This window comes from Zootoca vivipara, chromosome 3 (assembly GCF_963506605.1).
Source record: "Zootoca vivipara chromosome 3, rZooViv1.1, whole genome shotgun sequence".
NCBI classification, from domain to species: Eukaryota; Metazoa; Chordata; class Lepidosauria; order Squamata; family Lacertidae; genus Zootoca; species Zootoca vivipara.
Genome location: NC_083278.1, coordinates 6,054,066 through 6,110,237, shown reverse-complemented (window position 1 = coordinate 6,110,237; position 56,172 = coordinate 6,054,066). Strand labels below are relative to the sequence as shown.

Genomic DNA, 56,172 nt, shown 5'->3' with positions numbered 1-56,172 from the left:
TGGCTGGGTTTCCCCAGCCACTCTGGGCAGCTCCCAACAGAATATTAAAAACACAATAAAAGACCAAACATTTAAAACTTCCCTAAACAGGGTTGCCTTCAGAGCTCTTCTAAAAGTTGTTTATTTTCGTTGACATCTGATGGGAAGGCGTTCCACAGGGCAGGTGCCACTACTGAGAAGGCCCTCTGCCTGGTTCCCTGCAACCTCACTTTGTGTTCCTCATTTTCCCATTATCTGGTTTGGCTTCCATTAATTCCCCCCCCCCATTATTTATTAAATGTTTGCCCTGCCCTTCTTTCCAAATGAGCACAGGGTGGTAAATAATAAAGTAGCAAAATATTATTGAACGTTCTTAAGAACATTAAGAACATCTAAAAGTAGCCATCACAGCTAATAATTTCCAGGTTGCCAGGAACAGTGTCTTTCAACCATCGGATATCTGAACATTAATGAAGGAGACAGACATGCTTCACCAGGGAGGGTGGAACCCCCACCAAGAATGCCCTGTCGCAGGTTCACGCCAACTGGGCAGCACCCAGCAGCATCACCAACAGGGCCTCCTCTGGTGATCGTAGTTATCTGAGATGTTAATGCCATCTGCGCAGCACCGACCCAAGAGCAGCATTAGCAACAAGCCTTCTCCCACCATCATAAGATCAAAGATGGTTAATATTAGAGGAGTCACTCTAGAAAATAGGGAGACTTAGAGGGTCTGCAGATGTACAAGAGATGGAGCAGAGGTGGAAGCAAGCAGCACAACAGCCGTTAGATATGCTGCCCCACATCAGATCCCCAGAGAGATACCTGCATCGTAAAAGGCCTACGCAGCTCACAGCTGGTGCTTATCTCTCTTCCTCCCACAGTTTTTCACAGAAACAACTTCAAATCATTTGTGATTGTAGCATGAGATTGAAACAAGAATACCATACAAGTATGGCAGAAGTTGTGCTAAAGGCCTCTTGCTCTACAGAAACCTTGCTCTCTTCAAAGTGCCGCAATGACGCAATCATGATTACTTCCGATAGTAATTAAATCGGCCTGGCTGGAATATGTCATTGATAGTATAACACTTCTTACTTGCCTTGATGGAAGATACAGAGTGGTCTGTGAGTGTGTAGAAACTAGTCTACTGTAAAAGGTAAAATTCACATTTGTTCCTCTGCTTACTTTTGCACGAGGCACCATCCACTACTGCCATGTTCCCTGGAAGATGAGGCTGAAAAAGGTTCCCCACCCCTGGGGTATAGGATTGCATTCCAAACCACCATGTCTCAAGATTATTTTACCTCCTAGTAATCTGGTGATCTCTTAGAGTAATCAAATGAAACTTTAACACATGGGCATGGTAAAAGTCTGTAATTCTGTCAGGACAAGTTATTTGTTGTTTACATTTGTTTCCTCACAATTTATCCTCTGCACCATGAAAATAAATAACAACATTTAAAAACAAAAAAGGTGCAATACAATGGACGTCTACTCAGAAATCCTCCATTGAGTTACATGGGTATTACTCCCAGGTTACTGGGTACAGTTATTATTAATCTACCACATATTTTTGGAAAGTGTCTGTTTCCTATGATTTGGACACCTCTTAAGATACAATCAAATTTGGCATGGTGGTTACTGAGATCAAGGAGCAAGTCTTCATCCGTGTTTGGATACAATTGGATGGCATTTTGGATCAACAAGGCAGACCTGACCTTCCAAAACTGCACTGATTCTTTTTTTTCCTTGTAGAGAGCAATCCAGATCCAAGATTCACCAAGAGAGTTTGGATTCAGAGGATAGTAGGCTTCCCCAATAGTGCAAGTAGCTAAATAGGTACTGCTCCGGCGGGAAGGTAAACAGCATTTATGTGCACTGCTCTGGTTTTGCCAGAAGCGGCTTAGTCATGCTGGCCACATGACCCAGAAAAACTGTCTGTGGACAAACATCGGCTCCCTCGGCCAGTAAAGCGAGATGAGCGCTGCAACCCCAGAGTCGTTCGCGACTGGACTTAAATGTCAGGGGTCCTTTACCTTTAGGCTTCCCCAACCAGTGTAAATCGTTCATCCCAGCTGAGTTGGGGATATGTTGGCATAAATCCCTCAGGCTGGCTCAGCTCAGAAATCCAGACTCAACAGTCCATGGACTTGTGAGTGAATGTGAGGGATTAATTATCTGGAGTCCCAAGGCAAGGTAAGTTCCAGGCAGTATCAAGCAATGTGTTTAAGTTCCTATAAGCGAGCTGGAGACAACCAACTTGAATGAAGTCCTCCCTTTGCTTTCAAAGTGCAAGAACAGCCATAGCTTGGTGGAATCTCCCCCATCTGAAACTCTGGAGCACTTCTGCCAGTCACTGAAGACAATCCTGAGCTAGATAGACCAGTGGCCTGTTTTGGTATAAGGCAGCTTTCTACATTCTCCTTTCTCCCTTTTATCTACAACCAGAGCTCCCTCTTGTGAGCTCCAAGGGTTTACACATTGAGGGCAGAGATATGACAGATCCACACCATACATTTAAAGCACCCCCCAACACACACATTTAAATACAGAACTACAAATTCCCAGCAACCTTAACAAACCACCATTCCCAGGAGTCTTTGGGAGAAGTCGTGTGCTTGAAATAGATACGCTTTAAATGTACGGTTTGGGTTTACATATATGTGGGGTACATATACTGGTGGTATAGCTACAGCATATCCTCTGTTCTGTCATGGTAACATGGGGTTGTATTCAACTAAATAGTTGTGCTAGTGGAAGCCACCACAAAAAATATTTCCACTAGTGCAATGGGGATTCCCTCTTCTCTTCCCCCACATGCACTCCGCTGTCTTCAAATCTGCTCTGAAAGGTTGGCGGAAACCCCAGAACAGATTTAGGAAGCGCACAGGGAAAGAGAGAAGGAGAGGGTTCTGTTGTGCAAGGAAAATCATTGTGGCGAGGGAACCTTAGCTGTAGCACTAGGATGACAACCCATGGACGCGGGGGTTGCTGATATGAGGCCCCTTTTAAAAATCCTTCTCCCCCTCTCACTGCCCCACATTGAAGTCAACGAGATGAAAATTCTTTGTAATATATCTGGAGGCAGCAATGCTTCTGAATACCAGCTGCTGGAAACCATGAGAGGAGCTCTTGTGCTAGTGTTCTTCTCCCTGGTTTCCCACAAGTATCTGCTTAGCCCAAAGCAAGCATCTGATTGGTGAGAATATGATGCTGGACTAGATGGGCCATTGGCCTGATCCAGCAGACACTTCTTTGGCTCTTATGTTCTTAGCTGCTGCAAAGATGCACCATAGGTGCAATGTGATCGTAGTCTGTCATAGTTTAAGATACAGCATAAGTGTGCACCTCCTGTGCCATCCATCACACCCACCTCTCCACACCATTTTGGCCATGCTAGCAGTTCCACTGGCCTATCTTGGATATTCTGCTGGTGTATCTTTTGTGCTAGAAGTGTAGCTCAAGTTCACGCAGTCTGGCAGGGCTTCCATCCAATCCCACAAACCATTAACTACCAGGTCTCAGGTATAGGATTGCTCTGTTTCTCAACCCAGAATAATAAGATGAATCAGAAAACTGCATGGAAACAGACAGTGAATTACAAATGTTCTTTCTCTTATTCCAGATGTATATCAAAATCCTTCTGATGACTTTATTCATGTAGCATGCATGTTCCTTTTCTTTTCATTACTATGTCATCCTAAGCTTCCCTTCCAGCTAATTCCTGCAACAGGTTAAGGCAGAATATAATAACATTCTTGCTTTCAAACATGTTTTGACATAATTTGCAAAGTGCATTTTGAGAGAGTAGTCCAAACACACACACACACACACTGTGTTTCAAACTTTAAAATAAACAATTAAATAACAGCAGCTCTGAAAGTTCAAAACAAAACAACAGCAATGTGTAAAGTTGCCACAATTATATATACAACACTCTTTTCTGCAGATGAGTTCATTGATAGTTCCTTCTGTGCCAGATTCTTATTTGGGCGTCTTATCTTTCCAGTTCGGCTTCCAGGATTTCTCCCCAGGTGTCCACATCCATGGGATACATGCTCTTTTCTGGCAAGGCAACACGGGAATGAATATTGCTATATTTCCCACTCAGCCATTCATACTTCACCTTGCTTTTCCAGTAGTTTCTCAGGAGCGTGACCTGAGGGTGGGGATATGAGAAAGGCATGAACAATGAATTAAATTGGCCCTCCTCTTAAAGGCACAAGTAACCATTGTTTGCAAATCATTTCATAAATAGAATTTAGGTCTGTTTTAAAACTTCATTTTAAAAACAATTCAACCCTCCCTTTCTCCTAAAAAAACCTTCAAGACTGCTTATTCCTGTTGCTAAATGTGACACATTGGAACTTTTTTCATGCAGGTTGTACCATGTTAAAATACTGCTAATGCACAGGAGAAGGTAAAAGAAATAAACGAGACTACATTCTAGCCATTATAGGTTTTACATTTGCTCTGCTGATCTATTCAAGCATTATATATGGAAACACCCTAAAACTGAGAATGACTTACACCAGAAAAACGTATTTGCAAGTTAAAATGAACTCTCAAGATACTGTACAGGTTTACTACTGCCCACTAGTGGACTATGGAAATATTTACCCTAAGGCTAGCCAATGTGGTATCCTCTAGATTCTAGAAGATTTTGCAAGCCTTTGAACTCCTATAATATCTGACCAATAGCCATGTTGTGGGGGTTGGTGAAAGTTGTAGACCAAAATATATTGATGTGTATACCATGTTGGATATCCTTGTATTATAGCAGTGCAATATAAGATTAAGAGGCTAACAAGCAAAGCAATTCCGTATTTACTCTGGCACCAGACAAGTGCTTCAACTGTGCTAGCCAAAGGGCTATTATATCCAGTGTATGGTTAGGAGATGGTTATTTTCAGAAATAATCAAAGATGATTATTTTCAGAAGTCTTGAGAATGCATTGTTCTCTTTTACATATCATTTTTACTGATTAAAGGTGGGGGGGGGAGCTAAGCTATGTTTTTCTGCATACTATTATGATGCTGTGTCAAACCACCTTGTTAAATGGGAATGGTACTTGAGATAAACGACCCTACCAAATGGCAATTGAGCCTAACAACTTGGGTGCTATTGTGCTTGGACTGAAAATCTGAATGCAATATCTTCATTCACCACCACAGTTTCAACAGTCAAATGCTTACCTTCCATGAATAACCGTTTCCTCTGTCGTCGTCAATCTCTCGTTGACAGACAGCCCTTACAGTCAAGCAATGATGTTTCCATAAATCATCACAGTTCTCAATGGTCTGATTCCAGCTTCTGCAAGTCATTGTAGCATTGCATAAACTCTGAATGTCAAGTTCACTAAAAACTTTTAAGCTGACTTCTAGCGGGAACAGCTGCACAAAATCTCTTTGGCATGTTTTTATCTTCTGCTCAGAGGGTTGAATGGACAATTTCTTACAGGGAGTACTGGCAACAGTCTGCTTGTTTCTTCTGGAAGTTGTCTGCTTAGAGCCTTTCTTCATAATTCAGATATTGTTAAAATACGGTACCAACTGCCCTTTCTGGAAAAAGTAGAATTATCAATGAACGTTGTGTTAACTGATGTGGAATTGGTAACAACAATTCTGCTTAGAAACACTTAACTGATTATTGTTGGGCCCCATCTACACCACACATCTGAAGCTGTATAATACCACATTAAACACTCATGATTATCCCAAAGAATCCCAGGGACCGTAGTCTATTATGTATGCTGAGAGTTGTTAGGATATTCCTATTCCCTTACACAGAACTACATTTAAAAGAGTTCCGTGGGAAGTGTAGCTCTGTAAGGGGAATAGGGGTTTCCTAAAATCTCTCAGCACACTAAAAATTTGCAGTTCTCAGGATATTGGCATGGGGGGAGCTTTAAAATGGTATGAGACTGCATGTGGGGCCTGGACAGGTGGCAAGGCTGCCTTAATAAATGCAAAAATGCACAGCAGTCCTTGCTTGGGCTGCAAAACAGCATTGCTCTTTAGCCTGCTGAAAGAGGAGACTGAGAAGAGATTTGATAACTGTCTTGAAATATCTTAAGGGCTGTGACATGGAAGATGGAGCAAGCTCGTTTCTACTGCTCCGGAGGGAAGAACCTAAACCAATGGCTTCCAGTTGCAGGAAGAGAGATTTTGACTAAACACCAGGAAGAACTTTCTGACAGTAAGAGCTGTTTGACCATGGAACAGACTCCCACGAGAGGTGGTGGACTCTCCTTCCCTGGAGGTTTTTAAGCAGAGGTTGGATGGCTATCTGCCATGGATGCTTTAGTTGAGAGTCCTGCATTGCACCCTCAGGATCCCTTCCAACTTTACAATTGTATGATTCTATGTTTTCCTCTCTTGACACTATTTCCCCCCAGGTTTTCATAATACGTATCAATCCTTTTGGGGTTCATCCATGCTTCTGCTTGTTCTCCAGCTTCCCCCCTGAGGGGCTGCTCTTTACTGTGGAACTGAAGCAAACATTGGTTGGGTTTTTCACAAACTGATGTTTGTGCCAATCTGGCAGAAAAGATTGGGTTTCCCCAGGGAAAGCAGCGGGGCAAACGGAAAACTGCTTGGAACTGTGACTAGAAAGCAAGAGGAAAACATCTCGGACCTGTGCTTTCTAGCCACTGGAGAAGTTTAATGTGAACGAGCCTGTTAAAAGTGGAAATGAAACAAAAGCCAAACACAGAAGTAGCAACTGTTTGGATTTGAGGAAGGGGAAATAACTACTGTAAAAACATATGAATGTAGCTGTGGGTTGCACCTAACATAAAGAGCCATTATAGACTTTCTGGTTTGTTCCCCCCTCCGAGTTTAAAATGTATTTATTTGTTTCTCTCCCCCCCCCCCAATCACCCGAGTTAAAAACGTATTTATTTGACATTTAAGAAGTGGTCACATGCAATTGGTGGCTATGCAACTGCTCTGAATTTCTGAGAGTATTTGGGCAAGGAGGCCTTATTCTTATTATTAAGTAAATTTGTATGGACTTGAGCACCAGAAGGTGCTAGTTACTTTGAGTCAGTTTATCGAGAATGCAAGTGTGTGAGAAAAATATTTTGTATGTGTTTTCCCTAGTAGCCCTGGTAAGTTTTGGTAGGATTGAGGCGAATCGACTTGGCCAAGCTCAGCCAATGTTTGTTTACATGGCCAGCTGTGGCCAATGGGAGCCTCGGGATACTCTCCCACCACGCCCCCAATCGCTTAACCTGCTACCAGGGGCGCCCCCTCCCCTTTCTACTCGGGGATTGGATGTCTCGAGCGCTCGCAGCACCGCCATCACCACTCAGCAACGCGGGGCCGCCCCGAGCCCGCCTCGCGACTCGCCTAAGCGCCTGCCACTCACCTGCGTTCGTCCGCGCGCAGCGTCCGTTAACGGCCCAAACGGTTTCTCCACTCGAACGCCATTCGTTCCCCAAGCTGCTCATTTGACGTAATCACAGGGGCTCTGAGGAGAAGCTGTCGTCGCCGAAGTGCGTTATGGGGGATGTAGTTTGATAACGAAGCAGGAACTTGCTGCTGCTTCTTTTTCTATTATCACCATCGCAGGCCGGAACTTTTTATCTCCGTTTCAGTGGAGAGGCGGGAGCGGAAGTGGAGAGGCGGTCCGCCCGTGTTTTGCGTCCCCCTCCCTGTGAGAAGCCCTGTGGCGAGGAGGCCCTGCTGGACCTTCATGCCAGGGTTTGAGTTGGCGCCGGTGGGCGGGGGTTGCCCCGTGGTGCTGCCGCCTGGGGAGACAGTGATAGGAAGAGGTGCCCTGCTGGGAGTAAGTGCCCCCCTGCCGGCGCTCCAGAGGTGTCTGGGGTAGGCGGGTGGGTCGGGGTGGAGTTGCGTGTAAGAGGAAGAAGACGGTGCGGGTACTGGCGGAGATCTTAAATCATAGGACTGTAATGTTGGAAGGAGGGACCACATGGGTCATTCTAGTCTAATCCTCGGCCATGCTGCAATCCTGCCCCCAGGACAATCCTAGGAATTCTATCCAGTACATAAATTTAGTCTTGTAGCTCCCAATGCATCTTGCACTGCATAATCTGATGTGCAAAGAGACAGACTTCTGGTTGGCAGGCCAGCTTTATACACATGCAAGGACACTAAGCAAAATTAGCTAAAGGCATACTGAGAGGCTCCCTTTTCCACCTCAAGTGTTATTGGTGTGTGTGAATTGCACTCTAAGGGTGTACTACTCCACTCACTGCTGAAAGTAGTCTTGCTGTTTACAAGGCCATGGAACATGAGGATAGTCTTCCCAGAGTCCTGTTGCCCAGCAGTTCCTTGCATTGGGTGAAGCTGAGCGAACTGTTGGTTTTTCTTCATCTGATGTGTTAGGGAAGTTTGCACGAGCCCCTCCCACATTGGAAGTGTATATGGTGGGATTGTGGGATCCCAGTTTGTATCCTAGTTTTCCAGTTAGCAGCCCTACCCAAATTATGATATCTATGCTGGCTCCATAGGCCACCTCCATGTGAAGGAGGATCCACATTGGTCCAAAATGGAGGAGTTCTATCATAGAGCTACTTCATATGACGGAATGTGCAATCAGTGAACAAAGGGGCTAGCTAAAATGACCAATGTTCTCAATGCACGAAGTGTGTTTTTATATGTAAACCCTCATAATTACACACAGGTCTCTGCCCACAAGTCCGGGAGGAGTCCCAGTTGCTGCTGTCTGTTGCTGGGAATATCCCTAGCAGCTGGAGAAGAACACAGGGTGAAGAAAGCACTGTGAGTGGAGGGGGGGGGAGCCTTTTCCCCACCCCCACTCCACTTTTCTCCTGAGTTGTGTTTTCTTTTTGGTCAAGTGCAGTAACTGTATTACACACTAGAGGTCACAATCCGCTGACACTGTAAATATATCCCCCTCACTATACTTTTTGAAGCCCATAAACTTCGAGTATGTTAGTTACCCATTTGGAAGTACTGTAATCAGAGGATGTTCCTGGGAAGTGACTTCTCTAAATTCAATTATAATTGCTTTAATTACTTTTACTCTTAGTTGTATTAGTTTCTTGTGTTTGTTAGTTTGTACACCTGGTTTTATATTGGTGCTTTTAATTACTACCCTACATTAATTGTAGTGCTAGTTTATTAATTTCTACTAAACTTCCCTTTGTAGGCCAGATATTCCCTAGAATGAGTTATCTAGAGGAAGGTTTTAGGAGGGTTTAAAAAAACAAAACAAAAAACCTCTTCCTCCTCTGCATTAAGTTGAAACTGACAGGTATAAATGGAAGGTAGCCTCTTATTTTGATAAAACTCAGATTTCTATTTTGCTTTTCTTGGCTTTGATGAAAGTTTGGCTTTGATGAAAGTGAACAATATTTTTATATGTACTAAAAAGTGAAGCTAACAAATTTTGCTATCACAGTAAAAACTATATAGTAGCTTTGTTATTTTTAGATATCTTTATTGGTGGGTTTTATGCCCCCACTGTTGACATCTGACAGTTTTGTGTCTTTCCAGATTACAGATAAAAGAGTATCCAGGAAACATGCTATTCTGAAGGTAGTTGGTGACCATCTTAGCATCAAACCGGTAACTCTTTCCTATTTCTCAGTACAATAAAAGTAATAAAAATCAGTCTTGGAGGTTAGTTTTACATGTTCTAGCTTTCATCTTTAATGCGGCAAACAGAGATTGGGATAAAAATTGTAGTCTATTCCAAAATAAGGTAATTAGGCCTGAGTCTGTAATTAGGCCATATCATCTGTAGTAAGAGTCTCTTCTTAATTGGCAGGTCCATGTAAACCCCTGTTTTTATCAGTCGACGGAAAATGATGAACTATTGCCAATGGATACTGATAGATGGCATCAGCTGAGTCCAGGTGACAGATTTTCCCTGCTAGTAGACAAATATATCTTCAGGGTTCTCATCATTTCTTCAGAGGGGGAAAGTCTGCTAAGGTAATGCTATGTGATGTGAAAATCCAGAACAAGTGTTGTTTGCAATGTACAGTATAACAGTTTCATCTTTCCATACTGTAGAAGTGGGGAATCTGTGGTCTTCAGATATTGTTGGACTTCAGCTTCCATCATCCCTGACTTTTGACTTGCTGTTGGAGCCTAGCAACATCTGGAGGGTCACAGGTTCCCCAGCCTGGCTGTATAATATGTTAAATAAGTCAGAATTTGTTTAAGTCAAGGTAATAGCCATTAGCAAAATATTTATCTTGTTGGTTGTTTAGCACTACTAAGCTGTGCTATCTATTCCCTGGAAAAATTAAGATGGTGTAAAAAGTTCTTCATGTGCACAGTGTTGTTTGAAGATTATGGTACAGTCATACTAGTATATATTATCTTAATTGTCTAATCCTCCTATGATGTTAGAAGATAGAAAAAAAGAATCTTTTCCTGAGAAGAGAAAACATAATAAGAGTTGCCATGCCAGAAAATTAAGTGAAAAAATGCAACATCATGGTGACAGTAGATTCCCCCCCCCCCGTAGTATCCAAGAGAGAGGAAATTGCATTTTTATCAAGTGTTTATGATAAATGAAAAGAAGTAGCATTGTTGACTCTGTTTTCTGCTTACCAAACAGTGTAGTGCAGAGGTTTTCAACCCGTGTGCCATGGCACCCTGGGGTGCCTTGAATGATGGTCAGGGGTGCCATTGGGCAACACTGGCCTCTGCCCCTCTTTCCTTTCCTCCCTCCTCTGATGTCTTCTTGCACCTCTGCTTCCTAAGGCTTGCACAGCTGTTTGTTGCAGCAGCCCTGGCTACAAGCTCAGCAGGCGAATGGTGCCTCTGGGGCTGGTTAGGGGGTGCTGATTGCCAGGAACTGAGGTGGCCTCGGAGTAAGCAAACCAGCCAGTCTGCCAGCCCTTGCTGTTGGGAATGGACAGATAAGTCCCAGGCCCCTTTGGGGCAGTGTGAGGAGGCACCTCTTCTGGGGTGTGGGGGACGGGACTCAGAGACCAGGGGTGGCAGTAGCAGCTGCCCGGAGGACTCTCAAGGAGAGGCTGAGGAAACACTCCACAGGAGGGTGTCGGAGAAAGGGTGAGAGTCTGCCAGCTCTGCAGGCAAGGTGTGACATAAGTGATTATACACCATGATTATTTTACAAAGAGCCTTTGTGTCATGCGATAGGAAAAATGGGAACCTCTGTGTAGAAGACATACCAAATCGAGCTACCTCGTCACTTCAGCAAACCAAGATGCCTCGCAGACAGCCTTCATCACAGCAAACAATGTCCTCCAACAAGAGCCAACTTTTGGAAGTAAACTCACGATTAGAAGAAGCAGCTGAAATCCCAAAGAAGGTACCTTATAAAAGTTAGGTTGCATAGCAGACTAGAATAGCTTGTGTTTTCGTTATGGACAAGTTGATGGAACTTTATGGGGTGACTGCTGTGGATACATATTGAGAGTGATGGCATGGAATAGACCGTTTCAAAGCTTCTGTTTCTGAATAATGTTGCTTGTTCCTTTCTCAAATTAAATCTAGCAGCTCTGTCTTATGTGTTAGACTTGTTTTCCAAGTTGCATGAGGCAGACTGACTAAAACCAACTGTGGCACTCCACAAAGGAGACTTAATGTTGCATCTGGTCAGCATGAAACTATTTTTCTTGGGAGGGAAATGTAATACAAAATACAGTATACCCAAAATGATCTAGGATACATTTCCTCTGTTACTTTGTGCCTTCTTTAGATACTATGCCAGTGCCTGCTCTGCTAAACAATGATGTGTGTTTGGTGAATCACCAACTTTCATTTTAACAAGGTTTCTGTCTTGCAGTGTGGACTCTTGCCCAAACATTTTTTTCACTGGCAGTATGTGTGACAGAATTCATGCATCAAACAACAGGTCTTTCCACTTTCAAGATATTGTGGGTGGTACTCTCTTTGTCTCTTCCTGCTTTTTAGTGTTTAGCTGGGGAGAATGAAGGAAGAACGGATGTCAGCAGTACCTTGGCGGGAGGGAAGAGCCTGTCTCTTAGCACTGTAGCCTCTTGCCTTTCAGCCTTGAGTAGATGAAACCATGCTTAACAAGGGATAACACAAGTTACTGACATAGCTGCACAAATCCAGTTATGGAAACCCTAATGATGGTAATTGAATCCAATATATATTATGTGTACCCAAGTCCTACTTGGAATAGACCTATTGAAATTAATGGACCGAACATAATCTGTCAGTTAACGTCAGGACCCTTGTGTAGGACTAGCACTGAATTCCACTCATTTATTTCACAAATTAATGTCATTTTTCAGTTTTCTGCTAGCGTTTCTGAAAATGAAGAAGTAAGACTTCATCAAAGGAAAAGAGTGCTTCCAGCATGGATGCTGCAAGCAGACATAATAGTCCAAAGTTCATCAGCCTCAGGTTCAGGAAAAGGTGCGTGTGCAATTCACTTAATATGCAACAGTTATTCTGGGAGACCTTACTCTTGTCTTCATTGTATTCTGTCTTCTTTAAAATGTGGTTAACACAACTATACAAAGTCTACACATGTCATCAGTTGGATAATACTGTGTTGTTTCCACTTCTTAGTCTCTAGACCATGAAACCCTGCAAGACTTTATGGTGCCCCCTCCACGTTGTTGATTCTGAAAGCCTTGATAAAGGGAGAATTGGGTGCTCCTGACCACACTGATGGGCTGTATCCCCAGTTGAAGATAGCATACCCATTGTCAGCTAGGTTGCTTCACCTGAAGGAAAATACATGCTTACTGAAAATATTCTAGCCATCCTTATATACTTAATGAAGTTTTCGGATAAAAAGTACAAAGAAACCAATTCTTTAATATAATAGCACCTAAAAGTATTGTTATGGTCCATATCCATTCTTCATTGTGTGTGTGTATGGGACACACACAATGGAACATAGAATTTAAGCATAAAAATATGAATTATGTTATGCAGGCAAAGTATTTGACAGGAAATGCAGAATAGCAAAATAGGTTTGGTTCTTGTGACTCCAACTGTCTTAATTATTTTAATTGTTTTATGAATAAAATATTGAAGGATCATGTCTCGCATCACAGAGATTGGAGTGAGGTGTTCACCAATTGCTACAGGCTACTTAAATTATACAGTGGTACCTCGCTAGACGAATGCCTCACAAGACAATTTTTCGCAAGACGAATGCGTTTTGCGATTTCAATGGAGACTCGCAAGACGAAGTTTCCTATACCGCGCTTCGCAAGATGAATTTTTTTCGTCCCATAGGGTGCCTCGCAAGACGAATTTGTTTTATTTGTCTTGCGGGGCACCCTATGGGAAACCGCACTTCAATGCGTTCCTATGGGAGCCGCTTCGCAAAACGAATTTTTCGCTATACAAAGTGACTCATGGGACGAATTAAGTTCGTCTTGCGAGGCACCACTGTATTGTCTAATTTTGTGTTGCTCATGTTGAGGATGGTACTCAGTTTTGTGAAGATCCTTACAAATCAGCATTATACAGACTTGGATAGCTCAGTTGGTAGAGCATGAGACTCTTGATCTCAGAGTAATGGGTCTGAGTCTCATGTTGGGCAAAGGATTTCTGAATTGCAGAGGGTTGAGCTAGATGACCCTCGCGGTTCCTTCCAGCTCTACAATTCTATGATTCTAATATAATTGATTTTAAACAGCAGAAATGTGATCCATTGTTGTCTGTTTTTTAAAATTGTATTGTATTATTGCAGTGTAAAATATTATAACATGTGCAGTTCTTCAGAGCTTGAATACCACCATTTCTGATAACTAATGTCAGTTGCAATTTTTCATAGGAAATAGTAGAGAAATGAAACAAAGTCCAGGGAAAAAGCAAAAAAGGACTGAAAATGAAGATGCTGCCCTTGCTACACAGGTGTTGTAAACAGACCTGCTCTTTGTTGCAGATATTTAAAACTACTGTTTGTATTGTGTTTCTGTACCCTATGCAAACCCTTTTTGTGTATCAGGACCAGCAGTCAATAGACGAGAGGTTCCCCTCTCCCATATGTGCACCGTGTCTTATCGGGTGTTGTTTTAGAGTAGTATAATAATTTATTCCATACTTGGAAGCTCTGCCATGAAAGCTTAACAAAAGAACAACATGAATTCTGTTACACTGAAGACTATCTTTCTCTGTGTCCCTTAGCAGTTCACTCATTGTTTTCCATTCTGTTGCTAAGAGTCAGACAAATTAGATCAGCCAATTCCAAATGGCTATTATTGGGTGTGCAAGTCAAGTGCAAGTGCACTGAGTTATGGGTATAGAGTAGCCTCCTGGAAAGCCAATTGCCAGGAAAGAGAGAATTCCTTCCAGCTCAAATGACTTCATGATATACAGACAAGTGTAGGTGGCAAATATTTTTTGTGGCTTTGATTCTTGAAGTTGGAGTAGAGCCAAACAGCTTGATTTTAATTACACTTCCTTGGAAGTATGTACATCACATAGATTTTAATTGGTTTTATTTCCAAATTAGTTTGCTTAGAATTTAAACCAGAGTCATTTGTGAGGGCAACAGAAGTTATAGCTTGAGTTAGTGGATAGAACTATCACAAAATGTTGTGTGTGGTGTGGGATTTGGGAACTGCAGAACTATAATTGGCTGGCAAAGCCACATTAGCGTTTGTACTTCTGTGTATAAGCCAAGAGAGATTCTATTAGAAGAATTGGGTGTTTTCAGTTCATACTAATCAAAGCTCAGGATAGCTTTGGACGTGTGTTTCCCTTCTACTCTCTCAAGAGCAGAGGCATGGATGGTCTCTTTCAGTAATGTTTCAAGCCAACTTCATCTTTCCCAATTCAGATTCTTAATGGTGTAAATGTTCCTTTCTCTAAACATGGAGGTAGTGCCCCCTGCTCTCCACATCTCCATTCAAACCCTTCATCAAATCCCTTCTTTCGGGCCTGTGGCTTCATTTCAAGTTAGCGTGCATAGGATTGCAGCCATAATTGTGACCAAGGTTAAATATATAACTATAGACTCCCATTCATACCCTTGACTCTTCCTCCTGCCTTCTGTTGTTTTCCTAATAGTTTATTTATATTACAAACTCAGTGGGGGCAGGGACTTGTTAAGCTTTTGCTCTATAAAATGCCATGCACATTGATGGCTATTAATCCAACTTCACTAGGCACTATTCTTCTCCAGTGTTGTGGACTGAAATCTGTTTCATGAATAATTTCATACTTATTTCCACAGGATATAAAACATCTATCTGCTGAACCTATTGTGAGAAAAATGGAAAAGAATGAAAGCAAAATGTTATGCCAAAGAGCTGTAAGTCCTACAGGGCAATGTAATCGTCAACTTCATAATGAAGAGTTACAGCTCAACACAGATGCACTCGCTTGCCAGCCTGCTGAAACAGATATAACTAATAAAAATGAAAACATTTTGGAGAATGTTCAATGTAATCCTGAGCAATTTCATCAGGACATGTCACAAACTCCAGTTCACCAGGGTGAGATTCAAGAGCTTCTCAATCCGTCTACCGAGACAAGCATTTCTACCGAGATAGGCATTTCTAACGTAACTGGAAGTCAAGATGTAACACAAAACTCTAACAAAACTACACACCAGAGGACAGCTTGCCTCTATGGGAGAAGCTGCTACAGGTAAAACCAAATTTAAATCTTCTAAGTGAATTGATTCAGATAACCACCTGCTATATAGTAATGTAGTCTGTGGGCAATGGAGATCTTATATTGCCAGCTCTTAGGTTAAAAGCCTGCTTTAATTAAGCTAGAGTGAGCAGATGAGTGGCAGATGAGAAGTGAATCTAGGGGATTTTATTGAGATAGATAGATAGATAGATAGATAGATAGATAGATAGATAAAGAGTGTGATGCTCTGTTAAGCAATATGCAGTCTGCAGTGAGGGGGGGGCGGAAGTATTTGATCCCCTGCTAAATTTGCCCATTTCCCCTCTGATGAAGAAATGACCACTCCATGATTTTAATGGTAGGTTTATCGTAGCTGTGAGAGACAGAATAACAACAGGAAAACCTTTTCCCCTCACTGTAGGTAAATAAAAAACAATTTCCTCCAGGAAATACAAACAGAATTCTACAAGGCAATAATAGCATTTTTAAAAAATTGTACTGAAGTTTTGGGGTGAAAGATAAAGTTTAACAAACATTGTGTTGCTAAACCTCTGCACTTAAATAAGGTCTATTGAGTTTAGTGGGCAGATCCGCAAATCTGGAAAAATTGTTCTTGCATTGCTAGTAAAATGAATATTGGAACAGAGCCTATTAACCATCTGCCAGGATGTACTGTTTGCTTAACTCGTAATGGCTATCATGAAACATGCACCAGGGACTGCAAGTGTTCTGAACATTTTATATACAGTTGGATAATTCTGGGGAAAGTCCTCTTTGAATAGACATAGACATATCTGAGGTATATGTAACAGTTATTCCTCAACATTCTATAAGTAATAATGAAAGGAAATCCAATCTGGATGCACCCCTGTGATAAAAGTGGATCAGAAGCAAGAAGGAATGGCATGCTGAAGAATTACTGAAATAGCTATACTTTTCAGGGTAAGAAAGAATAGGATATTAGTGTCCTATCCTGTAGATCACCATAACCATAGGACTGCAATTTGAAGAGACATGCTTGATTTAGTTTGTTGCATGGCGTGGCATTTGTCTAGCTCTGTTTACATGAATTACATATTTTCAGTATAGCTTATGGTGTCTTTTTAATTTCACAGGAAAAATCCTATACATTTTCAGCAGTTCAGTCACCCCGGAGATAGTGATTATCATGATACAGAATCTGTAACTCAAGCTGACACTGATAACAGACCTGAATGCCCTTATGGAACTGCTTGCTACAGGTTAGAAATTTTGCCTACTACAAATTATTTCTTTTAATATTTTAAGAGAGGGCATGTGCTTATATCTCTGGAATTTTATTTTAAATTGTGATAATTAAATATTTCAAACCTAGCCTGGCATCTGATGTGTCAAATGTGCCTTAGCATGGTAAACTTAAAAAACAGCAGGTCAATATATGACCTGTGCATATAAAATTTTAAATTACAGCTTTGTCTAAACTCTTGTGAAACCATGGCAAACCTTAGATAACAGTTCTGGATGGTTTTACAATGTTGGAGACTATTTCTTGACCAAGTTTGAGCAACAAACCATGGTTAAGTGTCGTGTCTGCACTGGACAGTTTTGGCTTGCTTCAAACAGGGTATCTGCTCTGTTTCACATGAGATCAGATAGGTGAATACAACAGAGGTCTTTTTGATAATGGCACTGAAACTGTGGAATGTCCTCTCCAATGAAATACTCCAGACTTCCTTTCTAGTTTTGGGTAACGGTTGGAGGACTCTTCAGAGCAGAATGTCCCATTGTCAGCTCCAACTTACAACATGGGAGCCACTTTAAATTTTTTATCATGTGTGTCCATTACTCCCCTACTCCCTACTTCCAGCTCGATCAAATTCAGAGAAGGAAAGGGCTGTTATAGCTGTATAGAAAAGAAAAAATTAGCAGGCACAGCTGGTTTTGTATGGGTGAGAAGCTTGTTGAATTTCTCTCCCCTGCACAACTACTAAAAATACAGGGGTAGCAAATTGAAGTCCAGTGCCTTATAGGTAAAGGACCCCTGGACGGTTAAGTCCAGTCAAAGGCGACTATGGGGCGCAGCATTCATCTCGCTTTTCAGGCCGAGGGAGCTGGCGTTTTTCCACCAACAGTTTTCTGGGTTATGTGGCCAGCATGACTAAACTGCTTTTGGCACAATGGAACACTGTGATGAGTGCCAGAGCGCATGGAAATGCCATTTACCTTCCCGCCACAGCAGTACCTATTTATCTACTTGCACTGGTGTGCTTTCGATGTGCTAGGTTGGCAGGAGCTGGGATGGAGCAACAGGAGATCACCCCCCCCCCCATCACACAGATTTGAACCATTGACCTACTGATTGGCAAGCCAAGAGGCTATGTGGTTTAGACCACAGTGCCACCCACATCCCTTTTACAAAGTGCCTTATACAAAGGGATAGAAGCATGGCTTTTTTTTTCAACCAGAACTTGCTGGAAGTCAGTTCTGGCACTTGTCAGGTGGTTGCCATTTCCATTATAAGAGAGCAAGGAAGGAGTTCATTGTGACTTCCCGCACCTCTTTTTCTAGAAAAATAGCACTAGATAGAAGTACAGTAATCACTTTCCACAACTGAGACACCACTTTCTGAGTTGACCAGACCCAACAGAAGATGCGTGTAGGTTCTCAGAAAAGTTCGACTTGGCAGCACCAGAAAGATGCACCCAGAAAATGAGACTTGGTACACCACTTTCGAAGAACCACATGTAACTCTAAAAAGGCAACTCTAGGGCGAGGGAAGATTAGGGGTTGTATCTGGTGGTTGCATGACCTGCAACCTATCTTTCTCTTCCCCTCCTATCCTTCCACTACCACTTACACAAGGTTCCTCTGTCCCAATTCAGGTGATTTCCCCACCCCCTCCACACACAAGCACAGCACAGCCCTGTACAACAAATCCCACAACGTCCAGGAGCCCTTCCTAAGCCTCTGGAGAAAAGCTCTGGATTTTTCAGGGCTGCAGAGGAGAAGGAGGCTTGGGGGAGAAAAAATAGTAGTCTGAATTGCCTTCTGCAACCAGTAGATATAATTTTGTTTTGCAAGTGCAAATTACACAATACATTGATTTAAAAAACCACATAGTTGATTGGTTTACATTCAAGGCCTCTTGAAAGTAATTTAATTTTCCTGTTTCCTAAATACTCAATACTTTGTACTGTTTACCCTTTTAATCTTTCCATTTTTGATAGACATGTACATCATTATTCAATATATTTAGATTGTCCAACAATAAAAACTTAAACTAAGGCCTCAGACTGAAATCTTATTCATCTGGAAGTGAGAAAAGAAACCTCCAGTTTGATTAAGCAACATTGTACCGGTACTTGTCCTCCCTTTTTAACAAAGACGAAAAGCATTTATTTTTCCTGCCTTTTTTCTTTCTCTCCCTGAAAGGATCAGTTAAACACTTTGAAGTTACAGTACACAAAACGACCAATTTCTCCTCCCTCTTAAACATGGAGCATTATGGTTGTAGCTTTCAGTGGCTAGAAAATATTATTAAAGTTATGAAGACTATACAATGGGAAGTTCAGGTTTCATCTCTTTCCCCCCACCCTACCTTTTCTTCTCAGGAAAAATCCACAGCACAAGCTGGAATACAAACACACTGTAGCACCAGGTAAAGTGCTTTGGTTTCATTATATAGGAAATGTAGAATCTATATCTGTTAATACAACTGAGTGAGGAGGGTTGGACGGTGGGCCTAGCTGGTGCTCAGCATGCTCATAAGAAGGGATGCTTTTCGTTGTTAAGATTTTCAAGCTAAAAATTAAACTACAGTAGTCAACCAGATCAAATGCCCAAATGGCACAAATTTAATGCAGCTGTATTGCAGCTGAGATACAAGAATCTGTCCATACCTATATGTAGTAATGTAACTATTTCTCAGAGTCTTAATGGGTTTGCAGCGTAGTCCTTTGCATGTTCACTCAGAAGTAAGTCCTACTGTGTTTGTTAGGATGTACCTGTACCTAGGGTTGCCAGACTCAATAGAGGACAGGACTTTTGTGCCTTTAATTGCCCTGTTCTCTTTTGAGCCTGGAAACCTTAAAGAGAAACCAGCAGACCCTTTGCTTGGAAATTAAACAAAGGGTCTGCTGGTTTCTCTTTAAGGTTTCCAGACTCAAAAGAGAGGAGGGCAATTAAAGGCACAGAAGTCCTGTCCTCTATTGAGTCTGGCAACCCTACCTGTACCTCTCAAAAGTCTTGGCGGAAAGCCATGACTGTTTAAACTGGTATGATACTGCTTTAAATGTGTGTTGCAGATGGGGCCTTGCATGAAAATCACACACACACACAGCCATTAGCTTAGGAAGAAAGCCCCTATTGGTGTCAAAGGACGGGTTTGGGGTTTGTTTGATTTTTTTTTACTAAGGCTAATAGCAGCTGGGGGGTGTTCATTGAGATTGCAGCTGAGGAGAGAAGGATTAAGAATCTCCCCATTCACTGTGGTCTCAATGGCAATTACCTACCTCCAAGAACTTCCTGTGTAGTTCGGCGCTCAGATACTATTAAAATATGGAACGGTTCATTTCTATTGTTGCCTTGGTAATGGTATTTTTTCCCTCTTTAGAACCTGAGAGGATGCAGACAAGACCGAAGGCTATTAAAAAAGGTTAGGATACTGTGTATTTCCAAATGGAACAAGATAAATAGCTCTGAGTAATTTCTTTCTCATAAACTTTCTGTAAGCAGACAACTTGCAGAGGGTAGAGGTAGGCCTCTGGATTTTTGGTTTCCCTTTGAAATAAGGTTTACTTTGAACAATATTAAAAGGAAAATAAACAGGAACAAATTATGGATTTGCTTTCTTCAATCATGGAGCTTGAGGGTGTTTACTGCTGGCCTCTGGTCAGCCATTGCTGAAACCCAGAACTGCCCTAGCTAGGACCTTTCCTGCATTTTAAGAAGAGTGGAGCTCTTCTTATCATTTATTTGTCTATTGCTGTTTCTCCACAGTGCTAATCCTAGTATTCAAATATTCTGATTAATACAACAAGCTTGGCTTAAAAAAGCTTTGTAAAGGAACAGTGGGTCCCTACTGAATTCACATACAAAGACATGGGGTGGGATTCAGCTAATGAGTCTCATCAGAAGCCCTGCATAAGGCCTTCCACTTTCATGAAGGAGCTTCCTCAACTCCACATGCATCCTGTGCTCCCTGAAATTTTCTCATCATCTAGAAAAGTTAAAATGCATATAACAGCAAACTTGCTTACGAATCCAAATGGTTTCTGATTTGGGAATTCCTTTCTTGATAGCCATTTAGAATTCTTAGTGTAGATATGGGTGGCCCAGTAGTTCCATTAATTTTAGAAGGAGAGTTTATATGCTTCCCCCCCCACACCCATTAAAATAATCAAGTCTGATGTCCTTGAGTGCTAGTCCTTGCCTTCTAGGCAGTTACTGCCAAGATGGAGAATGAGAGGCACAGTGGGAGCATGGAGACAAAATGGGGTGGATCTGGCAAGCCTGCCTGTTGGTTCCTGTGACTTCTCCCAAGATTTAAAACTTGTTGAAGGTTAGAATAGATCAGGCATCCCCAAACTGCGGCCCTCCAGATGTTCTGGCCTACTACTCCCATGATCCCTAGCTAACAGGACCAGTGGTTGGGGAAGATCGGAATTGTAGTTCAAAACATCTGGAGGGCCGAAGTTTGGGGATGCCTGGAATAGATGAATGGCATTGTATACATTCCTGCTGATCTGTGTGTTCTTCATTTTGCAGCCACATAGAGTTCCATTAACCTTTATTACACGCTGCAATGCACAACAAACCAGAGTTCTCTATGAATCATCTCAACTGGGAAGGGGAGGTGTGTCACCTCTTACATACCCAATTGATTGTTGTGTTCTGCAGGAGAGGGCCTCCAGTAGTTACAATCTCATCAGGAAGTTGTTTCATGTAATGAAGCAGCACCTACCCATTTGAACTCCCATTATATATCACTTTCTTTTCTGTGCTTCTTGAAGACCATCCTCTTCCAACAAGCCTTTAAGTAGATTTTTTATCATAGTCTTTATCTGTATTGACCTGGGAATTTAATTTGTATATGGTTTTTTATTTATTATTTTGAATAACTTTTCATGTGAAGCACTTCATAAATTAAGCAATTTTTTTAAAAGGTAAGTGTGATCACCAAAGAAGAAAGAGGAGCAATGTCTAGAAAACCTTTGTTTCATTAGTTCTTATTTACCCTTATTAGGAGACCAGTTGCTTAGTGAGTATAGGGAACTGCCAGGTTTTTGAAGCATTTTTTGAGGGCAGCATCAAACACACAGCACTGATGCTTCCCATTTTGTTATTGTCACCATGATACCACTATTAGGTTCCCCATCCTAAATACACCTGGAAGGACTATCTCAATTGGCTAAAGAATCTCTGCAGTCCTGCTACAATAGTTTTGATTTATATAGCAAATTGTAAAAGCTGTTATTAAGAACACTGCAAAGAGAATGTGCTGCATTCTCATTTCAAGACTGTTGACAAGCCCAGCACGAGTTGGACCCAGACTTGAGAGGAATTGTAGGCTTGGCTCATAATGACCTTGATTTACAAATTTTGGACAAATTTTCATATTGTCGCTCATATTGACTAACATGTAGCATCTATATACACTCTTATAGCAAATTTAACTGTAAAGTAACTTGTACCGGGAAGATCAAATGTTAAGTGATATGATTTAGTTGATACCTTTCAAATATTAAATAATATTGTGGTCTCACACCACTATCATTCTAGTTTTTAATCTTCTTTTAAGGGTGTTGTCTTTTTTACTCTACAGGAAGACGTGTTTTGGATGATGATAGTGATAATGATGGTGAGCCCAATGAATACAACTTGAATGACAGCTTTATAGATGACGAAGAGGAAGAAGAGTGTGACCCTACTGATGAAGACTCTGACTGGGAGCCAGATTTTGAAGACAAGGATGATGAAGATGTTGCCACACTTCTGAAAGAAGCACAGAAGATTGTTAAAAGCAATAAGTAGTTGTACATGCTTTGCAAATATGGTGCACAATTCACATGAAACGTCCTGAATTCAATTTGATTTAAATGGTTCACTTTAACCCTTAAATCAAGTTGGTATAAATGTTCTCTTGATTCTGTCCCTTGCATTTAAGAAGACAGGAGGCAGTTTGGAAGACAGTCATAATAATTTATTGATACCAATTTATATCTCAAGATATTGAGACCAAATAGATTGTTTAATGAAGAAAAATATATTGGTCAGATTGAGAGAGGTTACTCCAACCCATTAGTGTGAATGGGATGAAAGCATTTAAATCTGGCTCAAGAGTGCCAGATGAGTAGTAATTTCCCCTCTAAGAATAGTGGTTTAGATGAGCCTTTACCTCGAAATCGGCTCATAAATTTTGCACTAATCTATACTTAATGTATGTAAATCTTAAATGCTGTTTCCTCACAGCTGGTAATGTCTGAGAGAAGGTCATGTATCTTGAGTTGTAACACTTAACACTACTGATTTTAATGCCTGATGTACTGTGCCACATACGGCATTGAGGCTTAAACTAGGAGGTTTTTATTTACATTACTAAAGTTCATCTTCATGTTAAATGAAGGGAATGTTACGTTGCATATACGTAATCATCATATACGGTAGATCATGACAGTTTTAGATAGACAGTTAAACCAAGTTGGAATTTGGTTCATTAGCTGCCAAACTGGTAACCAGGCTGTAACCAATCACTGTCTTTCATATTCCAGCTAATACTACAAACGGCATTTGTTTTCTCTCTGTATTTCAGAAAAAAATGTTTATAAATTTATGATGAAAGCAATTATGTCCCAAATCTCTTTCCAGTATTTTTGTTCTTCTAAAAGTGGTTGTACAATGCTACAACACTCTGTTTTTTTACTCTGAAACATGAATCCCAGGTGACTTGGCTTTGCACTGGAATCTGAGGCACAGGTTTGTCTGTAAAAACACTGATATACATTTAAATATGCTGTGTAGATATTAAACATGAAAGTCTTTTTGAAAAGTAAACAAATCAGTATTGCCACTAGCCTTGGGCAAATAGCAATTCCCCCAGGCAAACAGCCAAGTGGCAGCAACTTTTCACCCCTCACTGCAGCAGCGCATTTTTTAGATTCCAGAAGAGTGTTTTGCACAGCTATTAAGGGCAAGAGAGTCAGTCTTTTCATTTTAATGACTTTTTCCAAGTTGAGGAAAGAGTGTTGCAGAGCATTCCCAATTTTAACGTTTTGTTCACACAATAACTTCATCCAAACTAGGGATAATGTGCCTCTCTTGTATTGAGTAGGTCCTCGCCAAAGAAACTTGGGCAACCAATTGCACAGAGCACTTGATAGTATCCTGCAGATAGTGCTCTTTCGTATAACTTTGTGAACAAGGTGGAGAAAGAACAATGGCTCTATTATTATTTTTCTTTAATTGTTAGTTGTCCTGAGAATGCTCCAGGGTTTGAGGGTGTTATATACCAGTAACTGTATTAAATAAACAAGATTCACCGGAGGTTTACGCTTCTGATTTAACATTTTAACTAGTGAATGGATTGTCCTAACGGTAGGATGTGAGTGCTGCCATGAAGATGGACCCATACATAGCAGGGGAAGTCAGTGAGCTGCCCTTTATGTGTTGTTGGACTCCCATCATACTTGATCATTGGCCATGTTGGCTACTCCTGATAGAAAGTTCAAGCAGCGGCCATTTTGCATGTGGCCAATTGACATACGGCCGCTGATGCACAGGCCCTTTTGGACCAGGAAGAGGGCAGAACACAAGGTGGGTCAGGCTTACAGCACTCTGTGTGGGGGACAGGAACGGAACCCCTGTGCAAAGTGGTCTCTGCCTGTAATCAAGTAAATGCTGTTCTATATTGTTATGAAAAATGTACCCCAAAATGCGTTGCCTTTTAAGAAGGACAGACGCGGGTCGGAAGCTCCAAAATTTGCACTAAGTTCAGCTCCGCCGGGAAAATGACAGAGACCACACGATGCTGTCAGGAAAAACAAACTGATCCCTTTATTGCAGAATGCAAAGCTACAGCTGTAGGGTCCCTGCCTCTGGAAAGAAGGAAGGAACCCCGGAAAATGGTAAAGTCCCCTTATATACCCTCCTGTCCCTGCATGGAAATCTCTGGACTGGGAGGGAGGGGGAGACAAGGGCGACGGGTGGGGGATCGGATTACCGTGTTTCTCCTAAAATAAGACACGTCTTATATTAATTTTTCCTATAAAAAACCACATCGCGGCTTATTTTCGGGGGATGTCTTTTTTTTAAATTAAGCATGGTACAGCATTGTTACCTTAACTATGGTACGGGGCTTTCTTGCGCCGCCCGCTGAGCCCACTGCTGGGTCCCTGGGCTTGACGCGGTGCGGCGTGGCGTGGCTGGGGCTGCTGCCGGCTCCTGCCGGCTGCTGCGGCTTTGTGCGCCGCCCGCTGAGCCCACTGCTGGGTCCCTGGGCTTGACGCGGTGCGGCGCGGTGCGGTGCGGCTGGGGCTGCTGCCGGCTCCTGCCGGCAGCTGCGGCTTCGCGCGCCGCCCGCTGAGCCCACTGCTGGGTCCCTGGGCTTGACGCGGTGCAGTGCGGCGCGGCGCGGCTGGGGCTGCTGCCGGCTGCTGCGTCTTCGCGCGCCGCCCGCTGAGCCCACTGCTGGGTCCCGGGGCTTGACGCGGTGCGGCGCGGCGTTGCTGGGGCTGCTGCCGGCTCCTGCCGGCTGCTGCGTCTTCGCGCGCCGCCCGCTGAGCCCACTGCTGGGTCCCGGGGCTTGAAGCGGTGCGGCGCGGCGTTGCTGAGGCTGCTGCCGGCTCCTGCTGAGTCGGGGGTCGCCTCTCACCGGGTCCTGCTGTGTCGGGGGTCGGCGAGCGCTGCGCCTCTAGCCGCGTCCCGCTGTGTCGGGGCTTCCTGCGGCTCGCGCTACACCGCTCGCCGGGTCCCGCTGGTTCGGGGATTGGCACAGCGCGCTGTTGCCGGCTCTCCTGGGTCGGCCCTCGTGGGGTCCTGCTTGGTCTGGGCTCAGCGCGCTGTCCTGCTGGTCGGCTCTCGGGAGGTCCTGCTGCAGCTCTTGCCGGCTCCTGGTCAGTCTGGACTCCATGTGGGACACGCTGCTGGGCGATTTGGTGGGGCAGGAACATCCGTTTCCGGGCGCCGACAGGAAACTTCCTTTTCCTTTTCCTCTTCCTCTTCCTTGGCGCCATCCCGACCTGCCCCCCCCCCGCCTTATTTTCGGGGGATGTCTTATATTTATTCTTCTAATAAAAAGCCTGACATGGCTTATTTTTGAGGGCCGTCTTATTTTGGGAGAAACACGGTAGCTGGGTGCGGAGATGACTTTTCCTTTCAGATGGAGAGATGTCAATCGCTCTTCTCCTGTCGCTGATGGTGCTCCCTGTTGTTTGGCAGGAAGGGCAATCAGTCGAGATGGGTGCAGAGGTGGGGCAGTTCCTGGCGATTTCCGTGGGGTGGAAGTCCGCCCGGCAGGTGTTTTCCTCCAGGCCATGGAAGGGTGGGCTACATTGAGGATGGCAATTTATTTGAATAAAGTTGTTCCAGCTAATCCCTCTATTGTCCGTGTGTCCTTGAATGGGTATAGGGTGGTAGTAGGGCAAGGTTCAGGTGGGTTGGGATCATACAGGGTTCATACAGAAAATATACCTGGAAAACATACCTAATACAGGGATTTCTAATTAAAAGGTAGCAGTCCTGACATATACAGTTCTAAGATATAAAACAGCAATTCTAATACAGAGGCAGCGGATAGAGATTTCATGGTAAGAGAACATATAATAGGCTGTATTATTAACTTGAGTAGAAAAGTGTCACTTTGGATTTGGGCGGTTCCCCCCCCCTTCTTCTGGAAACATTGTTTTGTTCTGGGCAGAGGGGAGGTGGAGAGGGGAAATGTGTGAGTTTATGCTAACTGTTGTGCATATGCAGATCCTTAAGCCTTCCTTCAGGCAGGGTCGTGTCCTAGCGGGAGGGGTGGGGAGACAGGGAAGATGGCATTGAACAGGATTCTGGGTATTGCAGCTGTCAAATTCTGTCACCCCTCTCTGTTCATTAATAATGGTGTCCTGCAAACCCCCCCCCAATATGATTTTATAACAATATGGATATATGTTAATGAAGGAAATGATTAAACAAGGTTTGATTTTGCAGATACATTATTCCACCTCTCCCCGCCACTCTCAGCAGTGAAAGATTTCAGGTGTTTCAGCATAAACCTTGAGCGTGGTGACCTTGGAATAAAGGCCCCCAAAGAGGGTGGTGTATTTGTGATATATGTCTACATTTGCTCTGAGATGATACTGTGAGCTTTTCCATCTTAATGATCTAACAGATCTTGTTTCCTTGAGGGTTCCCAAAGCCGCAATTTTGGTTTCGGCACAGAGAGCAAGTCATTCCTCTGTGGGTTCCCAGTCCCTGCTGCACATGAGACACTCCTAGGTATTTCTCTCATGTTCACCTATGACATTCCTTCCAGTTGGAGACGACTTCCCCTCTTTTTGCTTCTGGAGCATCTCTAAAGAACAAAATGCACTTTCTGGTTACAGCTGACCAGTTTGCCTTCACCTTATTGTACACCAAGCATCCCCAAACTGCGGCCCTCCAGATGTTTTGGCCTACAACTCCCATGATCCCTAGCTAACAGGACCAGTGGTCAGGGAAGATTGGAATTGTAGTCCAAAATTTCTGGAGGGCCGAAGTTTGGGGGTGCCTGTTGTACACTATTACATTGTGTAAAAGTAAAAAATAAAAACTGACGACCAGGACAAAACCAAATTAGAACTGCAGTTAACTTAGAGGTGAAGTCAGCAGAATTACAATGACAGGATGATGGCCCTCAGCCATGTCGCAACTAAAGAAGAAAGTGGAAACAAATCATGGATTGTTCTGACTTTTGGAGATCATTTTCAACTTTTCTTTTAAATGTGCATATGGTTAACAAGGGGATTAGGAAATTGCTGCCTTTGTTATTTTATGAGAAACTTAAAACGCCTGTATAATAAGACGAATGTGGGAAATTGATTTTTTGGGGATGTTTGACTACTCCATGTTAAATTCCAATATATTTCAAGGTAGTAAAATATCCTGAAACAAATATGTGTGTATGACGATAGAATACTGGGCTCTCACTTGTGGGGTGCCTCAGGGTTCTGTCCTCTCCCCCATGCTTTTTAACATCTATATGCAGCCGCTGGGAGAGATCATCAGGAGGTTTGGGCTGGGTGTCCATCAGTATGCTGATGATACCCAGCTCTACCTCTCTTTTAAATCAGAACCAGTGAAGGCGGTGAAGGTCCTGTGTGAGTGCTTGGAGGCGGTTGGAGGATGGATGGCGGCTAACAGATTGAGATTGAATCCTGACAAGACAGAAGTACTGTTTGTGGGGGACAGGAGGCGGGCGGGTGTGGAGGACTCCCTGGTCCTGAATGGGGTAACTGTGCCCCTGAAAGACTAGGTGCGCAGCCTGGGAGTCATTTTAGACTCACAGCTGTCCATGGAGGCACAGGTCAACTCGGTGTCCAAGGCAGCTGTTTATCAGCTCCATCTGGTACGCAGGCTGAGTCCCTACCTGCCCACTGACTGTCTCTCCAGAGTGGTGCATGCTCTAGTTATCTCCCGCTTGGACTACTGCAATGCGCTCTACGTGGGGCTACCTTTGAAGGTGACCCGGAAACTACAACTAATCCAGAATGCGGCAGCTAGACTGGTGACTGGGAGCGGCCGCCGAGACCACATAACACCGGTCCTGAAAGACCTACATTGGCTCCCAGTACGTTTCCGAGCACAATTCAAAGTGTTGGTGTTGACCTTTAAAGCCCTAAACGGCCTCGGTCCGGTATACCTGAAGGAGCGTCTCCACCCCCATCGTTCTGCCCGGACACTGAGGTCCAGCTCCGAGGACCTTCTGGCGGTTCCCTCACTACGAGAAGCCAAGTTACAGGGAACCAGGCAGAGGGCCTTCTCGGTAGTGGCTCCCACCCTGTGGAATGCCCTCCCACTAGAGGTCAAAGAGAACAACAACTACCAGACCTTTAGAAGGCATCTCAAGGCAGCCCTGTTTAGGGAAGCTTTTAATGTTTGATGGATCTCTGTATTTTAATGTTTGATGGATTTCTGTATTTTAGAATTTCTGTTTTGTTGGAAGCCGCCCAGAGTGGCTGGGGGAACCCGGCCAGATGGGCGGGGTATAAATAAATTATTATTATTATTATTATTATTATTATTATTATTATTATTATTATTATTAATAAGAGTGCTGAAGACTGTTTCTCTGGACTGGTTTTTGCCTGTTTGAAAAACCTTATTTTACATTTTTTTTTACCCCAATACGTGGGGGGCGGGGGGGGGGGCGTCACGGAAGCATCTTGATGGCAGAACAATAGTTCTTGGGATATTTTATATTCCAAGTGGGATATCTAGAGATTCAGAGAAATCTCTTAATATGGATATGTATTTTGTACTGTTACAATTCTACACTTGTAAAACCAAATAAAAATTATTTCGTAAAAAATGAATGAATGTAGGACTGTGTCCTAAAGCCCTTTTGGGTTCTTGGGACAAATTTAATAGTTCCTATTTGAATCCGGGCTCCTGTGCACACCTAGTGGATGGATATGTATAGGCATGCAATTGCTTCATGAAGAGCTTCATTTGTGCTGCAGCGGAAGAAGGGAGAACGTACAACAAAAAGGCCAACAATCATCAGGAAAATCAGGTTATAAATGTTAACATAAAAAATACTTTATTTAAGAGGTTCACAACATTGTAAGAATGTAGGTAGTCCGGCTGCTCTTTGCCACTTAAAAAACAAATCCTAGATGGGTATTCCAATTTTAGGGTTGTTTAGCTGGGTATAGCATGGTTGGCCATCAAATACTTTAAAAAACACACACACACACCACAATATAAACAAAGTTGACAAAGTTTTATGACCGCGAGGGAGGAGGTGTTGTCTTGCCCATATCTTACAACATAACCGGAAAGGTCCAATAGGTCATCGTGACACCTGTACTACCAGTATTAAATTCTACATGGTAAAGACAGTTAGATTGTGTGTGATTTGCAGGGTGGGGGCAGAGAATGTCACAGTTTCCAGCCTATAAAATACTGCATTTAGGAAGTTCAGTGCCCCTTCTGTTGAAGTGCAATCTCAAGGGAAGAACCGTGAGCCATATGCATCGAAAAGATAGCTACTACGTCAAGTGTTTCATGCAAAAAATCCCAACTATGCATAAAGGCCCTTGATTGTATGGTCTGCCCTCATATGTAAGGAACTCCACGTTGGGCATTTCATTTTACTTCCAGATCAGAGCTGTACTTTTGGGCACACTTTGGGTTTAAACTTCAAAGTATTGAATGCTCCCTCCACAGCCTTAGGTAGATATATTGGATATCTTTCTAGTTTCTTTCTGGAGCAAATGGTTCTTCCATGGCTGTTTCTCTCCGATTGGCTTGTCGTCTTTCCTCCTTGGACAGCATTTTGGGAACATCTCCGAGGGGCCCGTAGAATCCAGTTGGAATGCAAACTGTGCTCCCGTGAGCTAGCAATGACTGAAAGAGGGAACCAAAGTTGGAATGAATACACCTTCAGAGCAGCATGAAGATTTAACAAAGAAAGATCTTTCTGAAATCATTTTGGAAGGGTGCTCACATCACCCAATAACATTGGCCATGTTCACCTGCAACATTAAGCCAAGATTTCTTTTAACCATAGTATGTCGAACAACCCTAGAAGTCTGGCTGACCAAAGAAACAAGCACCTTGTTTTCCTTGGCCTGCTTCTGGCAGGACCAACCTGTCAATTTGCTTACCTAATGGTCAACTGCATAATTTTTCAGCCGTTCCTGGCATACTCCGAGCCAAACAAACTTCCTTTTCCTCCAGCATGGAGACACTCAATGCTTCACCCCAGTGGAATAATGTGGTCCCCCCCCCCTCTCTGCAGGACTCCTGCCTGCATCCCCTTTGGATTTTATTTGAAGTTATTTGCTGACTGAAAGGATGAGTGTGCAGAGCCAAAGGTACAATGATCCTCTGGACATTTGAACACCCCTCAGTGGCTCTGAGGGAAATTCACCCAAAATACTTCCTGCTTGTTGGTTTGCATCATAGGGGAAGTTTTACCAAATCATTCCCCAAAGGCCACAGGGCAAGTAATGTCAGAAGGAAAGGTAACACCTGGACCTTTCCCCAGTGGGTAGTTGCTTGTAAAACAGGACACCAGTTACATTTCTGAGCACAATTCAAAGTGTTGGTGCTGACCTTTAAAGCCCTAAATGGCCTTGGTCCAGTATACCTGAAGGAGCGTCTCCACCTCCATCGTTCTGCCCGGACACTGAGATCCAGCACCAAGGGCCTTCTGGCAGTTCCTTTGTTGCAAGAAGCCAAGTTACAGGGGACCAGGCAGAGGGCCTTCTCGGTAGTGGCACCTGCCCTGTGAAACACCCTCCCATCAGATGTCAAAGAGGAAAACAGCTACCAGATTTTTAGAAGACATCTGAAGGCAGCCCTGTTTAGGGAGGCTTTTAATCTTTAATCGATTATTTTATTCTTCTGTTGGAAGCCGCCCAGAGTGGCTGGGGAAACCCAGCCAGATGGGCGGGGTATAAATATATTATTATTATTATTATTATTATTATTATTATTATTATTATTATTATTTCTGCCAGTCAAGCTTTTACATTATGGGGTTTAACTTTAAATTTGTTCATGAACTTTATTATGATAGATTTTATTTCATTTCCATATGTCTTTTGTCTATGGTCACTCAGCAGCTCCCTGCATTGTATGCCTACTTACCATCAAAATCAACATCTGCGTGTGGCGGATGATCCCTCACAACAATTTTCCGATGCCTTTCTGCATCTAGCTCGGCAATAATTGAGTCAAAATAAGCTATTGCCTCGGTTACGTCGGAATTGAGCTGTGAGCCTTTTCTCTCTGCTGAGATCTGTTGAGCAGAATAATATGACAGGAGTTCGGTTTGAACAAATAGACTTTGCTGTTGCAAAAAACAACCCAATATTCAAGGATACAAAATGTGGGACCAAAATGGTGGAAGCGGACTTGCAAATGTTGTTCAGCAAAACAATCTCTGATCACCGGCTAAATTGTTCTTTGAACCCATTGCTGCTTATTTATCTTTGGCCTGCATTTTAAAGTTGTTTTTTTATGCTTAATTTGGAGAGTTGGATTCAATCAAAATAATGTTGTGCTCTGGCTCAGAATGCCAATGTGATGGAAATTGTGAGTTCAAGGTTCACTTATATTCTCAAATGTTCTACCCCCATGTGGGTTGTTTTAATGAACCATTTCTCATATCTACAGTTGCCACATTTTTCTGCCAAAGTTCCTGCACTCTTGACAACTGCATTACTGCAGGAAAATTTCATTAGGTGGTTTCCCATGGCCACTTTTCCGTTCTGGGAAGAGCATTTCCTGCTGAATCACAATCAACATCTTTTAGTTAAACCTTTTCAGAAAGTCGACAATTTTGGCATTAAAAGCTCAGCCCAGCATTTTGTAACTTAACTTTAAAATTTAAATTAAGTCCTTATTGTGACACATCATATTAAAGCTCATGAAGTTCTGAAGAGATTGGTGTTTTTAGTTTTGACATGTCTCAATGCTGGGCTGAGCTTTTAAGTTTTTTTGTGCAGTCCGTCAAGGCCAAAATTGTCATTTTTTAAAATTTTCTAACCCTCATAATTCAAAAATGGGATGAGATAAAAAGCTTAAATTTTAGATTTAAACTTAGTTTTGATCATTCAACAAATATAAAAAATATTAAGAAAATTGGATGACATGAAGTAAGAAAGTTCTATCACTTGATATTGAATCACCCTCTAGTGTGGTTCTGCTTGATTGTGTAGATCAACTTGAAGGGGGATTAGATGAAGTAATGAATATAGGAGCATAGCTGCAGAAATAATTACTTAAAACAGAAATCCTGGAGCCTACTCTCATTCCTTCTGTGAGCCTGGAGAATCACTTGGGTTCTCTGTGAAGTAAAAATAATTATTCTTATGAGGACAGGAACATTATCCCTGCCTTGCCATGAACTCACTGAATGAAGCCACTGCCCCTCCCCCCCCAAAATCTCACTTTGTTTTCTGTAAACTGTGAATAATAATAATTACCTAATAGCCTGTTTCAAGGATAACTAATCATGCACAGTTTACAATGCAATCCTATTCCTGTATTGTCAAAGTAAGACCCATTCAGTTCTATGAGGCTTACTCCCACATATGTTCGGATTAGATTACACAACGTTTTGTAAATATTACTGCTAAAGTTTACCAGATTTATGCATGCTACCCACTGGGAGCATAGGATAAATTACTTGTAGCCACATTGCCAGCAGGGTCCCAATATTTCTGGGAAAGCGCAATTTCCCCTTTCCAGCTGGCTCCAGGCTGCAGGATTCATGCTGAACAGCCATCTCTGTGACTGCATTTTCCCTTTCCCTTTCCCTACCAGGCTGTGGCATGCAAAGCATTACTGAAGGTGACAAGTATGTGTAAGCAAGTGTGTGAGATCTAGTGAGAGCCTCTCCTATAGGCTCATGCACCCAGACCCAGTATCGCCCTTTTTAAATAGTGAAAGAGCACATTTTAAGGGTTCCATTGGTTACATCATGTTTTTCCACATGTGGGAAGCAACCCCATAAACATTTATCAGTCAGTTCCATTGGCCATAGTGGGACTTACTTCTGAGTAAACAAATATAGTAATCACCCTGTTAGGATGCTGTTTAGTGTGCCTATAGCACTATACTGTAAATCACTATTGGCACTGCTGCAAAGGAGTAAGCAACTCAGTGTGATGTGGTGGTTAAGAGCGGTAGACTAGTAATCTGGGGAACCAGGTTCGCTTCCCCGCTCCTCCACATGCAGCTGCTGGGTGACCTTGGGCTAGTCACACTTCTCTGAAGTCTCTCAGCCCCACTCACCTCACAGAGTGTTTGTTGTGGGGGAGGAAGGGAAAGGAGATTGTTAGCCGCTTTGAGACTCCTTCGGGTAGTGATAAAGCGGGATATCAAATCCAAACTCTTCTTCTTCTGAATAACACACCTAATAACATACCTGCTTGTGAAATGAAAGCCTTTTTAAAAAACAATCTGAGAGCAGCTGCCATGCTAATAGAGAAATTAAAGCATGGAACACATTGATTTGCATAAAACTAATGGTATTCTTTTTCTAAAGAACAGCAAGAGAGAAACTTATCCAAAAGAGAGACCATTAAACACAATCTAGCATTGTTGATGCTTCCTTAGTTACCGGCTGCAAAAAAAAAGCATGGCTTCACTTTCTTGAAATTAGACTCCCTGCAGTCATGGCCTCACCTGCTGAGAAAGTGTCACATTTCAGCTGCTCAGAATTTTGCTTTTGTTTTTTTAAAAAACCAAGTAGTCGCCATCTCTCTAGACTTATGGGAAGGGTTAGGGTTTGAAGACTCAATACTGCCGCAGCAATAGCCCGCTTTTAGGTGAACAGTGTTTGTATGTGAGAGCAATAGCGCAATGAAGTGTAAGTTGTATTTGATACTTCTGTGTAATGGATGTGTGCGAAAAACTGAACGGGGAATGGCCCCAATGGAGGTATTGCAGAGAGAAGCACATCACATTTGTGGGTCTCGCTTCTCTTGTGCACATGTTTATTAAACTTCTATAAGCAATGTTTTCTTAGCCATGTGATGCAATAGCTCCTACCTTGGAAGACTGTAGTGGTGGAGGCGTGGCTGGTGACTTTTGTCTTGTCTTGGAAGATTTTGTAGACACTGAGGAAATATCAGATGCCCTGTCACTGGATTTCAGATCTTTGATGCTCTCAATGTATTTTTTCCTCAAAGCTAGCAAGTCTTGCAAGTACTGCAAACAGTCTTGAGTCTTTGAGTACATCCATGCCCGTTCTTCTTCCTTCAGGTGGAGGCAGGCAACTGAATCCAGGCTGGTGGTACTTTTGCTTTTTTTCAAAGGCTCACTGAATTTATTATCCACATCTCCAAGCACATACATAGAGGTGCTTCGGATCAAGCGGACTGCAGAGCCATCGCCAGTAGGGATCCCATCAGTCAGGCTTCTCCTGCGGGAGTTGGGGTGAAATATTGAGTGGATCTTCCTGAGCATCGTGCAGCCCCTTCTTCACCTCATCCATCTATCATATGAGGCTCAATTCAATGCATGGTTCTTGCCTGCAGTAGAAGCTGACACTTTGCCATGTGCCCTTTTGTAGTTAGAAGCCGGTTTCTTGCAGATTCAGCTGCCCACTTGCATCTATCTGTTTATTTCAGACAATTGCAGGTGATGAAATCGCACCAATTTCTTCGGTCACGTCTTTCCTTAACATGCCGGCGTTTTAGTTCTCCTTAAGGGTCGCACAGCTTACTGCCTTCGTTGTGCTGGCCATGGTACTGAACTATAAATGAAGAATAAAGCAAAACACATTTTGTTATGTGGCAATGAGAAACAGATGAGGATTTCATAAGGCTAAACTAAAAGATGCCAGCCAACCAGTTTCCCCCTGCATTTCCACCGCTGAGCTCTATACTGGATAAGCACATTGCAAAACCAGGCAGCAGTTCAACTGTGGTGTCTGAAGAGGTTTTGTTTTCTGTGCTATGGCAACAGAGAGATGGTTGCAGCTATCTGATAACACTATTGTTGAGAATAAAGTGGACTAGGATATCCAGATCCATTACACCCCCTACAGCAGCCTGAGCATGGGAGGCTGGCCATAAAAGAAAACTGTGTTCCAAAACACACGTGCCTAATAAACAAAGCTGGCTGAAGATGTTTACTTATTAGCAAAGCCAGCTTAACAGATTGTTCAATACTAACACAGTCTCTGTTAGTTGGGCTCCGTGTTTTGTATACTATACACAATCTTGGTGCACATTTTGCTCTCATCTTGTGAAAGGAGACTCCCCACTGTCATTTTGCACTGACTCCTGATGCAGCCCAGGCCCCGGACAAAGAGAGAGTTGGGCTGCACATGGATTTAGGATGCTGGTGAGGAGCATGCAGTCGGCAGGGTTTGAATGGCCAGAGACCCTACCCAAATGTGGAACAAGGCTGCATGAGAGTTGGAGTCTCATGGACATAGAATGCTACTGAGGAACCTGGATTTCATGGTTTGAATGATTTAAAATGTGGTTGGTAAAGACCAGGCATCCCCAGACTTCGGCCCTCCAGATGTTTTGGGCTACACTTCCCATCTTCCCCGACCACTGGTCCTGTTAGCTAGGGATCGTGGGAGTTGTAGACCAAAACATCTGGAGGGCCGCAGTTTGGGGATGCCTGGTAAAGACCAAATGTGTAATAAGGATCAAAAGAAAATCAATCAACCCAAAGTGAATGACTGTTTGCACTTTAAATTTCTTCCAAAGATTTATTCCCTCTTATCTTATTCCATTATTCCATTATATTCTCTCTCTCTCTCTCTCTCTCTCTCTCTCTCTCTCTCTCTCTCTCTCTCTCTCTCACACACACACACACACACACACACACACAGAGAGAGAGAGAGAGAGAGAGAGAGAGAGAGAGAGAGAGAGAGAGAGAGAGAGAGAGAGAGAGCACTCGCCAGATACTATATTTTTTCCAACTTGGTTAAAGAAACATGATCCCCAAACTTTCTCTCTCTCATCTGAGAAAGCAGGTATACAAAGAATAATTAATACCGATTGATGATGCTATGATATAGCTACAAAGCAACGAACAGTTCTTGGAAAGCACAAGCCTTCTGGGATTTCCTCTTCAGGAATCATAGACATTTTTATTCTGACGTCACGCAGACTTCAGTGCAACATCTATCAAAACCTCATGTGCCAGAATGTAAAGTACTTTAGACCCAAACCACCGAGTCAAGGACCAAAACCATTATTAATTCTCCATGTGAAGAAACCACACTGGGCTCTTATTTCAAGGAGTGTTGCATTTTGACTTCCAGTGGAGGATACTTAAGGCCCGTTCCAGTCCTGACTGGTTTGGTCCATTTCGGCATGAGGTATGCAATGGGAGAAACTGGAAGTTAGAATGAAATTCAGAATGCACCGGGGGTGGGATTAGAGACTGTCAATGAATAACCACTATTCACAAATTGCTCTAGGGCAGGGATGGTTAACTTGTACAGTGGTACCTCACAAGATGAAATTAATTCGTTCTACGAGCCGTTTCGTATTGCGAAAATTTCATCTTGTGAAGCGCGGTTTCCCATAGGAATGCACTGAAATTTAATTAATGCGTTCCTGGGGGGGGGGGAGCGTTAAAAAAAGGTGCCGACTCACCCGCCATGGCCGGAAGTTTTTAAGGCTCTGGGGAGGGGGAAGCAGGAGGCAGGCCAGGGGTCTCCTCCCGCCGTAGCCTCTGCTCCTTCAGGCGCTGCTGCTGTTGCCGCCAAGGGCCGCCTGGCGAGCCCCGCTGCTGCTCCTGCCGGATCGCTGAGGGAGAGAAGCGGCCCGTGCTTGCCCGCCAGCCCGCCAGGGAGGAGCTGCGGAGGCCGCCATGACCACTGAGGAGGGCAAGGCTGAGGCGATGAGTGCCACGCCACCGCAGGAGGCAGGAGCGGCGGCCGTGGACGTCACCCCTGGCCACAAGCACGGCCATAGACAACTTCGTTTTGTGGGTCTTCAAAAATCGCAAACCGCTTTCATCTTGGAAATTTTTCGTTGTGTGAGGCGTTCGTCTTGTGAGGTACCACTGTAGTTCAGCAAAATCTGTAGGACAACAGTTCCCCATATCCCTTACCATTGACCATGCAGTATATTGACCATACACAGGCATATGTCAAGAATGCTTTGGTGGTGTTTCCTGCTTGGCAGGGGGGTTGGACTGGATGGCCCTTGTGGTCTCTTCCAACTCTATGATTCTATTATTCTCCATTGATGGATATAAACCATAGTAAAACTAGCTATCATGTTCTCAGTTGTATCAAAAGGGTCTGAATATGCCTGGAATACTGAAGATTTAAAGCTGTGACTTTATTGCAGAATTGCATGTAAATGTACCCAGCAGTGCATATACTGTAGTTTCAAGAGGTAAGACAGTGCTCCTAATTTAAAAGCACAAGATGGGCATAGAAGTATCAAACCATAACTAAAATCTTTCCAAAGATGCAGGGAGGAACTGATCAAATGGACTAGCTAAATATTTCATAGCCTATAAGATTACCTGCTTTGAAAAGGCAGCTCTTATACTTAGTTCTTGCATATAGCTGCTTGACTCTAACATGGTTATGGCAAATACGTGTGCTTAATAGGCTCCCGTGAGTTGTCATCTTCTTCTTCATCATAGTTTTGCTAACTGCAGAAAGGATTATCTATAGGAAACAAAACAGCAAGAGCAACGAAGTGCATGGTCTGTTTTAAGAAGTAAAGGTACAGCAGTTTCAATACAGCAATGGCAAAGCTGTATCATTCTGGTCCGTGTTTAAATGACAAGATGAGCTCACATTACTTCTAATCACCTTTGAACTAAATTGTCCAAAGCAGCAATAAATACATAAATAAGAAGCATTTCTTTCAGGCATCAAGGCTTGACATGAACAGAGATTTTGTGCCTCCTTCAATGTTGAACTTCTCACTCTCATTACTAAAGGAGTAGACCTTGGTCACAATTTCTGTTGGACTGGATGTAGCAGCAATGGAATCCTTGCGTTCCCTTGATCAAAGCGTTGTTTTAGGAACATTTCTTTTTTTCCCCTATACTCCTCATTTGTTGAAAATAAGAATTAGATTGAAGGGATGTTATATCGGCACCAGTTAAAGCAGGCATCCCCAAACTTCAGCCCTCCAGATGTTTTGGACTACAATTCCCATCATCCCTGACCACTGGTCCTGTTAGCTAGGGATCATGGGAGTTGTAGGCCAAAACATCTGGAGGGCCGCAGTTTGGGGATGCCTGAGTTAAAGAGTTCAAGCTGCGTCATAAATTTGTTTGACATGTATTAAGTTGTAATTTTCATGAACTAACAAGAATTCTTTCAGCCTGGTATGCAGGCTGAGACCCTACCTGCCCGCGGACTGTCTCGCCAGAGTGGTGCATGCTCTAGTTATCTCTCGCTTGGACTACTGCAATGCGCTCTACGTGGGGCTACCTTTGAAGGTGACCCGGAAACTACAACTAATCCAGAATGCGGCAGCTAGACTGGTGACTGGGAGCGGCCGCCGAGACCACATAACACCGGTCCTGAAAGACCTACATTGGCTCCCAGTACGTTTCCGAGCACAATTCAAAGTGTTGGTGCTGACCTTTAAAGCCCTAAATGGCCTCAGTCCAGTATACCTGAAGGAGCGTCTCCACCCCCATCGTTCAGCCCAGACACTGAGGTCCAGCTCCGAGGACTTTCTGGCGGTTCCCTCACTGTGAGTTACAGGGAACCAGGCAGAGGGCCTTCTTGGTAGTGGCACCTGCCCTGTGGAACGCCCTCTCACCAGATGTCAAAGAGAAAAACAACTACCAGACTTTTAGGAAACATCTGAAGGCAGCCCTGTTTAGGGAAGCTTTTAATGTTTAATAGATTATTGTAATTTAATGTTCTGTTGGAAGCCGCCCAGAGTGGCTGGGGAAACCCAGCCAGATGGGCGGGGTATAAATAAATTATTATGATTATGATTATTATATTCAAAGTGTTAATTCTATTCTGCAACAGCAAGCTATTACTCTGCTTTGGAAAACATTTTTAAAATAAGACCCTGACTAGCTTCTCAGATACCTTTTAATTGAATAACTTTCTAAAGAAGCAACTGATATTATAGTTACCTGAAGCAACTGATATTATAGTTTGAAGTCATGTTTATTCTGTTATATTTTCCTCCAAGAAGACTCGTTTATCCTAAATAGAACCCCAAAAGGCTGTCATGTGTGTACAAATATTTTTTAAAAAATGTGATCCTATTGAGACCCCAATATGACATTTTGCAGGTAGCTCTTAGAAATATTAAATAATCGATACATTTTTTGGAATTTTGAAATCATATTAATTTTTAATCACTTTTTAAAAAATTAAATTTTGTAACTTTAAAATTTAAAGTAATCATGTGACATATCATATTAAAGCCCATGACGTTCTGAAGAGATCGGTATTTTTAGTTTTGAAATATCTCAATTCCGGGCTGAGCTTTTAAGGTGTTTGTGTAGGCTAAAATTGTCTTTCTTTTTTTTTTTAATTCCAACCCTCATAACTCAAAAAATGGGATGAGATATTTTTTAAAAATTGCAACTTTAGATTTCAGCTTAGCTTTGATCTTCAACACGTGTACAAAACGTTGATAAAACTGGAAGACATGCGTTTTTAAGGTTTGACGTTTTATGATGTTTTAATATGTGCTGGAAGCTGCCCAGAGCGGCTGGGGAAAGCAAGCCAGATGGGCGGGGTATACATAATAAAAGTGATGATTGTTGTTGATGATGATTTTCAATCTCTGCCGGGCTGAAACCCGGCGGCATGGCATCCTCCTTTCTTTATGCGCTATATTCCTGCGCGCGCGTGCGCGCGCACTTGCCACCACCGACGGGTCCCGGGACGCTTTCTATCGCGCGGATCCTCCGCCGCAGAAGCGCCGCGGAGAGAAGCGCCGCGCGCCTGCAGCCGCCTGGCCGGGCAAATCTCCGCCGGGAAGACGGACCTTCCGCCCAGGGGGCAGCGCGGGAGACCCGCCCACCGACCCTTCCCTCGCCCTCCTCCAGCATCTGCCCTCGCCGCCACCCAGCCCGGCAAGAAGAAGGAGGAGGAGAAGGAGCAGCAGCCGGAGCAGCCGCTGCGCCATGCGCCGGAAAGGGGGCGGCCGCTGGCAGGACGAGGCCGCGGACTCTGGAGCCGAGACGGCCGGGTGAGTAGTGAGTTGAGTCCCCACCCCGGCACCGGGGGCTTCTGGAGTCCTGCATCCCGGTCCCCGGTCTCAACCTCCGCTCCCTTTCCCTGGACAGAGAGATGCCCATCCGCTTCAGATGCGGACGCGCGTTGAAGAAGAAACATCGAAACGAAAGGGCAACAAGCCGTTAAATATAGGGGAAACCCATAGGAAACAACGACGAGCCCCACTCCGGATCCGCTCCTGGAGCGTTTTTGCGCCTCGCCTCGTCCCATCCCGCGCTAGACCCTTCCCCAAACCTTAAATACAGTAATGGAGTCGGGACGGACCCCGAGGGTCATATAGTCCAACCCTCTCCCAAACCCTAGTATAATCATGTAATTGTAAGGGACTGTTGGTGGTCAATCTAGTCCAACTCCCAACCACGTAGGAATCCGTTGCCCATCGTGGGACTCGAACCCACGACTCTGAGATGAAGAGTCTCAGGCTCTATGATGGAGCCATCCGACTGGCACAAATCCTAAACTTCTGCTTTGACCCTAAAAGTAAAGGGGCTTGTGAGCTGTGATTGAGGGATTTGTGCGTTCTTACAGCTGGGGTGGGGCGGGGTGTTTGTGTAGGAAATATTAGCAAAAGAAAGTTAATTAATAGAACTTCCAAAGTTTAATGTTGCCTGCCTTTCCAGCTAAGCTCTTCTTCAGCAAAACTTGGACAAATGTTTGATCCTTAAAAAAACAAAAAGGTGAACGTGTTCAAATAGAGGTGAGGATTTTGCCTCAAACATAATGCCTCTGTGCATGATTTGTTATAATCAGTGCACAACCATTTTCCTTGCAGAACAGTTTCAGTGAGAGTAGTGATATTGAAAAATAACCCAAAAAATTGGGTAGATTTTATATGTGGGTATATATAATGTTCTAAAAGGGCTGAGGAGAGAAAGATCTTATATCATTACAAGTACCCTGTTGTTAATAAACTGCCCATATGGGGCATAAAAAGCTTTGGTGAGTAGGAACTTGGGAGCAGAATCCAGGCAGCAGCGTAAATCGTAGGCTGGCAATCAGAATGGACATGTTTGAGGTACATACACCCTGCAATTCAGAAATGCAATGGAATTCAAGTGTCTCCAAATTTTAGGGCCGTTTCATATTTTATCTTGGGTGCATTTGTGCATTACGACCTCTACATGTACAATGTGATCAGTGACCATTGTGTATGTGCACACAGCCCTGTCTACATACTCCCACCACTGTGTATGCTTGTGTGTGTTCAGACAGATTGCATAGGCACATATATATACATGTGTGTAAGGGATGTGTCTGCATATGGTCTGGGCCATACAGCACATTCTAACGTTTCTGTGTATGGACAAGCAGGGGAATATTCTTATGCCCTGTGTTAACTGTCCCACAATTTTCATTTTCAACCAAGATGGTTTATAATCATCTTATGAACCAAAGAAGCAGACTGTTCATGCAGCATGTAATAGTCAAAACATATTTTTGCAGCAAGATGTATCTTCGGGGGGGGGGGAAGCAATAAGGCTTAATTCAGGGGTCCCCAGACTTACTGGCCTTTGGGCCGGTTCCCACCGCGCCGATCGCGCGGCGGGGCGGGGGAGCGCACGCCTGTGCGGGCTGGCGGGCGGGGGAGTGCGCACCCGTGCACATGCGCACGGGCGCTTACTGGCGCGGCGGCGCGCTTCCAGGGTGGGAAAAGCGCCGAAAATCCCTTGTGCGCATGCGCATGGGCCTCCCCCGACCCGGAAGTGCACCAGAAATGACTTCTTCCGGGTCGGGAGAGGCCCATACGCATGCGCAGAAAGGATTTTCGGCGCTTTTTCCCCAACCCAGAAGAGCGCTGCCGCGCTGCGCGCCATAAGAGCGGGCGGCGGCGGGTGGCGGGGGTCGTCGCGGGCCGGATTGGCTCGCTAATTGGGCCGCATCCGGCCCCCAGGCCGTAGTCTGGGGACCCCTGGCTTAATTCATTCATGGAGAAAATTGTGATTTACACCATTTGAGTATGAGCTTGTAATTGCAATTCCTCTCATACATGCAGTCCAAAATAGAGCCCCCCAACCAACTTATTTCAAGGAAGTTAAAGACCTCGCTTCCACATGGACCATACTGTTGTTTTCTGCTTTTTTAAAACTGCATTCATATCCTGACTTTCTCCAAGGAACTCGTGGCATCATACATGGTTCTCTCCCTAACCTCCTGAGCACTTGCAACAACCCTGTGAGATTCAACAGGCTGAAAGATGGTGACTGGTCCAAAGACACCTTCATAGCTGAGTGGGGATTTGAACCCGGGTCTCCCAGGGATTAGCCTGACACTCTAACCATAATGACATAACCTAAGTCCCCGTTGTTCGCCAGCCCTACTGAACTTAACATTTTTAATTTTTTTACTGCAGGTCGGAATACAGCTGTGTGTCATCTTCGAGCAGTGAGTATAAATTTGTTCTTCTGTTAGTGTCCACTTAATGAAGCCGTAGCTACTTGTGGGAAGCTTTGGGGACAGGGCCAGTCCACCCTCAGGCTGCAGGATCCACAGGGGCAGCAGATCCAGTCTCCAAGAAATACATCACCCACCCACTGCTGCTGGTGCCAAAATGTCTTGGCCCGGCCCTGTTTGGGATGCACATTTTCAAGGCAGAGGGGAGAGTATGTGGGTGGGGGGGCCTCTAACTGAACTAGTATGGAGCAAGAAAGATTGCCTGAAAATGGAGGAACATCCACTACCGTAATAGGAAGGGGCTTTAGGCTGCAATCCTACACATTCTTACCTGGGAGTATTGAAGTAACAGGGAGTATTGAAGTAACTTGTACTTACTTCAAGTAAACACGTACAGTACTGTATAGGCTAGTAAGTGCATGCCTCTGCATAGTCAAGAAATTCAGGCCAGTTTGGGCAAGCCAGGACTTTTGTTGCTGGTGGGAGATGGAGGTGGACCTTTCTCCGAGATTTGTGTGGCACTTAATGACGACAGTCAAACACAGACTGGGAAGGGACCCCAACTGTGTGGTACATGTGTTGCACCCATGGTGGCACAGAGGCATGTATGCCTCTTCTTCTCCATCCCAGCTCAATCTCAGAAGCTACTCAGAAGCTGGGGGCACTGTTATACAGTGGTTCCGCTCCTTCCTCCTGGGCCGTGTTCAGAGAGTGGTGGTGGGGGATGAGTGTTCAGACCCCTGGGCTCTCACTTGTGGGGTGCCTCAGGGTTCTGTCCTCTCCCCCATGCTTTTTAACATCTACATGCAGCCGCTGGGAGAGATCATCAGGGGGTTTGGGCTGGGTGTTCATCAGTATGCGGATGATACCCAGCTCTACCTCTCTTTCAAATCAGAACCAGTGAAGGCGGTGAAGGTCCTGTGTGAGTGCCTGGAGGTGGTTGGAGGATGGATGGTGGCTAACAGATTGAGGTTGAATCCTGACAAGACAGAAGTACTGTTTGTGGAGGACAGGAGGCGGGCAGGTGTGGAGGATTCCCTGGTTCTGAATGGGGTAACTGTGCCGCTGAAAGGCCAGGTGCGCAGCCTTGGAGTCATTTTGGACTCACAGCTGTCCATGGAGGCGCAGGTCAATTCTGTGTCCAGGGCAGCTGTCTATCAGCTCCATCTGGTACGCAGGCTGAGACCCTACCTGCCTGCAGACTGTCTAGCCAGAGTGGTGCATGCTCTAGTTATCTCCCGCTTGGACTACTGCAATGCGCTCTACGTGGGGCTACCTTTGAAGGTGACTCGGAAACTACAACTAATCCAGAATGCGGCAGCTAGACTGGTGACTGGGAGCGGCCGCCGAGACCACATAACACCGGTCTTGAAAGATCTACATTGGCTCCCAGTACGTTTCCGAGCACAATTCAAAGTGTTGGTGCTGACCTTTAAAGCCCTAAATGGCCTCGGTCCAGTATACCTGAAGGAGCGTCTCCACCTCCATCATTCTGCCCGGACACTGAGGTCCAGCACCGAGAGCCTTCTGGCGGTTCCCTCGTTGCGAGAAGCCAAGTTACAGGGAACTAGGCAGAGGGCCTTCTCGGTGGTGGCGCCTGCCCTGTGGAACACCCTCCCAACAGATGTCAAAAAGGAAAACAACTACCAGACTTTTAGAAGACATCTGAAGGCAGCCCTGTTCAGGGAGGCTTTTAATGTTTAATAGATTGTTGTGTTTTATTATTCTGTTGGAAGCCGCCCAGAGTGGCTGGGGAGACCCGGCCAGATGGGCGTGGTATAAATAATAAATTATTATTATTATTATTATTATTATTATTATTATTACTACTACTACTACTCAGTAGGTGGGCATTTTGGTTTGGAAAGAAAATTCCAGTGCCTAACTTGGGGGTAGCCAAAAGGGTGCTACCCAAATGTCATTGGACCACAACTCCCATTATCCTGAAGATTGGCCATGCTGGCTATGACTGATGGGAGTTAGAGTACAACAATATCTGGCTGCCCCCTGGCAACCTAACCAGTGTGGAGTGTGTGCCCCTGTGGTTGGAGACTCTGTTGTGGCTGGTGAAAAGGCCCCCCATTATGGAGATGACTTTCTAGTGGGAGTTCTGTGGCACTTCAGATGTAGTTGGACTCCAGCTCCCATCAGCCCTAGCCAGCATGGCCAATGGTTGGGGATGATGGAAAGTGTAGTCCAACACTCTTACAGCCGACAGCAGAATGATTGGGGTGAATTCATCCAAGGCTGAACCTGAGATTCCATCAGGAAGGCTCTGGAATGGTGAAAAGTGATTAGTCTGACACAACCGACAGAGCAAACTTTGTTTGCTGCCCTTTGACTGTCCTAGAAAGGCATATTTTCAGGGCTAGGATGTTGAGAAGACTCCGTTGTCCCGTCAGATAATTGCTTGCTTGAGATTACAGGTTCCGTATTATATAAGCTCTCTTTGTATGATAGAGCAGTTAAATTGCTCTGCTTTGATTTTGCCCGCTGATGCTGTGGATCAGTTATTAGGGATTGTTTCTGCACTTGAGGCTGGCTACCAAGAATAGTTTGACCATTACTGCCTCCATGGTAGCGTCTTAATCATTGGCTGTCACCCTAGTTTTTAGAGGAGCTGAGACACACACTCAGCAGCGAGACAGAAGACTAGCTCACCCGTCTCTGGACATATTAGGCTGAAAATGAGCGTGCATCATGGGAAGTTTTGGTTCCTTTCCATACCAGAGCCCCTTAGCACAGTGGAGGCTCTGCTCTTCTGCAGTCAACTGGAAGCAAAATTAAAATTGTGTTTCTGGAAGGGTTGCCCAAAAGGGAACGTGCGCCTCAGGCTAACCAAGGCTTCCCGTCCTGTTATGTAATAATGAAATGAAATATTTATCTCAATTCCAGAGAAAACAGCTAGTGTGGAAACGATAGGGCTGCAAATAAATCAACACATGGGACCCAGGTGGCGCTGTGGGTTAAACCACTGAGCCTAGGGCTTGCTGATCAGAAGGTTGGCGGTTCGAATCCCTGTGACGGGGTGAGCTCCCGTTGCTTGGTCCCAGCTCCTGCCAACCTAGCAGTTCGAAAGCACATCAAAATGCAAGTAGATAAATAGGAACCTCTACAGTGGGAAGGTAAACAGCATTTCCATGTGCTGCTCTGGTTTGCCAGAAGCGGCTTTGTCATGCTGGCCACATGACCCGGAAGCTGTATGCTGGCTCCCTCGGCCAATAATGCGAGATGAGTGCATAACCCCATAGTCGGTCACGACTGGACCTAATGGTCAGGGCAGGGTCCCTTTACCTTTACCTTTAAATCAACACACCTACTTGTCATTGTTGCTGTAAATCACAGTGGTACCTCAGGTTACGAACTTAATTCGTTCTGGAAGTCTGTTCTTAATATGAAGCGTTTTTAACCCGAGGCGTGCATTCCCTCCTGTGGCCTCGAAAGCAGATTGTGTTCGTATCCTGGGGCAAAGTTCACAACCCGGAACACCTACTCCCGGGTTGGTGGAGTTCGTAACACGAAGCGTTCGTAAGCAGGACTGTTCGTAACCCGATGTACCACTGTAGGCTGCTTTCCTTTATAACCTTCCCAGATAATGAGAGCGTGGACTGGTAAATTCAGGCTGTGCCCGAGGCATTTTGCGACGACAGTAACCAGCTTGCTTATTCTTTGCTTCAGCTGTACTTGGGTGCTGCTAGTCATGTGACTATGGTTTCAGGATTTGTGTTATTAGAGGTTCTGAAATGTTCTTTCCCCTGATACTGATTTCAGCTGATAGTGCCAATCAAGGCAAAAGGTGGCTTGGAGGCCTCTGCTCTGCTCTGCCTCCACAGTCGCTGGAAACTGCAGGAAGAGAAAATGCTGTTGTGCAACTAGTTGGCCACTTTGAATACAGGATGCTGGACTACACGGGCCATTCATTGGCTGCATCCTGCGGTGGAGGAACCCTCTCTGGCACCCAGGGCGGGACGCCGCACGAGCGGCAGCCTGTATGGTCACCATGCGAGAGGCAGCCTGTACAGATGCCCGTAGGGACGCTGCGCGAGTGGCACCCATACTGACTGCATGCACCCCCAGCCACTCTACAGCTGGGGGGAGGCAGAGGCCATCTTGTCACCCACCCCAAGTGGCATCCGGGGCAGCCCGCTCCCTCCACCCCCCACTTCATACACACCTGGCTGGATCCACAGGTTCTCCTTATGTTCATTTGGGTAAGCACTTGTGATCTGGACCAATATTTATTGTAGCTAATGAAAACCAGGCAGAATAAGCTGGATCGTCTGTTGCCTATACCTTATAAGAAGTGTAGGCAGCAATAATGCCTCAAGCGTGTGATTGTTTGGACCCAGTCCTAAAATTTAGCCAGGCGTGTTTTGCGAGTGGTGTGGTTCCAACTGCAACCACATGCAGATCTCGGGATGCCACATTGACGACTGGGGAAAGCAAAATGTCACTTAGAGAAGGGCTGGATCTAGACAAACCAAAGAAGTGTTTCAGTTAAACGAGTCGTAAACTTTGTATGAGAAATTGAGTTGGCAAAAACAGAACTCCATGGCGCCATCTGGTGTCACAGTATTATAATGCATATACAATGCATATAAAGCGTTTTTTCTTTGCCAATGTAGGTGAGTCCAAGGATACGAAATAATTTCCTTGAAGACTGAATTTCTTTTCTTCTGGATTGCAATGTGTTTGTAAACTGCTTTGAGTTTCCCCCACTTTAAAATATAAAGTGGTATAGAAATGAAATTAGTAGTAGTAGTAGTAATAATAATAATAATAATAATAATAATAATAATAATAAATCCCATTGCAAAAACAAACAACTAAAGCAGCACCTAGGCATTCCATTATGGCGACCGCAATCTAGTTTTAAGGTGCCATTTGGCGATTAGATTCTATATCTGAGTTTCTAACACAGTTTGGATCTAGTTACTGAATAGAAAGAGTGCTGTTGTGCTCAGTTTCCTGCTTCTCCACTGTGAGAAGAGGACGTTGGACTAGGTGGGTCTTTGGCTGAGAGTTGCAGCTCTGTGCAGGGCTTACTTTCAGCACCCTTAACAAACTACAGTTCCCAGGATTCTTTGGGGGAAGCCATGATGGTTAAATGTGGCACAAGAGTGCTTTATGTGCATGGTGTAGAGGTGACCCTGGTCTTCATCTGAATTTATTGGCACATTTCTACTTTGAGGGATGCTTTCAGTGTTTTGTGAGTTTCTAAGCTTCTCATTCCCTGCCGCCACGTTGTAAATGGTTGTGACATCTGTCAAAGTGGATACACCTCCAGGAGTGAAACACAAAAGGATCGTCTCACTTGCGGCTTCTCTACTGACCTACATGCGGCGAGTTGGGCTGTTAAATATACTGTAGTTTAAGTTGGTTTGCCGTTTACCTTCAAAGTCCATGCCAAATTTAAAGGTTTTGTTGTTTTCTTCTTCTTCAGTCTGCTAGCTGGAGGGTTAAAAGTGTCGGTTCACATTGAAAGAGATTGGTAAAATCACTGCAGGCTCTTTTAATTATCCTGACTGAAGTGATACATTTTTGCTTTGCATCAAAGGCAGAACTGCTGGTCATCTGTGTGTGGCAGGCAGATGAATGATCTGAAGTGACATCGCCCATGTTTGCGTAAAAGAGGACAACTTGTTGGCTGTTCTTTGCCTGTTCGGCATTCTGGCTTGTGGGTATGGCATCGTACCACCTTCTTGAGACTTTTGGCAGGATTTCACAAATGGTTCCTCTTCTGGAATGCCTAGATCAGGCATCCCCAAACTGCGGCCCTCCAGATGTTTTGGCCTACAACTCCCATGATCCCTAGCTAACAGGACCAGTGGTCAGGGATGATGGGAATTGTAGTCCAAAACATCTGGAGGGCCGAAGTTTGGGGATGCCTGGCCTAGATGGATGGACTAGCCTTCTTTCCTTCTTTCCCAATTTATTTCTTGCTCCATCTATCCAGCTGATGAAATTCTGTGCTCTATCTCCTCCTTAGTCTTCCTGAGCATTGAAGAGATGTTCACCGCAGATTCTGAAGCCTGCTAGGCAGCAGCTCTTGATGCAGGCGTCAGAATTAATGAGATGGAACTGAGCAGCCGGAACACACATCAGCTTAAAATGAAGAGAAGTTCTCCCCTTGCCTGCAGCCAGTCCTTTATTATGTTACTGAATTTGGGGTTTGAGTGTCTCCCTGGGTGGTTGAGGCTATTTCAGTTAGCAGCACAGGGAAATCTGTCTGGGGTGCTGTTTACTCCATCAGGAATATTGTTTACTTGGGCACCATTGGACTGTAGAACAAGACACACTTAAACCCTGAGAGCCTAGTGGTCCAGAAATATGTTGGAACAGGACTGGCAGTTCTGGGTTATCTGGTGTATGCAGATTTATGATGGAGACATGGACTGAATTCTCTCTTTGGGACCCAAACCTGTGGCAAGTTCCAAGGGGTTGTATTCCAAGTAACGCTTTGCAGGAGTGAAATGACTTCTTGCACAATGGGATTACCCCTCCACACACCTTAACTCTGTTATGGGGGGTTCCCCAAACCTTTGGAGCAGATTTGGGGACAGTGTGGGGTACGTGCAGGGGGGAGAAATGGTGGGGGGAGTCCTATTGCACAACAAGTGGAAGTTCTTCCATTTGCTCATTTAGTTACTTGAAAGCCACACCTTTTTAGAAAACTGAATATAAAGTGTTGCAAACCAACCAGAATGACTAGGATTTCCCCCCTCCTCCATTCAGGTGAGCTTTCTGTGGACAATGTGCAGGATCCTTTCCTTCTTAGCATGCACCTAATTGCAGACCCAGGAGACTCTGGTGTCCTCCAGCAAGCCATCGATAGCCTATTGGCATGGATCCACCCGGATCTCCAACTCTTCCGTGTTTCGGAAAGGGGGAAACCAAGGAAGCCTGACAAGGCCATAGTCTCCCAGCCAGCCCTTGCGGTAATCCTCTTTCTGAAGGAAGAATATGACGAAGAGCCAATCTTGCAGCTCCACAAGTCCTTTCAAAGGCCGCCCTGGCATTACCACCACACCGAACAGGTGCATGGCAACTTCCTCCCTTACATGCCAGGCAGCCAGGACTTTTTCACCTTGGCGCAAGGCACTCCTCTGTGGGCCATACGGCCAGTGCATTACGGGAAGGAAATAATACGCTTCACCATCTACTGCAGGAACGAAAAATTTGCCAGCGTTATGAAGCTCTACGAACTAATTCTGAGGAGACGGGTTTGTCAGAAGAAGGCAGGGTTTTGTGTCTTTCCTGTCTATTCCAATGTGGATATTGATATTCAGTTGTCTTTGAAGAGGCTTCCCAAAGGCCATATGCCAAGTCCCACGGAGTCAGCGGTGCTGGAATTCCGAGTAAAGGATATTGAGCAGCTGGTGCCTCTCTTGCCTAACCCTTGCAGTCGGATCAGTGAAGGCAGGTGGCAAACTGAAGATCCTGATGGGAACAAGATCCTCCTGCAGGTAAATCTCCAGGTGGCATTCTGGAATGCAGATTTTAAGTTGCCGTGCATTGGGGGGGGGGTGGAATCAGAATGTGTTTGAAGGATATGCAGCACAATTCTGTGTAAAGTTATACAAAGGTCTTTCACCTGTGTTACAGGAACAATAACATTGTAAGTACATTTGATTTGATTCGTCAACAGGCAGTACTCTTAGGACGATATTGGCAAAGTACTTTCAAAGGATGAAGAATATAGAATACATGTGTTCTTGGCTGCAGGTTGTGGTTAGTCAGGAGATCGTGTAGTCATGAATCCAGGTTTAGTTAACACGCTAAGCCAAACCATGGTTTAGCTCAGCATGAGAGCAAAAGCAAAGTGCTGCAAGCTGTGCTTGAGATAGCACAATTGGTAAAGCATGGAACTCTGAATTTCTGGGTCGTGGGTTCAAGCCCAATGTTGGGCAAAAGATTCCTGCATTGCTGGAGTTTGAACAAGATGACCCTTTGGATCCCTTCCAGCTCTACAATCCTATGATTCTATGTTTGCATGGTCCTGGTAAGCCATAGTTTGACTTTACCATGATATGCGAACCAAGCTGTTGTGGAAATGTGTGTGGCTGTAATTGTGTTTTTATTTTGTTTTTTATGGGATGGCATTCAATTTCGTACTACGTACAATGGCAATAAAGTATCGTTTCTATTCTATTCTTTTCTAAAAGCAGAAAGTTGGAAATTATTTACTATCAGTTTCTCAGGCACTCTTTACATACAAGTTGTAATAAGGTGCTTAACTTTGGAAACAATTAGTTCAGCAGCAGATTCTTTTTCTACTGTTTAATCAGGCAACCTGTGGAACTTTATGGAAGTAGCTGAGTCTGGTATAAAACGTAGCAGGATAGCATCATTTTATTCTAAGACTTATGTGCCTTTAGTGGGAATAGTGGGAAACTTTGGGAAACTGGTGCAAGATTTTTGAAGGATATGGGTATGTTTACTTTTAGAGATTGGTATAGTTGCTAGGCTTTGCATCATCTAGACAACAGTGCGATCAGAATAAAATGGTGCAACGTCTGGCAACTGTGCAGCTCTGTTTAAGACAGAAACAATTCTTTATTGCCTTGCTGATATAAGTGTATCAGTTTGTACATAGATCTTTTGTTACTTAGAACTGCAGACTCCAGTTGAGTCCATGTTCCTTGTGGTCTTTGCTTCTGACTCATTCTGCACAAAACAAGCAGTTCTCTGTCAGCACTAATGGCCCTGCAGAAACCAAAAATATAAAGGAGAAAGAAAAGGCAACAATGCAGTGGTGGTTCTTTTCCTTAAACCAGCTGGAGGATTTTATCCCTGGGAGAGGGTAGTTCTCCAAGGCGGGAAATAACATTTCTCCACAATGCTTGTTATTTATAAGCTAGTTATTTCCATGCCACCATTTAAGAAAGAAGAAAAGGCTTAGGGCTTTGTATATTAGCAGTGTTAATCTGCTGTAAGATACAAGTTCTGATTCTGTAGTGCAATCCAATGCATGCCTACTCAGAAGTAATTAACATTTAATTCAACAAGACTTACTCCAAGGTAAATAGTAGCCTTCATCAACTTGGTACACTTCTGATGTTTTTCCACTACATCTCCCATAAGCTCCAGGCACCCCAGCCAATTACTGTTACTGAATAATGCAACCAGTGGCTTTTTAATAGTAGATAATTCAGCTCTGTTAATGTGGCTTCATCCCTCTTCTTCACAGCAGGCCCGGTATAGGAAGTGTGGTAAGCTGAACAAGTTTTCCTCACCGTCTCCTGCAAGGCACCTTCCTGTTACACGGCTTCCAAGTTTTCTTCCCCAAAGCAGCAGATGGACTCTCAACAAAGCCAGTGATCCTTCAAAACCAGTTTATTCCATTGCATTTCACCATGCCAGTCTGTGCCTTGGCATTTCCCAGCAGGACTTGAGAAATCACAACCAAGCACTTTCCACTGGGAGACCCGGCGGAGCCTCTGCAGACTCAGGTTCATTTCAGCGAAGCAAGTCTCTTGCTTGCTTGCCCACAATGCGCTCTTCCCTGGTCCCCAAATCTTTCCATTTCAGTGAGCCAAACTCATTAAGCACTTTCTCTTCTGGGCACAGGACAAGAAGCAGAGTTAACATTGATGACTTGGAAGGAGTTCAGGAGACTGATGTGGACACAGGGATGAAACTTGCCTTCGCTGATCTATCTGTGGTCTCGGCTTATTCAGTTTCGGATGGGTTCAGTAATGACGTGGAAGCAAAGACAAAGAATACTATACAAGAGCAAAGTGTCAAGAGATTTAAGCAGCCTGGCTCTCGAGGAAGATCGCCATCAGCCAAGTGTAACATCTTTGAATTATCTTCCAGCTCTCCTCCTTTTTCTTTTGATTGGTTTTCCAGCTCTTCAGAGTCACATTCAGGTTCTCCTTCGGCAGGTTCCTTTGAGATAAAAGGTTTGCCAAGAGGAACCGTTTTCCCTTTTGCTGACAGCAGAACAACCGGTGGTGGAAAAAAGAAAGAAGAAGAATTCTACATCTGAACCTCTGTGTGTGTGTGTGTGTGTGTGTGAGAGAGAGAGAGAGAGAGAGAGAGAGAGAGAGAGAGAGAGAGAGAGAGAGAGAGAGAGAGAGAGAGAGAGTGTGCTTGGGTACTGAGCCGGTTTCTACCCTGTGCCCAAGACCTGTGTGCCGCCCTGGGATCTTGTGGTAAGTTTGTAAGTTTGATTTCATTTCACTTTTAATTTGCACACCGCCTTCTACATTACTATACACAAGGCGGTTTGCAAGCTGAAGAAACAACAAAATAGGCAGCAAAGACCACACACACCTAATAACAATCTGATCCAATAATAAAAACATAACTTTAAAATAAGCCACTTACATCAATCAAAGCAACATTCAATAATCCATTAGAATAGAATAGTAAACAGTAAAATTAAATGCCAGCGAATGATAATTAGACAGTTTACGCTTAACAATCACAACAAAGAATGACTAAACTATAATCAGTAAAAATAACGGCAAGTCACAAGGCACAAAATACCACAAAACATACAAAACCATGTAAAAGGATCAAATTGAGAAACAGGGACACACAACATATATATCCCTGAACTCCTCTCTTTCCAGCTGCTTCTGCTGTTCTCGAAGTCATGGTCTGGGAAAGGTTCCTAGGGCTGGAGGGTGGAGCATGTCAGGTGGGAAAAAGCCTTTGACTGATGCTGGCCAGCACAAGGTCTCTCTTCCGCTAGCTGTTGTCTCCCTCAGGCTGCTGTAGTGCTAAAGCTGAAGGTTTTCTGAAGATAATATGACGATTTTACATATATTCTCACTTGGGGAGTGAGTGCAGTGTTTATGTTCCATTGTGTACTGTTGGAAGTTTTGTAGATTTCCCCCATTCCCACCCACCCAAGCACTCCCTCCCGTTTGGTTGCAGTGCCTGTCAGCCAGTTAGAACCCAGTGAAAAATACCAGCTATGCTATCTGATAGAGAAACTTGACGTTGTAGGGACTAGGTGCCTTAATTGAGACGGTATTCTGGGTACTCTGGGCCACTGCTTATAACTATGTGTCACTCTTTTGAGCCCTGAGATTCCATCTCTCAGCATCTTAGCTGATAATCTTACAGCATCTCTAGGAGTTCCAACTAAATCCCATAGCAGGACATGCTCTAACGGTGCTGCTTGGTGTGATCAGGAGTGCTGTGAAGCTAAGAAAAGCACAGCTAAACAGATTAAAGTAGATAACTCTGAACTGTCACTTAAAGATCTTACTGGATTGAGCAGGGAATGCAAAAGCTTACAGAGTTATAAAAAGTCCTATCAGGAAAGGCATTTATGGTTATTCCTGTCGAGGAACCTCATTTTGGAATAAAATTCTTCAGTAACAGTCGTCACTCTATGGGCAGTCACTTTCCTGGCAAATATCTCAAATGAGACTTGGAAACAATACTTCCTTGCTATTTTAATAAATTAACGGCTGGTTTTAGTCTTGAATCAAACCTTAGACCAGGCATCCCCAAACTGCAGCCCTCCGGATGTTTTGGCCTACAACTCCCATGATCCCTAGCTAACAGGACCAGTGGTCAGGGATGATGGGAATTGTAGTCCAAAACATCTGGAGGGCCAAAGTTTGGGGATGCCTGCCTTAGACTCTGTTATCTTGATCCCTTGGCAAAGATCACATTTTGAGAAGGTAGAAAGGGATCGTTACACAGTTTGCCAACCATAGCAGTCTGGAGGACGGGGATGTCACTAGCAAGAAGTTAAAAAGCAATTTAGATTAGTAGGTGCGTGCTGTTGCCAAATCATAATTTTCATAATTCATTTCTTAGTGTGGAAATTGAGTGGGGCCTATTTATAAGACAGGGGATAACCTAACAGAGCCTTCTCCCCATGTGGAGCACCCAGCACTGGGTGGGGCTGATGGGAGCTGCAGTCCCAAACACCTGGAGGGCACCAGGTTGGAGAAGACTGATCTGCCAAGGGAGGAATTAGCCTGAATCTTTGCAAAATGATATGCCAAATACCTATATTAAAATTATTTTTCTGCATTCAGCTTTCAGCTATGGAAAATAGTTTTGTATATGTGCACTTACATACAAATGCATTACGGTTGGTAGTTTGCATGCTGTCTTTGTGGTTTTAAATTTTTTGATGCGTGTGACGAGTGAATACTATGGGAGAAGTTCTCTAGAACCAGCCTGTGGAAAAGCAAAAAAAAAAAAAAGTTTGTGCACTTTTAGAAAAGTTCTTGTTCACTCTTTTAAGAAAGAGATGAAATTGATCTGTGGGCTACTGGTTCCATCTTGTGGTTTGGTCTAATGTGTAGCTTTAGATTAGGCTAAAAGCACCCACTGTTTAAACACACACCTCAAACGGATGCAAAGTTGGTGTTTTTTTATAAAAATATCTTGGTTCAATCAATCTCTTTATTAATATTTTTTTATGACTGTGGGTTAAACCACAGAGTCTAGGGCTTGCTGATCAGAAGGTCGGCGGTTCGAATCCCTGCAACGGGGTGAGCTCCCATTGCTCGGTCCCAGCTCCTGCCAACCTAGCAGTTCGAAAGCACATCAAAGTGCAAGTAGATAAATAGGGAAGGTAAACGGCATTTCCGTGCGCTGCTCTGGTTCGCCAGAAGCAGCTTTGTCATGCTGGCCACATGACCCGGAAACTGTCTGCGGACAAATGCTGGCTCTCTCGGCCTATAGAGTGAGATGAGCGCCGCAACCCCAGAGTCGGACACGACTGGACCTGATGGTCAGGGCCCCCTTTACCTTTACCTTTATTTATTTATTTCCTTTATTTCTGTCTTGAAGGCTGGTAGTTCAGAAATTTGCATTGCCTCAATTGCACCACTTCTTGCGAAGTTAAAATGTTCTCCACTCATGGGTTTTGAGCGTTAATCTATGCCCATTTAGTTTGCATTGGTGGTATCTGATGATACTAGCTTTATAAAATGTGAGTTTTAAGTGCAGAAGGGGAAACAACATTTCATGTTTTGGTTTTCTGTAGAAATTGTTTCAGTGAAACTGCCAACTGAAGAAGCAGAAATACTCTTTGTAAAAAAGCAATGCAATGCAAATTCATCCTATAGCTATTGGTTACTTTAAGGAATGCTTTGAGAAGGAGTGAAATAGGGGCACAAGTACCACATAATTTGTTATCAGAAGATAATACCTCATAGCTGAAGGAGCGTCTCCACCCCCATCGTTCAGCCCGGACACTGGGGTCCAGCTCCAAGGGCCTTCTGGCGGTTCCCTCCCTGCGAGAAGCAAAGTTACAGGGAACCAGGCAGAGGGCCTTTTCGGTAGTGGCACCTGCCCCGTGGAACGCCCTCCCGTCAGATGTCAAAGAGATAAACAACTACCTGACGTTTAGAAGACATCTGAAGGCAGCCCTGTTTAGGGAAGTT

General features: G+C 44.0%; 4 protein-coding genes across 6 annotated transcripts; 2 read left to right on the top strand and 2 right to left on the bottom strand.

Annotated features, from left to right (window-relative positions):
* Positions 1-3,624: 3,624 nt before the first annotated feature.
* On the bottom strand, positions 3,625-7,479 carry FBXO48 (F-box protein 48). The gene is made up of 3 exons (XM_035110297.2): positions 7,355-7,479; positions 5,179-5,544; positions 3,625-4,141 (listed from the first exon to the last, which is right to left on the bottom strand). Exons 2-3 carry the CDS (start codon positions 5,503-5,505, stop codon positions 3,980-3,982), a joined length of 489 nt encoding a protein of 162 aa, XP_034966188.1. The 5' UTR covers positions 5,506-5,544; positions 7,355-7,479; the 3' UTR covers positions 3,625-3,979.
* On the top strand, positions 7,392-24,045 carry APLF (aprataxin and PNKP like factor). 3 transcript variants are annotated; one of them, XM_060272368.1, is made up of 12 exons: positions 7,622-7,774; positions 8,633-8,730; positions 9,469-9,540; positions 9,743-9,909; positions 11,092-11,263; positions 12,216-12,339; positions 13,718-13,797; positions 15,122-15,537; positions 16,641-16,766; positions 19,116-19,162; positions 20,117-20,158; positions 22,328-24,045. In XM_060272368.1, exons 4-12 carry the CDS (start codon positions 9,797-9,799, stop codon positions 22,534-22,536), a joined length of 1,329 nt encoding a protein of 442 aa, XP_060128351.1. In that variant the 5' UTR covers positions 7,622-7,774; positions 8,633-8,730; positions 9,469-9,540; positions 9,743-9,796; the 3' UTR covers positions 22,537-24,045. The 3 variants fall into 3 exon arrangements, with proteins under 3 accessions (XP_060128352.1, XP_034966187.1, XP_060128351.1); XM_060272369.1 differs by lacking the exons at positions 7,622-7,774; positions 8,633-8,730 and adding an exon at positions 7,392-7,481; XM_035110296.2 differs by lacking the exon at positions 8,633-8,730 and having other exon boundaries at positions 7,564-7,774.
* A 5,801-nt stretch (positions 24,046-29,846) lies between these two features.
* C3H13orf42 (chromosome 3 C13orf42 homolog) lies at positions 29,847-35,061 on the bottom strand. The gene is made up of 3 exons (XM_035110627.2): positions 34,252-35,061; positions 31,342-31,492; positions 29,847-30,093 (listed from the first exon to the last, which is right to left on the bottom strand). The coding sequence occupies exons 1-3, from the start codon at positions 34,666-34,668 to the stop codon at positions 29,849-29,851; spliced, it is 813 nt and encodes a 270-aa protein (XP_034966518.1). The 5' UTR covers positions 34,669-35,061; the 3' UTR covers positions 29,847-29,848.
* Positions 35,062-40,302: 5,241 nt separating this feature from the next.
* FAM124A (family with sequence similarity 124 member A) lies at positions 40,303-52,799 on the top strand. Its single transcript, XM_035111066.2, has 4 exons — positions 40,303-40,367; positions 42,765-42,796; positions 49,541-50,271; positions 51,999-52,799. Exons 1-4 carry the CDS (start codon positions 40,303-40,305, stop codon positions 52,794-52,796), a joined length of 1,626 nt encoding a protein of 541 aa, XP_034966957.1. The 3' UTR covers positions 52,797-52,799.
* Positions 52,800-56,172: the final 3,373 nt, after the last annotated feature.

Coding starts and splice junctions, on each gene's coding strand:
- FBXO48 (XM_035110297.2), bottom strand. CDS start 5,505: ATGAAGAAAGGCTCTAAGCAGACAACTTCCAGAAGAAACAAGCAGACT. Junction 4,142..5,178: donor GAAACGGTTATTCATGGAAG/GTAAGCATTTGA, acceptor CCCCACCCTCAG/GTCACGCTCCTGAGAAACTA.
- APLF (XM_035110296.2), top strand. CDS start 7,682: ATGCCAGGGTTTGAGTTGGCGCCGGTGGGCGGGGGTTGCCCCGTGGTG. Junction 9,541..9,742: donor ACCATCTTAGCATCAAACCG/GTAACTCTTTCC, acceptor CTTAATTGGCAG/GTCCATGTAAACCCCTGTTT. Junction 16,767..19,115: donor TATGGAACTGCTTGCTACAG/GTTAGAAATTTT, acceptor TTTTCTTCTCAG/GAAAAATCCACAGCACAAGC.
- C3H13orf42 (XM_035110627.2), bottom strand. CDS start 34,668: ATGCTCAGGAAGATCCACTCAATATTTCACCCCAACTCCCGCAGGAGA. Junction 31,493..34,251: donor CACCACTACAGTCTTCCAAG/GTAGGAGCTATT, acceptor TCTGCTCAACAG/ATCTCAGCAGAGAGAAAAGG. Junction 30,094..31,341: donor CGCAGATGTTGATTTTGATG/GTAAGTAGGCAT, acceptor TCCCTCTTTCAG/TCATTGCTAGCTCACGGGAG.
- FAM124A (XM_035111066.2), top strand. CDS start 40,303: ATGCGCCGGAAAGGGGGCGGCCGCTGGCAGGACGAGGCCGCGGACTCT. Junction 40,368..42,764: donor TCTGGAGCCGAGACGGCCGG/GTGAGTAGTGAG, acceptor TTTTTACTGCAG/GTCGGAATACAGCTGTGTGT. Junction 50,272..51,998: donor GGAACAAGATCCTCCTGCAG/GTAAATCTCCAG, acceptor TCTTCACAGCAG/GCCCGGTATAGGAAGTGTGG.